The sequence below is a fragment of the Corvus cornix genome, chromosome 2 (genome assembly GCF_000738735.6).
Source record: "Corvus cornix cornix isolate S_Up_H32 chromosome 2, ASM73873v5, whole genome shotgun sequence".
Lineage (NCBI taxonomy): Eukaryota > Metazoa > Chordata > Aves > Passeriformes > Corvidae > Corvus > Corvus cornix.
In genome coordinates this window covers 94,589,870-94,661,958 of record NC_046333.1, presented here as the reverse complement: position 1 = coordinate 94,661,958, position 72,089 = coordinate 94,589,870, and the positions used below count along the sequence as shown (strand labels likewise).

The 72,089-nt window shown below is 40.8% G+C and overlaps 1 long non-coding RNA gene across 1 annotated transcript; it reads left to right on the top strand.

The window, feature by feature from the left end:
- The first annotated feature begins 28,637 nt into the window (after nucleotides 1–28,637).
- On the top strand, nucleotides 28,638–50,436 carry LOC109143840. The gene is made up of 3 exons (XR_005601651.1): nucleotides 28,638–28,694; nucleotides 31,786–31,890; nucleotides 50,257–50,436. It is a non-coding gene; the product is annotated as an uncharacterized LOC109143840 (long non-coding RNA).
- The last annotated feature ends 21,653 nt before the right edge of the window (nucleotides 50,437–72,089 follow it).

Sequence of the window (72,089 nt, the reverse complement as noted above, 5' to 3'; positions counted from 1 at the left end):
TTTCACATGACTCCATGTTGAGTGTTGTTGGAAAAGTGTTCCCCAAAATCCTCAGGTGAATAAGTGGGTTTATGGAACAGAAGTAGGGAAAAGGTATGTGCTGTCTGTGTTAAAAAGTCTGGGGAATCTCAAAAAGAAGATGAACAAATGGTTCAAAGGGATGCAGGAAGGTAAACTGAGACTGAGAATTGGAGCAGGGTGCAGGCTTGGTATTAATCATGACCTGATATCTAAATGTTTGTTATCAGAGTGTTATCAGAGTGTTTGGTCGAAGTGGATCAGTGCCTTCAAAATCCAGGCTATTCACCTCTCTCACCTGTGAATGCTACACTATCTGAATTCTGCTTGTACAATGAATGTGGTGGGTTTTAAACCCTGCTTTTCCACTCATTACCCTTTGTCCTCATGCCATTTTCATTGAAAACTGAGGCAAAGGTATTAACTTAGTTTTGGGCATTTATAGGTTATCTTTAATCTCTGCTATATTCTCACTCTATAGCAGCTCCATTTCTTCATTCAATGTTCTCTTTTTATTTAGACAGCTAAGGAAATGGCTGCTATTTGTTTTAATCACCTCTGCAAGGTTTAACTCAGCTTAACTTTCCAGAAAACTTTCCTTCTGGGGATATTCTCACTTTGTGTCTGTATTTGCTGCCTAAGGAAATAGCTTTCTTTACTGTTCAGACCCTTTCCTTCTTTGAGTCCAGGCTTCATTCTAATAATATAGTTTGAGGGGGTTACACAGTTGAGTCTGGAGACTTTCCTTGCTTTCACTTTGCGGTCTGTGTGCTCTGCTGTTCAAGTGACTTCCTTAAGTAGCTTTATTAATCTCTGAGCACTTGTGTTTTCCTACTGAAGGTATCTAGCAGATAACTCACTTTGAGTGTCTTTCCTACTGAAAACATCCTTGATGTGACTATGTTCTGGGTGCTGAAGATAGGCAGTAGATTCTTCACTTTCATTTCCAGCTCCAAACCTATCATACACTCCCCAGTGTGCAGTTTACCAGTCTGTAGATCACCCCTGGAGAAAGGCTTCCTGATTATCCACAGTCAGACAGACCTGCTTCTTTGTGTGATCCTCAGCTGTCTCCCTTCTTCCTGAAAGAAATTCTTCTTCCTGAACTTCTCTTCTTCTTTCTGAACTTTCTGCTTTGTCCCTCAAAAACTATTTTATCTGTTTGGAACTTGTCTCTTTTGAATTCTCTCAGGCAAAACTTCTTTCAACAGCTCCTCGTGATGCACAATGTACACAAACATGTCCATGTACAATGTGCTGTTTGTGCACCTGGCTGGTTTTGCTCTCTCTGTATTGCCCAAGTCATTGTTAGAGGTAAGCTTCAACTTTTAGAGAAAGAAGAGTATCCAACCTGCTCCAACCACCATCTCCCATGAAAAATCCCTTCCTTTCTGATCCCTAGTTCCCCAGCTCGTCAACTAAATGTCCAGTTCATTCAAAACTTCCTGTCTCAGGGAGTCCAGACTGATTGCTTCTTGTATGTCATGGAAAGAGAGGTGTCAGTCAGTGGGCAAAATATTAACTCCAAAAGCTTGCCCGAGTTATGAGTTAGAGTAACTGTTCATAGCTTGGACAGGATAAGGTGTCCAGATCTTATTGATGTCACCAGTAAAAAGGAAAAAAAATGGAAGAAGGCAGGATCAGGATCACGTCCACCCTCTTTCCAGTCTCTTTAAGATTGAAGGTCCCAAACAGGGAGTGGACATATACTGCTTTGTACTGAAAGATTAGGCAAGTTGGACCAGGATTTAGGAGTCTGAAAATATATGACAGGTGTGCAAATAAGCAAATGGGGCAAGGTGGGGGGGAAGGCATTGGAATTTTCATCAGATGGCAATCCCACTGGTACCAGGGACACAGGTCTAAGAGCTGTCTAAGAGAGAGATGCACAATCACAGAGTCACAGAATTAACTAGGTTGGAAAAGACCTTTGAGATCATTGAGTCCAACCTCTAACAGCAACAACTCATAAGTATAGTAAAAAATGGAGGGACAAATAAACAAAAAAGAAACACAAAAAACCCCAACCACAAACAGACAGTTCTTCACCAGCAACAGAGAAAGAAGTAAGTAAGTAAATAAATAAATAGCACCTTTCCCTAGTCCTGTATCAAAAAACAGTTCCAAGAAGAAAACCCCTCTGATTTAGGCTTGTGCAGACAGCAGGAAGAAGAATGGGTCAGCAATAGCCAAAGGGTTTCAAGAGAAGAAGAAAAGCATATGAAATATATTAAGAGAACAAAAAATATGGGAGAGAAAGTAGATTCATTAATAAATGAGGAGGAAGAGTAAATCAATGACGGTTCTAAAATGGGTAAACTACTGAAATGCTTTATAAAATCTGTTAAACAAGAAAAATAAGGGCAGGAGAAATGGATAATTAAGTAGCAATAACGACTTTGTCAAAGCTATTGATGAACAGCAGGTAAGAGAATACTTAAAACATCTGAATATATATACACATCAGCAGGTGTGCATGCATTTCAGAGTGTTAAGGGAATTAGCTAATGAACTTACAGAAACACTAGCAATTACTTACAGAAAGTTACAGAGTGTGATGGGAAGGTACCAGAGGGCTGGGAGAAAAAAAGAAATACTGAACTTCTGAAAGGTAAAAAGTGAAAAAAAAGAAAATAAAAAAAAATCCAAGCACTAAGAATTCAGAGGTCCAATTTCTGTTCCCAGTAAGGTAATGACACATGTATTAAGGTAGAAATCAAACCACAAGTACAATTAACCGCGAGGTTTTCTACAGAATAAATCATGACAGACAAACCTTGATTTTCCAGATCAAGTTACAAAAGTGGGCAAAAAAAGTGAAGGAACATAGTGCATCTGGACCCTCCCGAAATCCTACTTGAAGCAGGAATTAACGCTGATGTGAATGTCAGCATTGCCATGTAAACCAAGAGTAAACTGACAAGAAGGTCCATAAAATAAGGAAAAAAATAAGTTGAGGTGTTCAGTTACTGAGGACTACCTACAGTGATGCTATACAGGGATTTGAGCTAGGTCTAGTTTTATTCAACATTTTTTATGATGATGTGGCAAAGGGTGGAGGAGGACAAGGTGGAGAGTAGCAGAATGGGTTTCTACATGGTATACACTAAAGCAAAGATGATAAATGATAACAGTAAATAATAAAGTAATGATAAATCTTGTAAACGTATATGGGTGAGTCAAAATAAACCAGCAAAACTCAATGCAACTGTTCAGATCAGTGGCTACTGCATTCCAGCCAGGATGCAGAATGTGTCCAAATCATAAAAACTATTATTCAAAAAGCAAAATGGGAAGTTATTTCAAAGGTAAAAATGAAAACGCTTCACTCTGAAGATGTTAAATCATTATGCTTTCTTATGGAAACGAGAGATGAGGCCAATGGCATTTGGTTTTCCCAAGAGTCCCTCTGACAAGTTCTAGCAACGGTTTCCTTTTCCACAGCACTTTTGAGGCTGCATCAAAAGAGCTGTGTACAGTTTGGGACATGTCAATCTCAGAATGCTGTCAAGAAATTGGAGACAGTCCAGAGAAGAGTAATCCAAATGATTAAGAGTCTCAGGGGATTCATTTATAAAGAAGATTAAGTGAATTATATTTTGATTAGGAGTGCATTTTAATGGTGTATAAGTAACAGAAAGACATAAACACCAAGCAGGGAACAGGGTGATTTAGGATGGCCCCAGAGGTTTTGATGGGATAAAGATCAAAAGAGAATTTAGACAGGGTATCAAGAAACATTCCTTAGCTCTGAGGGATTTTGATTGCATATTTCACCCTTTTTGATTTCAGAATGGGCTTCAGAAGACTTCAGTTCCCACTTCTGGAGTTGTCATGTAGGACAGAATAAAAGACTTCTCCATCTGGAGGGAAGGATCTCACAGTATGATCTAGTGATTCTCTGCACCTTTAATGCCTCCTATCTCAGTGCAGAAGTAGGAGAGCACCATTCCCAGGGAGCTGGCCCCACATGGTTTCCATTCCCCAAAGCACTCATCTGGCAACGTTACCTTAACCCCAGCTAATGAGTAGATCAGTCAGTAAGGGAACTCCCAGGGGTGACTGAATGGGTGAGGAGCTACATTAGCTGATCACACCTGTTGTTTATCTCTTTATAAAAATAAAAGGCAGTCTGCTGCTGTTGTGTGCATCTGCTGTCAGTGCTTGGCTATGATGACAAAGACAGAATCATAAGACAGCAAAGTATGAAAGGACAAATGCAGGAAGATGGACCTATGCTTAATGAAGACACTGTAATAAGTGACCTTTCTCAAATTAGTGACTGAGAAAATGCTTACTTTTTCTTCTAAGATGCTCCAGGACCTTAAACAAGCATATAAATTCAGATCTGAAAGTATACATGGGCTGAAGAAATTTCATTTTTACGGAAACTATTCAGTTTCTATGGGAGAATAACAACATTCCCATTGATTTGGGATCAAGTAATTTCTTCCATCATGTGTCCTACTCTAACTGGTTCTGAGGTTCTGAAGTATTTCTGTAATCTACATAACCAAACAACCTACTTTAGTTAAAATGTTGATGGTTGTCCTATTTGTTTAAACTGAAATTAATCTCAGAAAACTGGACTGTGAAGAAAAGTGTAATCTTAGATTTCTAGTGAGAACCATGTGTTTGGAGCTAACATCTATTTTTATCACCTTTACTGGTAGCTGTGCAGCCAGATCTTTTCTGAGTCAAAGATATACATTACAATCAAATATGGGGATATTTCCTAGTACAGATTGTCTCACGTATTTCCTTTGGTTTTATATTGGCCTAATTCTGATATATTACCAGTTGTATGTTGAAATGCTGCCTTAACATTAGTGTGCTTTAATGACTGCTCCATGAAGGAGGGAAGGGCTACAGGGTTTCTCTTCCTTGGTGCATCTTCAGAAATGCACAGCCCAGTCCAGCTCAGATTCTCCCTATGCTCTGGGCAAGCTTTTCCTGCCCACAGTTTGGTCCTGTGCCACTGTGGGCAGCTGAAATGGGGCATGAGGAGATACCTTGCTTTGGATACACATCAGTGGTTGGCATCACTGCTGACTGAGAGTGCAGGCGGCTGCTTTCTAATTTGGGTGCTGGAATGGTATAAAAGTCCTTTTTTGTTTTTGTTGCTGCCCCTTCTGTGTCTCATTGTTCTTTGAAAGGTCTCCTCTGCCTTACCAGTTCTTTTCTAATATATGTAGATCACAGTTTCACTCAGGGAGAGAATTGACATTTTGCATTAGACTCTTAGGCCTGCTTTGTTAATTTTAATTATTGTTCATTTACAAGTGCTGAATATCGTGGACTTTCTAATGGATGCATGGCGGTCCTTGTGATGCATCCAATTTGCAGATGTCAGGTGCCAGGCAGCAGAAGATGGAAGAAAACAATGTACGTGCAGACAGTTTTAGTCAGTGGTTACAGCCTGAAAAGGATGAGCCAAAAGTTTAGGCTGTGTTTGGACTCTGAGCAGCATCCAGTACGTGGGTATTGTGGCAGGTCTTCCTCTTGCTACAGTATGTCAGTGTCAGCCTCCTGCTTGCAAGTGCTTCCTGCCACTGCTGCTCAAAAATGCATCCAGTCCCAAAGCAACTCTCCTCAGAAAAGACGTCTGGATATAGTACTATAGTACTATAAAAAGGATGTATATTCCAATTTAAAATATGCACAGATCATTCACCGAGGTAGCAACGATTCTTCTTCCCTTCCCCCAAGATAAGAGTGTAAATCACATCCTCTCAACAAGGCAGGTAGTGAGGATGACAAAATTCTTACATTCCTAAAGTGTTATTGGAGAAAAAATGTCACCTCCATGCATAATTGCATAACTTTACTACCTGTCATTTTCTATCAATCAAAAAAATGTTACACTTGAATTTGAGGACAAACATGTCTAATAAGATTTTAGATTGACAGCTGAATAGCTGTACTCAACCTTATTTTAACTTTATTTTTTTGTTGTTGTTCACTGAATCAACATAGAGAGTATTACACCAAAGTTAAGGGAAACAAATACTCAGATATATTAATCCCTCATGCACACTTTACCTCAAAAAAAGTAGAATTTCTTTCTCTGTAGGTTTTGTTAGTCAGCTCCCTTCAGTCTCACCAGTGCTGCAGCAGGAGACTAATGTTTCTTCCACTGTATCTCCAGTGCAGCGTTGCCAGATTTTATTTTGATTACTAGAGAAATGTGTTCGGTCACATGTGATCAGCACAGTGCCCTTGGCACAGCAGAGGCTCCTCCAGTGGCACCCCACATGTCCTCAAACTCTTCTCCTGGTTCAGGGCTCTGGCTTGATCATCCTTTGAGTGAAATGTCTGATTCCCCGCAACAGCCCATGCCCTGGACCCCAGAATATACCCTCCCTGGGCCCTGGTCTTCAGGGTGTACAGCAGTCTTCTGTACATTGGGGATTTATTCTCCATCATCAGTAGTGAATAGAGGATCTCACCTGCTCTTCTTTCAGTTTTCCCTGTGTTAAACAGCACTCTCTTTCCTGTCTCTACGTACTGTGTTCTGTGTCTTTCTACCACTGCACCTTTCTTGACTTCCTCCTGAAAATCCTAGGGAACATTTTTCCACCATTGCTTTCCTCCTTGAAGCTGCTTGTGCTCTACGTTGATATCCTCTCCATTTTTCTTTTTGACATTACCAATACTCCCCACCCTTGAATAGATTACCAAGAACCTGTTACTCAATTTCAAGCCCTTTTCCTCTTAGTGTTCATTTTCAGTCAGCTCTGGTTGGACCTAACTTAAGCTGTAATGCATTAATAATGCTGAATTCTGCTGAATTCATTCTAAGCCATCACAAGTGCTCCAGAATAGGCTTTAAAATGACAAAGAAGTTACCAGGACCTCTTTAACATATACACACAAAGAGGAAGAGGTAGTCAACTAACCTTGGCCATCTTTTGCATTTTTTTTCAGTTCTGTATGTGAAATCACAACTTCATTTTTCTAAAGTACACCTGGATGAGGAGTAAAGTTAATGAGAGGGTAGGGAAGACGGGTTGTTTTCAGAGAAGAAGTGTCTTGCTAAAACTTCACACAAAGAACACGATTATTTCCCATCAGAGGATATCAGATCATTCATGTGTTCAACCTTACATTCCTTCAGCTCTACAAGGAGGCCATGGTGACCTTCCCATACTTGTACTGCAATGCAGCTATGGCCAAAAAGTCACTTCTTTCCCTGAATAACTGGGTGAGCAATGATGAGGTTCAGGTGAGAAGCTGGCCTCCACGCTTCTCTCGGTTGCTCAGTGTGCTTTAATGGACCAGACATTCCAGGGACAGGTACTGGAGACTTTACATGGTTGATACGCTTTGTTTCTCCCTTGCAGAAAAAAAGCAAAGACCAGATGGGAATTTTGTGCCTAGATTAGAATAAATGTTGTGAAAGCAGGAGGGCTAGAGATTCCCAAAGCTGATCTTCATTTGGCTAACTGACACTGCAGAAACATTGATGCTGAGGCAGCCTGGGCTTGAGTGTGAACAACAGAAGTCTTCCTCGAAGGCAAGGTACAAGCTCTTATCCCATGCTCACTGTAATTAGACACAAACTGGCTCTTCCTCTGCATGTGAAAGTCACATCCTTGATTGTAGTGGAGGTCCCAGCAATTCGTGGTCTGCTTCTGAAGCAACACAGTATATGCTATATGTTGCTCATGGCTTGTGACAAAGCCATAAATGAATGTCCAGAGACTGCTCTTGGTGAAGTGTCAATACTGGAGCAGTATTATCTTCTAAATTCTTTAATGCATCCATTCTGAGTTCCTGAAATTGTTTGGACTAACTTAATGACTAATGAGCAAGTATTTAAAAGAGCCTTCATATCTGCAAGAATAACCAAGGAGCCAGATGTCAAACTGCTATCAGCCAAAGTCACAATTAAGTGCAACCCACAGTTTCTATAGCAGGCACAATTAATTGCAGGCACAAAACTATGACTGCAAACCAGTGGCCATTAAAAAAAGAAGATTGAGGCGAGACATTCTGCGCATTCATGCTATTATTTAAATTAACAACAAATGATAATCTTTTTTGCTCTGCAAGATTTTTCACATTCAATCTTAAAAATCCCTCACAAACCGCAGTGGCCCTGTGTCATAATATTCAGTGAAAGGGAAAATGCTAAGACTCATGGGAAAGTTTAAAATCAAATTAACTTGTTTAGCCCTGATATCACACATTCTGTTCAAGCCAGATCTTTTCCCAGTGAGGAGAGCAGCCTTCTGAAAAAATTAGAAGAGGGTATTTATTTTACTATTTCTTCTCTACTAATGATATTAATATTTCCAAAATTTTATGACTTGAATTCAAGGTACTGCCATAAAAGTGATCCATGGAGTGTAGGTTTTCTAGGGTCCCTTTGCTATTGCAGCAGGTTTACAATGGTGCTGAGGAAGGTCTGCAGGACCACATTTTCCTGAAGGAGCTGTGTCCTGGCCAGGCCCTCCAGTATGCCTTTCCAAAAGCAATTTCCTGTGTCCCCTGCAAACGGTTACCAGAAATTGTCTTTCTCAAAAGAAAAATGTTAAGGTCTCCACACCCAAGAAACAGACAGTCTTTGTGCAGCCAGTGATGGAGGGATGGAAGAGGCTTTGCTTTTTTTTCTGGTGACTTATGAAAATGTTTCACCAGCCATTGCTCCACCTCTTCGTGGAAAATATTAGACTGTGGGATCATGCCTGCCAGATTTCTCTGCCTGTCAGGCTTCAGGATCAGAAGCACAGTGGCAGAAGCCCAAGAAATGCTCACAACAGAGTATACCTGCCTTCTTCTGCTCTCTCTACAGTCTGTCCTCTCACCTCATGAATATCCTGCCAGGGAGATGGGGAAAGGGTAGATGGAGAGGGTGAGGCAGCAGAAGTTGCTGGGGATCAAACAAAGTGCAGGAAGAAGCGGGGAGCTCTTGCCCGCTACGTGACAGACAGATGCAGGCAAGTGAGCTGCTTTATCCACTGACAGCAACCTGGCTGCATCCTCTGCCTGCACCCAGCACACTTCCTCTGTGAAGCAATGGAGAATTACGGCTGTGTATTTCACCCCCATCCACATTTTCTGTTTCTGAGGCATGCCAGCCCTCTGCCAGTGCGAACTGCAGCCAGTGCACTCAGGCCTGAGAGCTGAGCTGTGGGCAGGGGTACCATGACTTGTCCCGGCAGGTGAACCCCTGAGGCGCTCCCACAGCATCACCTGTGCTGCTGCTCAGCTTTATGCCTGCATTCAGTGATCAGTTTTTTCCATCTTCAATCCATTTCATTGTGATGCTTGGGTAGGAAAGGTTTCTCAGGGTCTCACTTCTCTAGGTTTAAGTGGGACATCTGCCCAAAATGGGATGGTTTTCAAAAAATCTTAATTAAAAAAAAAATCATACCCATGCAATGTTTCTTATTTTGTTCATTACATCATCAGCCCCATCTGTTTTAGCGTTTCATGGGATTGCACTGGAATTGATATTGTGGGGCAGAAATTGATGATCCCCCCTCTTTGCTAATTAATCTGCAGAAGGAAAGAGAGACATGAAAGAGCCATTTCTTGTGTAGGACTGCTGCAAATTTTAGGCATGAGTGTTTGTGCTCAAATTCCTCAGCTCCTGTTGAACACTGGTGTGGTGAAGGATGAATACAATTGAAACCTTATGACTCTTAATATCAAAATGTTATAGATACTGCTCTTAGGACCACACCTGAAACAAGGTCTTGCTATTGTCCACATGTCATTACACTGCATTTCTTTCATAATGAATCGCAAAAATTTCTTTGCCAAGTTATAAGTAGTTTACATAATCCCAGAATGCAACATGGGATGGCTTTCAAAATAAAAATGAATAATAAGATCAGCATTTATTGTTTTTTTCCTTCTACATCGCCACTGAAAATTCTCATTGGTGTGGCTTTATATGAATGGTTCTCCAGAAGTAAATTATGAGCAAAATTCAAAGCCATCATAAATTTAATGTGCTTTTTTCCTGCTTTGGTGTACAAGACTTTCCATTAAGCTAGCCTCATATAATATACCTTGGATGTGTTCAAGAAAGCCCTGTAAATTATAGTAAGTATTTAAAATGGTAAGTAGACATTGAAAAAGGCCACATTAGGATTAATGAATGAAAGGGTTGATACTGAAAATGCACTTGTAAATAAATAACATGAAAAGTAAAGATGACACACTGTTAGGTTAGAGTTACAAGTGGGAGTATGATGATAAATCACACGACTGTTTGTCAGAGCTTCACATGTGGGTGCATGTACTCCTTAGTCCCTTTCTTCCCCTCCCCCATAGCAAAATTTCTCCCTTCCCTTGCCCCACTCATTGTGCCTCTGGGAGAGTGATGGAACTTGTCTGCTTTCAGCACTGACTTTCAGTGCTGGAGGTGTGCTGGGCTGATGAGTTCTCTGCCTGTTAGGAGCAAGGTATGCCTGTCATGGCTTTGGCTGAGCAAGGGCAGTACTTCAGGCCTGCTCCATCTATTCTGGTAATAAAGAGAATGTTTCTGACAGTGAGTGTATGCCAGGTTGCAGCTGAGCCTGGATTCACTGCTGCAGACCATAGGTGTGTTGGGAACTTTGTTGTTTTGCTCTCCTTGGCAACAAGCCATCTTGGGATGGGACCTGGTAGTGAGAGGCAAGAAGGAGAGAGCTAAGGACAATGTGGAATGTGGTGCAGGGGATGCAAGGCTTGCAGCAGGTGGAGAAGAAAGCATCTTCCCCTCTCCCTCCACTAGTCTTGGTCCTAATTTGTTCCAGGTTGTGACATAGGGCAGCTAGGATTGTAGCAGCAGTGCCACGATCATGGTCTGAGGTCTGGTCACAGTGGAAAGTTTAATTAAAGCTCTCTGTCTTGGGTTGAACAAATTCTTAAAAAATGCACCAAAACTTTCCTCCCAGGCAAGATTTTTCCATGTTTTCATTGTACCAGCCATAAAGGCCATATATACTCATAGAGATATTGGTGTCATCACATCTTGTATCTCATCTCATGTCATCATCTGTGGGAGCAGTACTGTGCAGCCTGTTCTGGCTCATCGCTGAAATAGCTCACAGATTGTGATCCAAAAGCATGGAGCAGAAATGAAAAGGGGGAGGAGGGAGGGGCTGGGAGACCAGAAAAGTGCGTCAGTACTTGCAGATCACCTGGGCGAAGGGAAGCATCTGCTTGATGACATTAGGGTTTGCATGTCTGGGACAGCATGTGTAAGGTAACTCGGTCTTTCGTAGCTGGGATTGGAAAGTCCAGGGTAGGGTTACCTCTGCTCAGAAATGATATAAAGTGGCTGCATGCAATCAAACTCTGCCTCCTAATGACACAGGGCAAGTCCAAAATATGATGGCCTTAATGGAGCTACTCTGGATGCAGAGCAGCGCAGGACAGAATCTGGCTGTGGCATGTACACTACATGAAGTGATGGGTGGGTACGTTTTTATAACCTGATTTTACTTCCCTCCATAGTATTCAATTTTATCCACATAGGCCCATTGAGAAAACAAGGTTCTGCTCTCAGTGAAGTGTTTATGGGCCCATACAGCCAAAGGAATACCTTTTATGTGCCTGTGGCACTTTGAATATCTTTGAATGGGAAGGAATCTTTGTGGGCAAGAATAAATCCACATACTTTTTGGTCTGCCATGCGAGGAAGGGCAGAGCAGCAGTCAGTGCCACCTAAATCTTTGCCAGACCCCAGGGAAGGATTTAAGTTCAGGTTCCGTATTTGAGTAAGCACTAGGAACAAATGGTAACATAAAGGTTAGTAGAAGATTATAAATAGGATAATAAATGGAGAAGGAAGGATTATACTACCACATTAGAAATCATTTGATGGGAAGGTAGAAACTCTCATGCTTTGCAATAATTTTTGAGTGCCCAGATTGATGGCAATCTATCTGTGTTATTTATCATAGAGATACATGTTTTGAAATAATTTTTTAAAGGAGCTTTTTTAAATTATTAGAGCTACAAATACAGGAGAGCACCAAAACTCTAATAGGCTGAAGTAGAATGTTAATAGTGTAGATATAAATATTTGCTGTGGATACGTGTCTGAGTATACCCAATCAGCTGAGAGAGGAAAAGAACATGTTTCTCATGTGGCCAGTATTATCTGAGTAATTTGGGTTATATTTTTGAATAGTCCTGATTAACTGTTTTATGAAGGACACTCTGTCAGATAAACTCAGATAATTGGTAAAGGGGAAGAAACCACAGTCCATCCATAGAGTGATTGTGAGCAGAAAGAGGTAAATTAGCCCATCTGCTTTGAATTCTTCATACAGCTCAATGCAGTTCATAAAACTGAAAGTCAAATAGTGTGTTGTAAAAGGAGGGCTTAGGAGTTGAGATGGTGGAAATGTAGTAACAATCTCTGCTCTTTATTGATCTCCATAACCAGAGTTTGCAAGTGACTCTCAACCTTCGGTTCTGCACTCTGTGACATAGATACAGTGGCATTTAACCAGCAGAAGCAAGAGGCAAATTATCAACATCTGCCCATCACTCTGGGCAAATTATCAATGTCTGAGTAGCATCACTCAGTGTTGGCCTGATTGAGCCGCTTCCCACGTTGTCGTGGTTTGACGCAGCTAAGCGTCAAGAACATGAAATCTGTTATTTTCATAAGGGGAAAATAAAAAAATATTGAGGAAAACTAGAGAGCTGCGAGGCAAAACAGGTTCAAACTTAAACAGTTGTGGTACAAAGAAAGAGTTTATTACTAATAGGATTAAAAGTGAAAAGAAATAACAAGAAATTAAAGCAACCCCTGCCCCCCCCACCCCCCTTCCAGAACTTCCCTCCTTTTACCCAACTTGCACAAAGGGTAACAGAACATGGGATTTTAGTCTGTGTTGCAGTTCTTGAAAAGTCTCTTTCTAATGCTTAAGGAGAAAAGGGTTTTCTTCTGCTTCACATGGTTCCCAAACTGCCACCAACAACAGACCTGCCTGGAAAGAAACAATCTGCTGTGGTGTAAAACATCTCTTCCATGAAAAATCTCACAGTTCCTTCACACTGCCAAACATAGGCTATCACATGGGGTTATTAATCTTTTTAAGGATGAGTTATTTTGGCCTGAACACAAAGGCTTTCTTTGCCACAAGTTTCTAAAAGCCTCTCACTGCTTCTATATAGCCTGGCATAGGCACTCTTCACAATCTTCACGGGCCCCACCTTGGGTGCCACTAATTATTTGTGCCAGTTTGGACAAATTTGGAGGAAAATATCCTCTGATAGAAGGCAGGTTACAACCATCCCTCCCCCACCAGGTCTGCGAAAAAAAAATTTTCCTCAGAGGAAAGTGAAAGAGATAAAAAACCTATTTATTTAACAAACACACAGGAAAAGGATAATAATGGTGAATAATAAAACCTCTCACTGGGGAGAAAAACCTGGGAAAATTTCAGAGTCCTTCCGTAGGTGTGGTCTCTCTCCTCCTCCTCGGAGCTGGGTCGGTGTGGGCCCACCTCCAGGGCCTTGGCGGAAAATTCTCCCAATGTGTTCTGATGTTGAAACAGTCCAGAAGAGAAGAAGGGAAAAAAACCCAAAGTCCCAGGAAAACAAAGTTCAACTCTCCGTCTCCCTCTGGAGAAAAGGAGCCGAAAGCTGGCTGAAAAGCAAGCAGGGTGCTTCCTCTGCTCTTGCTACTGCAGCCGGAGAACGCAGAGGAGTGTGTGTCTGTGTCCTTGAACAACTGCTTTGAAAAGTTCGCTTGGTTTTTTCCTTCTCCCCCCTCTCAGGCTCAGTTCAAAGGCACAGAAATGCACAAAGTTAATTTCTGGGCATAGAGCAGCGATAGGGGACACACATCATAAAGTCACCCCAAGACACATGTGAAAAAAAGAAATAAATACAGTTTTCAAGTAGACTAGTATTTTTTGCAAACATGCCATTGCAGTTGAGTTATGCAGATATGATCTGTCATGTACCCAGCCCCACATCATTTTATAAACAAGAACCTATGGAACTATATGGCTTCCATGTGTTTGTAAGTCAAACCTGTGGTGGAGTAAGAAACATGTCCCCTGCCCCTGGATCTGCATCCTTCCTCTTCAGATACGGGTAGTTAGAAACTTGAGGGTGCAGGCTCTGTGAGTCCGTACACGCCCTCTATCAAAGAAAGTGGAACAGCGAAATGTCCAATGTGTTTTTCATAGACAAGCAAATGGGAGGTTTGAACTGCAGGTTCATTACCAATGTTGTTCATTTTCAGCCCCCAAAGCTAATGCGCATGATGACAACTGTGGCTGTGATTGCAGCCCATCCTTCTGTTGTGCAGGTATATGTGTGGTGCACTTTCAAATGAGGCATCAGTGAATGTTGCGGCATTGGCAAAGTCGGCATGGGGTGGACAATCAACAGCAGCAAATGAGAGCAAGCAGAATTGAGATAATGATAACCTAGGAGGAGGGCGCAAGCCATGATCACGATTCTGCCACTGTTCATGATCCTGAACAGAACAGGAAAGAGCAGAAGTGCCTCTGCTGATGTCACTGGAGGTAGAGGAAGGTGTGGACAACAGAAGCCCGTGTTTTCATTAATAAACATATCATAATGTCCCTGCCTGGGAAGGGATTGGAGCAGCAGAAGCCAAATGAGAAGGCAATCACGGGCAGCAATAGGAAGAACTACCACTGCCATAGAGAGGACATTGAAGATTTCCAAAGGACAATTTCCCATAGGTAGACTTCCACACTCATTTTGCTCTTCGTCTGGTTGAGAAATCCTGCAAGGAAGATTTCATTACAACCTGTCACGTGTTCAGGCTGGGCATCCAGACTACTCACTGCTTTCAAAACACACCTGAAATGCAGAGAAACCCTAGGGAGCTGCCGAGTTGCACTCATGAAAAAGGAGTCAGATGAGCAGCCTTGGCTCTTGGGTCTCAGGGCATGGGTGCCTCATGGTGGGGAGGATAGCCATCTTTTGCCTGAAGTATTTTGGCAGATGAAGCTTGGAACCTTGGTTATGCTGATGATGCCTTTTTCTGGTCTTAAAATCAAGAGGCATACACGGTTAGAAGGGGAAAAGGGATTTTACCTTGGTATTTATTCTTAAGGATCCTTAGGTGTACATGTCCAGGTCATATGCATCGAGATGTACCCCACCGACTCTTTCCCTGTCTCTGTGTCTCTCTCCTCCTGTGTGTCCCCCCCAACATTGGGTATAATATTATAGGCTTTACTAATTAGCATATCTATCAAAGATTCCCCAGTGAGAGGTTCAAGTGAGCCCCCCCTCCCCAGGGAATCTTCTCCTGGATGGTTCTATCTTGGTTTACAGAATGTGTTCTGGAGAGGACCTTGGGGTCTGGGGCACACTGATCCCTAGCTACGAAGCTTCTAAAATGTTTAGTCTCTTAGCTTAACAAACAAGTCCAAGAATGTAGGCAAAAAGCACTAGGAATACAGAAGCTGTAAAAAGGTATAACGGGTATAACAGGGGTAAAAAAGAAAAAGCAAAAATCTTCATGGCATCACTGGTAACACTTCAGTGGTGTTGTAAGTCACCAAGCAATCTTCATGAAGTTGAGCTCAGCTCCGTATCTGCGCTTTAGAAAACTTTCATTATATTTTAAGGGCTTGTTTTCTGCTTTTTTTTTTTCTTTTTTTGAACCTGAGAGCTTTTTACCTGTTTCTGCCATTCTCAGGTTTCAGACTATGAGATTAGTTTAGCAATCAGGAAATTACTAGCATCATGCTAATTTTAGTATTGCTCATGCACTGCAAAGTGACTTGCTACACAAGAAAAAACAACACACCACATTTGAGCAATATTTGTGCAATATGTCAGACACGTAGCAATATTCTCTGTGATTATCACCCCATACAATTTTCAAAGCAGTGATGAATTGTGACAGGTCCTCCTCTGAAATAACCCATCATAGTTTATGAAATCGGCGGAAGTATATCAGCTTACATCAGCTGAAGATCTGGGCTGCATTTCCAGCTTTCTGCTAATACATTTTTATGACGAAACGAGTACCTGAGATGAACTGAGAGTTAACCTCTCTAGGTTCACTTTATATCCTTCCTGTGAGAAACACTAGATATGTTTCAAATTTACTTAAACAAAGATTCAGCCACTGAGTATTGAAAATGAATAACATCTCTGGTGAAGTCTGGCATAAATATGGTAGAAATTTCCCCCATTTGTAGCAAGGATTAGGGTATCCAGTGGAAGCCACTGATTCTGAACTGTCAAGCAAAGAAACTTTCAGCAATTATGAAAACAGAAAGCAGACTGTACTTGCTACTTCTTTTTTAATATAAGCAATTTGGTTTTACCTAGGCTACGTCTCCAGTATGTGCACAAACATTTAGATGTATATAATTGCAGTGAAATTGTAGTAACATGGTGTCTATACATCTACAATACCATCAATGTAGTTTTAAACTTTACCGTGAAAGAGCACCATTTTCTGTGTGCGAATAGTGCAGCGTGGGGATCAGCAAAGTGTGACTCAACGCAGTTCTGCTGACTGGCTAAAAAGATACATATCCCTTTTTCTTGTCATTTAGAGGTGAAGAGGAGTTAATTCAGAAAAGGCCAAGTTACTGACACTTTTAATAATAAAGCAACACTTCAGAATGATGGTGCGAGGTGAACATTTTTTAATGACCAGTCTAACAACGTGAGAGAGACATGTCATGAGTTTCTCCCTCTATTAACATGCCTGAGACTCTTCAGTAGTTACCATCCTTAAGGAGATTTCCTTGTAATTTCTTTTTATTTATATATGTGTCTTTTTTTTTCCAAAATCCACCAAAAATGCTATTTAAAAAGACCACACGAAGAACTAATCTACCTTACACAAATGTCTGGTGGGCAATAGTCATGTAAATTTTGATTTACTGAATGCATGAAAGAAGGAGGCCACTGCCTAAGAAATGGATGACAGCATCTGAAAGTGGTTCCAGCATTTTAAAAGCAATTATGGAGGGTAGATTTATGCACAAAACCTGCTCTGTACATTAACTAAATTTGTGGGTTTAATCACTGGAAGGAGAAAACCAGCTATGAAATACTCAAAGTAACAGGTCATTGTAGATATTCCCTCGAGGATGTAATTTGTGCCGGTGTGTGTAGACAGGACTGCGCATATGTGTTGCAGAAGTGACAAAGGAAAAAGTCAGTGAACATCCTCCAAAAGCAAATACAGGGTAATGCTGGAATATATGGTTTCCTGAATAAAGAAAATAAAGCTGTGACTATGTGAAGATTTCTTAGTATGGGAATGGCAAAGGAGTAATGCATTCTTCACTCCAGTGGAAATTAATGGAGCATGCATTCCTCATTCTCAGTCTATTTGAGGCTGCAACAGGGGATATCACATCTGGCAAAACTACTTTGAGTCATGTTATACCACTTATAACATCATCTGGACCTTAGGAAACAGCTTTCTGAAAATAAGGAATGCTGTACAGTACCTGACATTAGCCCTGTTGAAAGGTACTGATAAGTTGCAGAGGCCTAAGAAATTAAGGGCCACATTTGCATGGAATTTCCCTGCACTTTATTACAGTCAATTCCCTGGTTTTGTAATTTTAACTGCCCTTTTCCCTCAAGCACTTTCCCCAGGGTGAGTTAGGGGTGCTCATTTGTGAAAGGGAACCAAATCAGTCAGAAAGGAGAGCATCTGGGACAACAACAACAGAGGAACACTGTGTACCCAGAAACATTACAAAATCTGGTATAAATTGAGAACATTCATTATTAATAGAAATACTATTTTCAAACTATGTCGCACTTTCATCTCTGAGGGTTTCACACACTATAGTCCTGATCCTGTGTTTGTATTTCTAACTCCCCCAGTTAGCTCAATCAGATTTGATAGAATTAGTGGTGTGAGGAGGATGTACACTTTATAAAGATTTGTGGAATTTGGCTATAGACATAAACAGCTTCATAAAAACTTCATTACTGCTGTGATGGAGGCTGCTCTCCTCTGGAAATTTCCATATATTCTGTGATTACCTTGCAGAAGGGGGATGGCAGTGGATGAAGGGGGTTTTTTTCCAAAAGCATCTTAGGAGTCAGGCAGCACTCACAGAACAGAACAGAGCCCTGGTTGGTTGGTACCTGTGAGTGAGAGAGGCTCCTACACAGCACTGTGTTGCATATGAATGGTTCACATTTGTCCCCTTAGGTTCACATTTACCCCTTATTCCTGCACTAGCAAAAGTGTGAAATGGCAACATCGTGATGTCCAGGAACGCCTGAAATAAAATTAACAGAGACCCATATTCCAGGAAGGGTCAGAGCTGTCTGGTGTTCATACTCTGAGATGACGGGAGACTTGGAAATGCAAAAGGGAGAAGGAAAGTCTGAATGTCTTAAAATCTCCCATTGGAACACATTGGCTGTGAATAGGTTTGGTATTCGTCTTTGAGCCAGAATGTGAGTCTGTTCCAAAATACCAGACCTGTGCACCCTATGGATGATCCTTAAAACCAACACCTCTGCCCAAACACGGGTGCCACTTGGCATCATCTGTCAGCTGGTAGCAGCTAGCTTAATCATCCCAGAGAGGTGATCATAGGACAATGCAGAAATTCTTGTATTTTGGGGGGGGAAGGAGGGTGGGGCACAGGTGAGTGTATGTAAAAGGGTAAAAGAGTTACCAAGTGCTCTGTTCAGGGGTCAATAAATTAGTGGGTGAGGCAGACAGTTACACACAGTAACATGAGGCTTACCATGCAAAGTAAGCTTAGATCCTTATTAAAAATGTACAAGGATGTTCATTTTTGCTATAGGATTTTAACTTTTAGATGTTTGTAATTATTTCTTTTTTTAACATTTACTTTTTTACAACATCGGTTATAGAAAGACCCCAGTGTTCTGTCCTGCACCCATGATTATAAAAATATTTAAAGTCACAGAACAGATATATGGCTAGGAAGCCACATATTTTGATTTATGTTATACTATGGTTGAGGCACATATTTGAAGGCAAGGTTTTTGGCTGACAACAGAATCACAATAGCAGTCTTCCAGCCATATATTATAGTGATGACCCCTGAAAATTATCAGGGTTTAATACAAGGCTATAATATAGGGTTTCTGGAAACTCTACATAAGCAATAGACAACATAAAAAGTCGTACTACTATTTATGTGCCATCAAATCACATTGGGGGGATTTGACCACATAAATAGTAAAATGACTTTTTGGGAATATGGAAATTAAAGAAAAATGTTTCAAATAGAAACCATAATTTACAGAAAAATCACAAATATGAAACAATGTTATGAAACCAGGAAAGTAGGAAGCAAAAAGAGAAAGGAAGACTTCTTGGAATCTTTTCCATATACTGTAAGATTTTATTTTTTTAACACACACAATCAAAGATGCATCCTGTCATGTCATATCATTATTACCTATATTTTTTTGTATTATATTGTGAGTTACGTGGGAGTTGACTGATATCTATGTTGTCAGCTGTTTGCCAGCTGTTTGCTCCTGGGATGAGCGGGGTGAATGTTAGCTTCTCAGAACCATCAAAATAAACAGCATCATTTCTCTTTGTTCTTTCCCTGCTGCAAAAAATACTCTGTGGATAGAAAAACTTCCCAGCCCCAAAATCTCACCCTCTTTTCTTGAATCGCTTATGAGTACATATCAGTATTTATCTGTTTCTCGTTGTTTGGTAATGCTAATAAAAACTGTAGAATATGTAAGAATAATAATTGTGGCACCTATGGAATATCAAGAGTGTAATGAGCACTGTAAAGACAAATGTGAAATTAAGGGGCTACTCCAAATAAAAGTCTGTTACCCAAAGAATGTAGCTGAAGTCTATGGAATTTTTGACATAGATGTCATTGTGAAGTGGGTTGGCCTTGGGCCATGCAAATTTAGTGGAAGATGAGCTGTGGCACTGCCTCAGGTTTCCTCTGTGGAACAGCATGGCACTGCGCAGCTGCAGGCCCAGCCTGTGGTGGGATCACCCATGTAACCCTCACTCCTCCCCCATGGGAAGGGTGCAGAGCTGACTCAAGTTTGCCTTCGATGACTGGAATGCATAAACCCAACATATTCTGAAGCAGAATAAAATTGTTACAAATGCTGGCAATTATTACCCAAGGTTTAGACCTATAGGCTTTTGGGATGTGAGGGTGAAGAAGGAGTTGTTATACTCCCTGTGATCTGGTTTCTTTGGTGAAGAAATTTCTCTCCTATGGTCCTGATTTGGTCAGTGGTTAACACATGCCTAGCCTCAAACATGTAAGCAGTGCTACTGACTTAAAAGTGCATTTATCTTATAGTATGTGAATATAACTATTCACTTGCCTAAACTTTATCATCTGCCTAAGTGCTTTGCTGGAGAGATGGTCGATATTCTTAGACTATTCGTAACAAAAAACCCTTTATTTTGAGGTAGTAAAAAATACTAAATTCTTGGAAGATTAAAGGATTGAGTAGACTTTACGTGTCACTGTTGTGCATACACTGCTCCCTTTGAAGTCAATGGAACTTGTGTGGGCCAAAGGGCAGAGATACAGGGTGGCAGAATTTCATAATATTGTGACTTAGGAGACAAAAACATCAGGGAACATCTAAAACGAGTATATGAACTTTTTAAATGCTTCAATGCTTTGAAGTACACTTTCTTTCTTTCTTTCTTTTTTTTTTTTTGGTGTGTGTTGTTGTGTGTGTGTGGTTTTTTGGTTTGGTTTTGGTTGTTTTGGTTTTTGGTTTTTTGGGTTTTTTTTTTTTAGGGAAAACAACCTGGAACTTTCTTTTTTACCTAGAATGTAACAGCTAACATCCACTTAAAGGAAAACTGCTCTTTCAGGGAGCTTCCCTGACAGTAAAACAGAAGAGCAGATGTTATTTAGAAGAGCTGAGGAGAACCTTCAGCATATACAAAAGAGACAAGAGGCAGTCTAGAGGCAGGAGGAGATGTTGCTGGAAACAGGAAGGTGAGCTCTTGAGCATAGAAGGGAGATACACAGAGAGCAGAATGATCATAAGCCAAGGGAAGGTGTACAAACCAGCCAGGAGAACTGTACATCAGAATCTACCTCTGGGAAATCTGTTGAATCAGGGAGGCTGTAATTATTTTGCACCTTGGATTACTTGTGTGTGCTCAAGCAAGAAAACTATATAGCTGTTTTCCTTGCTTGCCAAAAGAAAACAATTAGATAGCGTTCTTACTGATGCTCTTAAATGAGATTATTTTTGTTTTACAAAATATTGCTCTTATTTTTTGACTTTATTTTGGAAGCTTTGAAGTGTTGGATTTCTCCCAATATTAGGGGAAGGCTTAGAGCTCTTTATGATTCTTTCTTTCCACATGAGCTACACATAGGAAAGTGCTGAGCAAAGAGCAAGGAGTGCTTAGCATTCTGCTACACTGACTAACATCATCAGAAAATTGCACCTTTCAAGAACTGGTATAGAGACTGTGAGGCTGAACTGTTCAGTTTCTTATAACAATAGCATAATATTAATCACTTATTAACAGTCTTGGCCATTTGGCTTATTTCCTCATTTTCTACCGACCTTTTGAAAATCCTGTTTTGCCCTTGCTGGTCTCTTTACTTCTGAATGGCATCAGCAGCTGTATCTCGGTTTGAAAGGATGCGTGTGTGGAAAGGGAAAGGAAGAGGGATGACAGGCTCTAGCCAACATACTTTTGCAAACGACTGCTAGCTTACCACATTGCACTCTTCTTTTTTTCTGCTAATTACAGGAAAAGTGATTTATTAATATTTGTGCAATGGTAACTTCTCAGCTCACCCACAGCCTTTTCTAATCCAGCCAATTATTTTTAGTATTACTTTTAAGCTCTGTCTTTAATTAATGGGGTGCAGAAGTTTAAAACATATGGGGTTGCTTTTCTTAAGTCTGGGAAGAAGGAGAGTTTAAAAAGCCTGCAGATACACTTCTCAATATTGCACTTAAACTCTGTTTCTGAAAATACTACATGCAAGTTGTCACATTTTCTTCAGCTTGACATAAAATTCTGTGACGTGTCACATCAAATAGCAACAATCATGAAATTTTTAGGGATGTGTCAGTTTTGAGATACATACTTTCTTGCTTTGATCCACCATGGTTCAAATGGAAGATAAAATAATCACTTCCATTTCTCACTACTTCTTTATAAAAACATATAATAAAATATATATATTTAAAAATTTTCAAAGTATTTGTTCTGAAGCCCCTTTAAACAGAACACTCTTGTTGCTGCTAAAATCTGCTGCAAAACCATCGCTCGAGTTGCAGTGATGTTTTTTGCCTGCTCCACAGGAAAGCTCGAAAGGTGCCATCATTTCTGGGATACCCATGGTCATAGCTGGGCAGACCAATCTTGCCACATCTGGAGCACGGTCCCAGCCCTGTGAAGTCAGGAGCTGGTGGCAGATTGTCAACGCTTTGTGATCCAGGTCGGTCTGAATAAAACTTCAGCTGTCCTTTTTAGGTGACCAAAGAGAAAACCTCCCTCGGTCACTCACCGCGCTCCCTTCAGCAACAGGTGGAGCGAGGAGCGTGCAGGCTTTGCTGGGATTTCCCGAGGAAGCCACATAGCTCCAGCACCGCCTCTTCCCACCGGGTGAGCTGGGGTGAGTGAAGCAGCGGGCTCCCGCCATCGCCCCGGGCTCCCGCCATCGCCCCGGGCTCCCGCCATGCGGTCCCGCCGATCCCTCTCAGGGATCATCCGTCTTGGGCGCCCGTCACGGCCATGGTGGGTGGCAGCCACGTCTGTCGGGGGCCGGAGCACAGCTGCGGGAGGGGAGGGCGCGCAGGCCGCCAGCCCCGTCTGCGGGGCGATTCATCAGCAGGACGGCTACTGCTGGGAAGAATTCTTCCCTGGCGGGATGAACCTCCAGTGACTCTTCTCGGGGGCCGAGGACGTCCCCTTCCCGTGCGGGCAGGGCCATCGCTCAGCGCGGGGATGAACTCTCCCTCACCCCCTGACCCCCTCTTCAACTCCCACACATGCACCAAGGCGTGAACTGGGGCTCCGCGGGGCCCAGAGGCCTCCTAGCCCACCTCTGCCTCATTCCAGCTTCACGTCGGACACCGGGGGCTGGGGGATGCCTGTCCTCGGCCCCACAGCATCATCGCTGTTGCCCCGCACATACAGCGCCAAGCCGAAGAGGCTGCCTGCTGAGGCTTGACAGGAATTTTGTCCCATGCTGGAGGGTGCAGCCACCTTTCAACAATTTAGTCTTAATCTCCTCCTGGCCTGGACCCTCCAGACCCTCCCAGGGTCTCTCCCTTGCAAGACTGCACAGCCACTCTCGGGTTGCCCCTGGATGCACAAACCAAAGGAAAACTGTGGAGTCACTCTGGGACTTTGGTATCAGATGGGAATGTCCCTCCTGTTTTGGAGGAGTGAGTGGTAGCTTTTGCTTGATGGCTCTGGAAACCATTGCCAGACTGGGGGATCGTGCTGACATCCTGGAGACATGTAACAAAGGGTGCAGAAGGTGTCAGTTCCTGTTTCTGAATCGTCTGGTCTGACTATGTTCTTCTGGGGGAAGTGATAAGGAAACAGAAGCTCAAGGACAGCAGCTGAACCTTTGTGCTTTTTTGTACTTTTTTTTTCTTAACTTTTTTTTTTTTTCCTCCAGTGAAGCTTTCAGTGTGCTCGCCTTCTGGGTCCTCAGGGAATAATGTGCTCCGGCAATTTATTACACTGTCTCTAGGCAGAGCCTACCACTGCTATATCAGGGAATTACTTAAGGAGTTACTCAGGTCCAGGTGGCTGTTTGAGAACTTACATCAAGAACTTACATCACCTGCTTTCCCTTGTAGTTAAATTTAGGTCCCTTCGCTTGGCTCATTTCTCCTTTTATCGGGGCATAATTTAACCACTGGTCACTGGAGACAAAGAGAAGCCTAAATAAACTTCAGAATACACCTGAGAAACTCTTCTGGGGAGAGCTAAGTAGCAATTTTTTCTTCTGAAAATCAGTGTCCTTTCACAGTGACTCTAGTAGCTTCTGCCCTCTGTGTTGGATGAAGGAAGTAGCAGACAGGAGAAGAGAAGGAAAAGATAGCATGACAAGAGATACCAGGAACGGCAAGGGAAAGGTGAAGCAAAGGTGTTTGCTCACATCGGAAAAGAAGAGACAGAACTTATATTTCTTTACACTTAAACTCCTTGGTTAAGTTCACTGCTGCATTCACAAACAGGGACAGGAGGTATATAGAGAGTGGCGTGAGTGACAGCGTCCTGTGTCCCAGCCTAGCAAGATGGTCAGGTGCTCCAACACTGTCATTTTCAGGCTGGCAGAGGTGGTTAGGGTCAGGAAAGGAGGACGTGAGAGACACAATTCTTAGTACCACAGAATGCCCAATTCCAGGCTCTGATGGCAGAAACTCTATGGAAAAGCAGCTTGTGAATGCTTTAAGTTTGTATTGCAATTAAATGCATGTTTTAGTGCTTTGGACATTTTCGTAAAAGCACAGTGGCAGATACAGAGTAAGTTTAAGTACATTTGGACTCTACTGGGGACTGCCTTTACAGGGACCAGTGGTAGAGGTATCTCTATCCTGTGTCATTATCCATAGAATTCAGCTAGCGATTACAGTGAAGCGTTTTAAGGCAAACCAACACCAGTGATGGCTGCAGTGCAAAGTCTGCCCTGTAAACTGCAGTGGTTTGGGAGCTGATTGACAAGCAGCTTAGACATCTGGACACCAGGAGCAGAGCAGACAGCTGGAGCTGCCAACCTTTTCAGTTTATCCCGAGGTAAGGCTGTCCCAGCTCATCAGTCAGCACCCTTACTTTTCTTAGGCCTTCATATTTTAAAGAGGCTATATTGACCTATAAAATCTAGTAAGATGAATGGGTATATTTTATGATTTTTTTTTTTTCAGAATAATAACTCAGAGGTTTGAAATGTTTGAAAACTTTTCTTTGCTCACACCTTCCAGTGTGTAGTATGGAATGTTTCATAGTAGTTTTGCTTTTTCCTTTCATTCTGGTGGAATTAAAAGTAATGAGCGCAGCAAGTACCTACAAGTCATTTAATTAATGCCAATTTTTTTTTCCAAGTAACCTATAAGACAGCTAAGACTGTGTGGTACTGTGAACCAGTAGCCTTTCAGCTCAGAAAACCTATGTTCACATTTGGATATGAGATGTTCAAAACAGTGTACTGGATTTGCTTCTCTCCTTAAGAACCTTTTTGTCTATTGCTAAACTCATTGCATAGTTCAGTGCAAAGTGTAGTGTCTTATCAACAGAAGGGAGGGAGATTTTAACAAGTGTATCCCAACAGATTGAGATATAATGAAAGTCTTTCCAAAAATTCAATGTATCAAAGAGTTTTGAAAACCTTCATAACCTATTTCTGAAATTTATCCAAGCCAGCAGCATAGGCAGTGTGAGACACCTGAAAACTCAAAGTAAGACCCTGTCATGACAGTCCCTGCATGGTGCACAGAGCAGGCAACACCCCTTTGTGCCCAGGTAAAGGAGTTTCATCACTAGGCAAAATTCTTCCTCTTGAACAGAAGTAAGTCCTTTAGGTGATCACCTGATTCATTACAGAGGATTTAAAAAGAGGGAACAGAGAATAGACATACAGACCTGACTGCAGGCTTGACTTTAGAACTGAGGGATAAGCTACACCTTTCTTTCTCAGCCATAAAGAAAAATTGGTGGTTATATACCACACCCATCATCCTAGCACTACTCTCTCTCTGATCAGCAATTTCTGCTTAGTTGTCTGTGTACAGCAGTCTTTCCTTCTGTGCCTTGTGAGCCAACCTGAGACAAGCATAACCTACTACATCTCCAGACCTCCTTACAGGTAGAGACACACATGTAGTGATGTGACTCAGGTTGTACCAGAGCCCATTCTCAGCAATATGTTTTGAAAGGTGTCTTCCATTTAGTCTATTTAGTAATAAGAATCAGTAAATGGTTATTCGTGGTCCTGACCCATGTCAGCCGGATCAGTCTCATTTTCACTTGCAAAGACACCTTCATGTGTCATGACCACAGCACTTCATCAGTGTGATGCTGAGATGTGAGATGTCTGCAGTAGAGTGGGCATCAATTCTAAGAATGTCTTGAGTGACATGGGACTGATCATGATCCTGGCATGAATAGGTACTGTCTCAGAAATGTATGAATAATATACCGTAAGCGTTGGTCATTTGTCAATCTGGTGTCCTGGAGGAGACAGTACCTAAACCAGCTGACATTAATCTTTGGAGACAGATCTGGAAAAAAAATATTTATAATTGTGTTGACCAACACAGCTTGAGTCCCTTTCCATTTTTGAACCCTCTTGGGAAGTTAGACTAAAACATGGGAAATATTTTGTATTAAAATTATTTTCATGGAGTAACGAATTGAACAATAATGCACACATTACGGTGCATCAATCACATTGGTGAAATGACATTTGATGTATTAAATAAAACCTACCTGCTCCCTTCCTTTTTTCCTGTAAATATCTGTCTTTTTCCATATGTAACTCTGCATCTTCGTTATGATCTCCTACAACCAGTGCCTCCTTATTATCAAGTAAAGAACAAGCTAAGTGATACTGCCTTTTTCCTTCCTCAGCTACTCTCAAAACAGTGCAACAACCCCAGTCACAAACTCAAGAGTCTTTTGACAGCAGCAATTAAGCAACTTAATTAATGAGTGAATAAAAATGATAATATTTACTGAATGGGAGCATCCTGTTTTGCATTTTTATTCAAACTGTGCACCTGAAGAATACCACTGAGTATACTACCTCCTCCCCTTCTGCTTGCAAGCTCTCTTCATTTTTTTTCCCTGCACTATTTTGACTTTGAAAGCACCCAAAAACTATTGCATGCCTAGACACAGGCATGATGCTGAGGCACTAAAAGACTCTTCCAGGCAGCTGAGGGGAATATGCTGCTATCTTTGCTGTGGTTCTGCTGACCCTTAAAACTTGGTTTATATTAAAGGGACAATTTCCATGGTGCATTTGTAAGCTTGAAATTTACATCAGAGTAGGTGATTAATTACTGATAAATGGCTAATAAAACATTAATGAATTTAGTAATTAACAAATCTTGGACTGATAGTGCTTTCCACCCTCGTTCTCAACGTTTCACATGCATGTATACAGACATATTCTTTATTTGACTGTTAATCTCTTCAACCTTCATATATTACATGCATACATATAAATATATTTTTTAGTCTACATGAGTTTTCTCAATGAAAGATGTAACCCATCTCAAGTGCAAGTAAAGCCCCATACATAATTATTTTGGAATGACAGACAGTGAGTTCCTTAGCTATTATTTTTGACGACCCTGTCATGGATGCCAGGCATATATTGTGGTAAGAGCCTGAGAAACTTGGGAAAACCCACCTGGGGAGCAAACTCCTTTTTTCTTTACGGAAAGGTTCCCCAAGTGACAGGCCTGCAATCCTGGGTGAGCTTAATTAAAGTCAATAGAGAAAACTAAAGCATTCAAAATTGCTGCCTTTGGGGCTTCCCCACTCTTCTTTTTCTTCATTTGCTGACACTTTTAAGGGTAAGGTGCATTTTAAATTCCTTATTTGGGGCTTGGGGCTCAGTTCATCACATTCCCCTTCTGTTCTGTATCCCACATTAAATCTCCCTGACACTTCAAAGTGTTGTTTCCCATGATTTATGGCTAACTAATGCAGGTGCGCTGGGCCTCCTGTGAGGTGCTGAATGTCCTCTTTGACATCAGTATTAATGAATTAAGTTTTGGCATACAAAGCCAGGTAAGGCTTGTTACCTAAAAGTGCAGACAGGTAAACTGAGGCACCCAACAAGACAGCAGTGAAGCCAAAAGACAAATTTAACCTTGTTGGCTTCCAGAGTTCTGCAATATTTACTAAGCATTTTGTGGTATGAGGTCTGCTGAGAGTATCTCCTTGGGTTTTTCCAAAATCTGCCCAACCAGACTTCATGAACCTAGTCCTACCTCATTCCTTCTCCTCTCCTGCCACAGTTGCCCATCACAGGCCAGAGACACACAGAAGCTGCAGAGCTGGGAGCACACATCTAAAAAAAACAAGGTTTGTGTAATGGGATCTTGACCATCTGCTGCACCTGCCATTTCAATCCCTTGTCTGTTTTGAATCATACATTGTCAAATGCCACAATCACTACCAGGCCTGAAGCTTGGATTAGTTCTTGAGCTTGTAATGCTTACTTTTGAAATGAATAGCAAACTGCCTACTGACTTCAGCACAAGCAGAGCTCATGAACTGACAGCTACAATCACCTTCATTTGAACCCCACCCATAATGACAGAATATATTGGAAGCGGTGTCAGCAACAGCAGTGGGACTGGGGCATTTGTGACAAACTACCTTTGGGGCTTGCTTTTGGAATAAAATCCTCATCTACCAGCCTCTGGTAATGAGGTGGCCACATGACTTCAGAGTGAAGGCATTTTTATTAGTGCCTAATGGTAGATATCCTAAATGAGGTTTGTGAATTAAGAAAACACTTTAAATATTCAAATTATCAAAATCCCTGATGATAAAGATGGGTGTCAGAAATTCCCCAGTTCCAATTGTTGGTCCCATAGCACTTACATGATTCACTACATGTTAATCTAGGCTGTCTGTACATTTATTGTAGAGGTAACTGTATGGTAGGATGATAGTAATTACATATTCTGTCCTCCACAGCACTCAGAAACGTAAGAGGCGTGCTATGTCAAGAGCAGGGGAAATTCAAAGTCCAGTAAGTATACTTCACTGGGGTTAAAAAGAGAGCTGCCTTCTTGCTCGTGGAGCCTGAGGGGGCTGAGGTGAGGAGATCCACTCAGATTCATAAGGGCTCTATGCAAAGTGCTATCTGGGATCTCAGTTCTCAAAAAACCGCTTCCCATTCTGTTGAGGGATATCTGAATCCAGCAGATCCAGTTCTGACCCGTTTGTATTTTGAACTGTGCCAGACCAAGTACCTCCTCCTTTGCCTCTTCTTCCTTTCCATGCTCCCTCAGTAAACAGCTCTCTTCTTCACTTCTCTCCTGCAGGAAGGATATCAACGCTGAAGAGGTTAAGTGGGCTGCCTTATGAGTTAGGATGTTGTGAAATTTACACAAAATTAGCTTCTCTGGGTGGCCATCAGGAATTTAATTAATATCCTTGACATGGGTTGTTATAACTGATATTGTGGATTCCAGATGCCGATTGCTGAGAGAGACAGAGATTGCACTCGTGAAGAGTGACAGCTTTCAGGAGTGTGCAGAGGCTTTGTACTCTGTCTTGCAAGAAGAAAGACAGCTCTGGTTGCCACCTTCTTCCTGTGGGAAAAAAAGGGAGAAAAAAACCAGCAGCCTTTTTGCAGGTAGCCTCACTCATGACAGTAACATCACGTCTGTTTCTGCCCTTGTCAACACATCTCACTGTCCACAATCACTCATCATCTCCAGACAGACAGCACTGGAGGAGATCATCAATTGCCAATGCAATTCAGCAGATACACTTCATAAATTTTAATTACATTCCCACTGAAAATGAATGGTCAGAAAATATAAAACATCTGCCATCCAGATCATTTACATTTTTCATACAATAAATCATTGGCAACATCCAAAACAATGGATTAAATCATGTGGAGTGTGATAGGTCAAGAAAGAAGAAACGGCACCCATTGTGTGATTACTGTTTGGACCAAAGCCATTACACGGTGTACAGTATCAAGGAAAATAAAAACATTAAAAAATAGTAACCATTTGGACTTGTCCTCATAAATAAAAGATCCCTGGTATCAGATAGACCCTGCTAATGGATCTATTACTGTGTCTATGGAAAAATGAGGAATTGTTTAAGTAAAAGAATATTTAGTTAATTAAGATGGAGGGAAATGAGCATTTATCAATTGAGTGTCTGGGCTATTTAGCTTGTAAATAGAATAAAGAAGTGATGTCAGTGGAAAATAATCTGTTAATCAGGTTTAACTAATACCATGACTGTTAAAATAACTCAATCAACATTTTCTTCGATAGAGTGATGTGAAATCCTAGTTTGAGATCATCAAACAATATGTCCAAATGCTGTATTTTACCTGACAAAGCATCACAATACAGGTTTAGCAAGCCATGTATGGGACTCAGAGGGGACCTACTACATCCTTTCATTCTCTGTTTGGCAAGGGAGCCAGCCCTGATGGTGATGGTGCAGTGATGCTCAGTGTAGCCCTGCTCTAGGAGGTAAGAGGCCTGTGCCCAGCTCCTGTTCTCCTTCAGCTACCAAACTGCTGGAGAGACAGACGATGGCAGCAGGATCCTCTTTCCGTCCATAGAGGGTTCAAGGCAATACAGCCAGAGCCACAAATGCAAAAAATTACTTTCTGGTGTAGGTAACACAGTTTTCCTCAGATTTCCTCAGATTTCATGAGATTTGGGTGCCTCAGACTTTTGGAAGTTTTTAGCCCTGAATTATAGGTGTTTTGAGTTGTTCTGTATTATATGAGGGTTTTGTTTTGTTTTTTTGGTGGTTTTTTTTTGGTTTTTTTTGTTTTTTTGTTGGTTGCTTGTTTTTTTCAGTGAGCAATGATACTGTTACCTCACTTACTTGTGTTGCATTTTCATCCAAATGATGCTTTCTTCAGCAGTCTTCCTCACTACTTGCACCGTTACCAAACCTGAGACATTGTCCTCTCTCCCTTGAACCATTCTTATTTTCTAAAATCTGAAAGTAATTTTGATTGGATCCACCTCAAGGCTTGTTCTTTTGTTTGCCTTTTAAATAATACCAATGCAAAGGCGTGGACATCCATGGGAGCAGCAAACTGTGAACACACTCAATCACAAGTTGTTGGATACAGCACATCCTCATCCCTAGAGCAGATGAGAGATTAGTGTGTTTGTTAACCTCAATATCTTTCCTGTTGAATGAAATGGGTGGAAATCAGGTATACACTGAGCAAATGTTTATTTTGACTGGAAGCCCTGTCACTTTGTGTATTTATGTGAAATAGAGAGATGTATGCTTAGCCTGAGGAGGTATCTGCACTCTTCAAAAAAAAAAGGCCATTGATGAATGGCTGTAAAAGCTATACTTTTATCTGTTTTATGTTCTTCTAATGCTGCTAAATTGTTGTATATTAGGTTAAAAAATAGTTCATTCTGACATTACATCATGAGCACGTCTCGCTATGGTATGTGCAATATAAGCCTCTTTCATTTGACGATTTACTGCTGTTAAAAGGAAATAAAAATCCTCATAACATATGAGAGAACAATGTAGCTAAGAGATTTTTCAAGGTGTTCAGCTTGAGTTCCTTGAACTAGGAATAATGTTTTTTTGACTCGATGTATCTGTGTATTTTTAATTCAGTTACACAAATATCAGGGGGAAAGAGGTAGCAATTTTTTCCCTCATAGAGATGTTTTACTTCATACTAAACTCCTTTACAACAACAGTAATTATTGAAAAATATCACAGAAGTGCTGCAGCACATGTTATTATTATTAGTTACTATTTATACAGTGACACATATTGCTCTACAGACAAATAAAAACAATGTGGCTTTTCCTCTCTCACAGTGATGGTTTATGGGCTTTTTATTACCAGTTTGGTCAGCTGGTTTAGGTATGACAAGTAATTCTCCCCAAATCTATTCCTTTAACCCTAAGCCCCACCCTGAAAGGATAAGTTTTTTTTAAATCACAAAGCATTTGTGCCATTTTTGTCTGCTCTCCCAATCTTGTGCCCCATCCCCCTGATGCCTTGAGAGACCTCCTAGAAACAGAGACTAGTCCCCAATTTTCACCTGTCTTCACATTTGTCTCATTTTCTAATCTGTTTTTTCCTGTTTTTTTCAGTCCCACTGTTGTCATCTTCACATCTGCTCAGTCCAAATCTGGAGGCAAAACCAGCAAGCTGTAGTCCAAAGTTCCCAGGACTTCTGCCCATCCTGGAAATAAAAGGTATTGGCAGCCCAGTTTTCCCATTGTTTTCAGTCTTTGGCCTCAACGGTGCTGATGTCTATATGGTGGGATATGGGACAGTCCATTGCACCAACTGTTTTCTTCCAGCTTTGCCCTCCACCAAAGCGCAGTCCCTGTGTTATCCACTGCCCATTGCTTCCTCCTAGACTTTCACAGGAGTGCCTAGGGAAGCCAAATTATGCTCCCAAGGTGCTAGCTGGCCCAGCATGTAGAAGAGGATATAGTCTATATATCCTTAAAGGAAATAACAATTATACTTCTGCTGTTCAGGGAGTGCTAGGGTCTTCTCAGTAACTATGGTAAGCCTTCCTTACACCTCAGATTTACAGATTTCAGGGGGCCAGTTGAGGGCATATGTTCCCAAGAACTCATTCAATCAGACAAAACCAAGAAGTTCAGGAAGTTTGTCCACTCCTTTATGTGGCTTCAGCACTTCTTTCTCAGTGTACCTCTATCGTGAAACATTTCCTGCAAAAATTATACGGATTGAGGAGAAAATTCAGAAAAGCACGTAGGCACCTAACATGTCACTCCAGCAGAATGCAATTGCCTAAATTGATATCATCCATCTAAATTCCTACACACCTGAAGATTGGCTCAGGTGGGTACCTAGAAGTTTCTAACCCAGCTCTGGTGCTGGTGACTTGCTCTGGATCAAGTGTGTGCTGTTGATGATACCTCCAGATTACCCCTACCAGCTGAGCTTTGGTTTGCATCCAGGAGCAAGGTCAGAACACAGGAGCTGGCTTCCTCTTGGGTAAAACCCATGTGGAAAAAGCACTCTGGGAGCTCCCTGAACATGCCCAAGGCACACATGGGTGTCTCATCTGATGGGACCAGGGTTCACTAGTCCAGAAAGAGTGCCCTGAAGGACGTGTGCCATGGCTGAGGAGTGCTCACTCCCAGCTCTTTCGCTGAGCACATCTGCTCCTATTGGTCTGTGTGACAAGTGCAGGCACAGCCACTGTAGCTGTGCAGCTCGTCCCAGAGCTGAGTGCATGTGCACATACATGCGCGGGACCGTGTCACCCGCACGCGTGCGTGTGCACATGTGTGTGCACGTGTAATTTATCATTTTTTTGTGTGTGACACACCAAAAATAATGTATGAGCTCCCTCTGCTGCTTTATACAAAGAAATTAATCAAGAAAATTGCTTGCAAAGCTGAGAGCTTTTTATTCATATCTTGCTGATAATGCTGTATGCACAAGTAGTGCTAAAAATAAGTGTGTATTATGCTTGCAAAGCACCATCCAAACATTAAATAATTAAATAAACAAAAGAATCTGTGTTGGCTTTTCTGACTCATAAAATATTCCAAATAGATCTGTTTTTATTGAATGAAACATGTCAACATTTTAGGTAAGAGAATGTTTTCTGAATTCCAAAAATGTATCAGTAAAATCAGAGAAAGCTCTATTGAGAGGTAAGATACAGTAAATATAGCTAGGCTTTTTTCTCTTCTTGAAGGGAATAAATAATTTTTAAATGTTTAGCAGTTATATATTATTGTGTTACAAGTTTTATTATGTCTTTTGCACTTTATTAAACAAGGTTTATATAGTTACACAAATGACATAAGCTACTCTTGAAGCTTATCTGAACTTCTAAGTCCCATAGAAAGAAAAACCAGATTACTTTAGTGATGAAAACAGACTCATGCAGAAGAATATTGTTCTAAAGATTTTAAAAAGCTCTAAAATATATTTTTGTCTTTTCTTTCTTTTCTCTTCTTCCTAATTCTTCTACTTTTAAAATGGTGCAGGAGCACTGTCTGAAATACATTATTATTTTATGCATTAGAAAGGTAATTTTGATAAATTGACTTGCAAACAGGTTATTTTCTGAAGGGGTAAAATCAAAAGTGTTGTTCTATGAATATATTTGAAGAAAAAGTTAGATCTGGATGAAAATTTGTAGTCAATTTTTCATCCTGAAAAGTATAGATTTAAACAGGAAAAAATGATGTATTTCTATCAGTTCAAAAAATTGGTTTGAATGACTTTTGAAAGATTTTTGTGACATTTTGAATTGCAAAATAATAGACGGAAGATACCCCTGGAGTCTTCTGATCCCTGACCAAATTTAAGTGTCTCAATATTGCTTAAGTGGATGCTTTTCTCTAAAAATGTACTTTAGTTAAAAAATAAAAAAAAAAAAGGAAAATATATACAGGAAAAGCTCCCAAAGTAAATGAACATTTTGAGTCACACCAGATACTAAATGTGACACAAAGCAATGCTTGACTTCGCCTTACAACTTACTAAGAATTAAAAATATCTAACCAAAAAAATAAAAGAAAAATTTATTGTCAGAACTGTTCATGAACAATCATGTTGCATATGCAGGGCTGCTTGATCTCAACTGAGAATGAAAGACACTGAGAACCAAATAGAAGAAACCTTTTGCTGGGATTGCACCAACCAGATAGTCTGAACCAAAACACCCAGTGGAGCTTCCTGCATATTACAGAATCACAGAATCATTTAGGTTGGAAAAGACCTCCAAGATTATCAAGTTCAACCTTTGATTGATCACCACATTGACAGCACTCTGTGCCATGTCCAGTCATTTCTTGAACACTTCCAGGGATGGTGACTCCACCACCTCCCTGAGCAGTCTGTTCCAATGCTTAACAGCCCTTTTCACGAAGAGCTTCTTCCTGATGTCCAGCCTGAATCTTCCCTGGGGCAGCTTGAGCCTATCTCTCATCCTGTCACTGGTTGCCTGGCAGAAGAAACAGACCCCCATCTCGCCATATCCTCCTTTCAAGTAGTTGTAGAGAGTAATAAGTCCCTCCTTTTCTGCAGGTTAAACAACTCCAGCTCCTTCAGCTGCTCCTCATAAGACTAACTCTCTAGACCCTTCACCAGAACGGCAATAAAGCTAGTGAAGGGTACAGACTCTTTTAAGGAGCAGCTGAGAGAGCACGAATCTGCAAGAACTGTAAAAGATAGTAAACTTCAGTAATTTCAAGTTTTCAGAAAATTGTCATTGCTTTGACTACTTCTGCATTTTGACTTACAGGGCTGATCGTTCCTTGGCTTTTGAATACTTGTCTATCGAGGATTCTCGCAACACCTTTGTTTAACAATTATTTGCTGCATGGTCCCTCATGGTCCCACTCAACCCATACCCTCGTGGGACTACCACCCTTTCCTTAACTTTCACTCCATATATGTCAACTGTTGCACCACAGACCTGTAACTGAAAGGCAATTTGTTGCAGCCACTTCTAGTGTGTGTGGCTGTTTTCTCATTTGTCATAACTTTTTAAACATCTGTAACTTGTTTCTCTGTGTGTATACAAATTGATCCCAAACTAGACTAAGCATGTAGCTATCTGTATTTTTTTCACCATTAATGACTAAGCAAGGATAAGAGGCATTTGATACCCTCCTTTTTTTGTCAAGGCTTGCTTCTGTGATACTATAAGAAAACAATATTTCTATCTGATTAAGTGTTGAGCTGGGATTTTGAGCTTTGCTAAATAACAGGTATAACAGAGTCCTCCTTAATTGCTGTGTATGTTACTGGACCAAATTGCTCAGGACAGTAACTGCATTGAAAATGAGTGCACCTCTCACAAAAACTGAGCTTTAATAAGCCACCCTTATTTGTCCACATTTGCCAGCCCTTTATACCATGGCAATCTCTCTGTAAACACTTCTGATAACCAAATTTGGGTCTAATAAATACACTACTCACTGATGGAGCTATAATTATCCAATCTGCAGGCTTTGCACATATTGGAGTTGTTGAATCAGATATTCTAACACAGGCCCTGATGTCTCTTCTGGCAACTTCACCACCTCAGTAGTTTGTGTTTTTCAGTTTTAAATTGGTAACGTTAAATGTCTTTAATAGGTTATTACTGGAATCCTTTACATGACAGAGATGTAGTGAATACAAATAGAGTACTTGACAAATCACAGACTGTAATGGTTGGCAGATCCCATTGGCAATTTAGTAATGTGCTCAGGATCACAGATATTAGAGTTGGAAAAGACACATTAGGTGAAATCCTAGGTTGAATGAAGAAAATGGCAGAATTTCTGTTGAGTTCAATGGGACCAGTTGCATTAATAGTGTTGCATTATATCCCCTTCCAGTACTGATCATAGCAATCCAGTCTGTGTGCAGTTCTACAGGGAGTTCCTTGAATCCAAGTACTGGTAGGAAATGTAGCTATAGGCTTTATTGATTTCTGTATTCATTTAGCACTGGCCAAACTCCCAAGGCCGTATCTCTGGGCTTATTCAAAATTTACTAAGTTTCTTCTTGTTGTAAAGTCCTGGTCAGGAGCCCAAGGGAATGTACCTGGGACATTACACAGAACAGCTTGAAGTGACTGAAAACTCTCACAAGATCCAGAATGACTTCTGCTGAGCTTCCCAGATGTTTGCAGCAAGCACAGCAGGCTTATTTAATGTGTTGGAGCCATGGGCTCCTTCTTAAAGCTTGAGTCTTAAATTTTCCACTGTCATCAGAAATATAAATGACCCGTTAAAGAAGCAACTGAGTATGCCTCCCATAAAAAAGTTCCCTCAGGTGGCAAACAGGCAGGAGGCTACCAAGGAAAGGAGGCAGTTTGTGCTGAGGGTCGGGGTTACAAGAGCAGTGCAGGGCACTCCAGTATTCTATACCAGACGCATAATTTAGAACACCTTAAACCTCATTTGCTCTCAGGTTGTCCTAAATATTCCTCAGGTCCATTCCAAAAGTTGAGGTTCAAGATCAATAAAGAGGAAATGTGACTTCAATGCACTTTTGTACTTGTGGTCTTAATGAACATAAACTAAGAATTGAGTCCTTGGGGTGGTTGCACAGTTTCACTGTCATTTCTCAAGGCTTCAAGCTTCTGTTCTGCTAAATGGAAATTAGAGGCCAGTCTCCAGATATGAGCCCTTGAGAAGAAAAGCTAACAGCTGCAAAACTTTACCTGGCATATAAGTAGTGCACTAATGTATTCTGCTGATAAAATCCCATGGTTATGTATTGTTTCAAATCCTTCCACTGACCTGCAGGCAGTAAGTGAAAAGCAAAAATTCAAGGTGATCATTGCCTCAATAAAAACGTTTCAAAGCCAAGTGTAAATGAGTGCTGTAAATTGCACATTTTTTCCCCCATGCGTCTCACAGATCTGAGCTCTGAGGATCAATCAGTTGCACACAGGAGTCATGACCCTGCTCTCATTGCTCTAAGGAACTGTTGTCTCACTGCATGCTATGACCCTTGGCATGAACCTGGTAATATTACTACTTGTGGGTCTATCAACAACAAGCCCTCTGTGGTCCCAATGTGCTTAGGAAAACTTATTTCCTCTTGTTCCAAATGTAGGGATCTCTTTTGTGCCAATTACCCTTTGACACTGCTATTCAAGCTTACTTTTCCAAACACTGGTCCCGTAAACACTACTCCCTTCACAGGGACATAGGCTGGCAATAGCAAGGAAAACTAGTGCAAAAATGTTTTCTTTTGATGTTCTGATTTTTGGATGGTTGCTAAATGTATGTCACTGCCTTTTAGGAAGCTTTGCATAGTGGCTGGATAGCTGACTTCAGTTTTCTTGTAGGCTTAGCAGACAGGTTGCAAATGCTTTGTGTTCCTCGTGGTAAGTCTTAGATCTTGCTATTAACCTAAGGGTGAAATCAGATTTCTACAAATCACTATTCAAGTATATGTTAGCTTTGACTGCCTGGGCGGTCAGTCACAATCTCAAAGAAACCTTCTCTGTGGCTATAGTAGCCTTGGAAATACATATTTCAGTTATTTCCACATTCTTGAACCAAAATCACTTCCTGTGACAAGGAGGTGAGCCCTGATCGAGCCTGTTCAGGTACTGCAGCAGCAGCACTGTTAATGCCCACAGTTGCTCTGCTTGCTGATTCCATAGAAGGAGCATCTGAGTGGTGCATGTATGTCTGTAAACAACTATTTACATGTGAACTATCTATCAGGGGCTGGGAAGTGAAAATTTGGTACAGAACACACCAGAGCACAGGGAATGCTTAGCCTTCTCCACTAACTTCTTCACTGGCGACTTTTGTCTACCACTCCTTTACTGAGCAAATAAATACTTTGGTCACTGGTTTCCAAGATAAGGTCATGGTACCTTTTCCAGCTGAGTGGCAGGTTGTCCCACCAGCAGGCAGCTAGGCTGTTTGTTTGCCAGGTGAGCGGGCTGGTGGCCCTGGCATACAGCGGGATGCAAGAGACCTGAAGGAAAGGAAGCACAACTGATGGCAGCTGATAGTTGACAGCCTGGAGGTCTTTCACAGGCTCATCCAAAGCACAAATGCCACTTCTGGGTCTTGAGAAGGGCAGAGTGAGCTTAAAAAGGATGAAGGATGACATTGCAAGGAGTGTTGTTGGGGTAGACTGGGCTCTCTTCCTGGTCACTGATCTGCTCAGGGGCTTTCAGGAACGCGCTACCTTGTGCTTAGCCATGATTTCTGCTCTTTGCTGTAACTCGCAGAGCTAGACTATGCTCCTCGGGGCAAGGCTCGTGCTGCCTGCTCATCTTCTCAGCAGGGCTCCTTGGACTGTGCTCAGCCTAGCTCCTGACACCCCAGCCTGCCTGCTCCTCTCCCTGGAGGGGAGCAGGGAAGCTCCTGTGCAGCTGTGAGGAGCCCACAGCCAGACCTCAGCTGCCACTGCATGTGAAGTAAGCTGCGTGTTTTGTCTCATATTGGGGGCTGCAGTTGGGAACAGCCACTGCACAAATAAGTAACTGCTCCCCTGCCTCTTCAGCAGCTAAAATGGTAATGAGGTGCCTTCTTGGACAGATGAAGGCAAATGGAGCAGTGAGCTGCAGTAGTTAACAGCAGGCAGGATCTACTTCTCTAGTGCCTGTCATTCCTTTGCCCAAAGACCACAAGGATGGCCTGTGGTGCAGTTCATCTGGCCTGAAGCTTTCTGGTTTAGAAAGAAAAAAAGGTTCACTGTCTGCTTTTTCTGTTCCTCTGGTCATTCTGTGAGGATTAATGTTCCTCTTGCTGTTGTTGTTGGGGTTCTTAACAGACAGTCAGCAGCTTGGGAACTGGTGATCTGCCAAAGCAGTCACCACACACTGCAAGGTAAGGGCTACCCACCCTGGCTATAGATTGGACAGGCTTTGAAAGGGAATGGAAGAATGAGGGAAAGGGAACAGGGAAGAATGAATGGAAGTGGATGAGGGTTGTAGCATCAGGTTCACTATTCAGGGTTACATTGGATGGTCTTTTTTATTGTGATGTTTTCTGCTTCCTTCTCCCCAGGATGTTTTAGTCATGTCCCATGGGAGTGCTCAAAGAAGCAACAGTAAATTTCCTTCTCTTAACAAGTGGCACTGGTGAAACTGTGCTTCCATTGCTGGCTGATTTAGTGAAGAAACTGTTGTCTTGGTCTTAGTTTACTGCCAAATCCTGTTGTGGGCACACAGCAAAAAGGGAAGTTTTATATATATATACTCTATGTATTGTAGATGGCAATATTTTTTGCTCAGAAAACTCTTTGCCTAAGCTGGAACAAAGAATGGGGATACCCCCAACCCCAAGAAAGAGAGCTTTGGAAAGTTACATGCAGAGGAAAAAGAGATATACAGCCTATCCACTGAATTTGTACAGACTGGGTTTTCTCTGACATGCTAACTAATGGCACTGAAGTTTTAGAGGCCTTTGATCTTTGATCTTTGATACTGATTATAGCAATTTAGTTTAAAAGGCCTGACTTGGGTCATCTATTATTATTATTATAGTAAGTTTATAGTCGGTATAGTGTTTTTGTTTGAGCAGCTCAGTTAATTTTACGTGGAAAAGGCCTTATTCTCCTGTGGTTAGTACTTTGGGTAGTCACTTCCTGAAGAACTTCCTCTCTTGATGGCTCCCTTTGGGCACTTATTTCCAGTGAGTTAAGGTGGGCTTTTGGGTCAGAGCTTAGAGAGCTGTGAGTCAGGAGAGAATCAAGGATGATGTATTTTTCTCACTCTCTCTATCTCTTTGCTTCTTTATTTCTGGAAAATCAAATATAACAGTTTAATCAAAAAGGAAGTGGAAAACAATGTAAAAATACTGCCTAGCTTTTGCACAAATAAAGAATAAATGAAATAGAAGCATATTCATCAAAATCCAAGTCAATACTGAAATAAAGTTGGCCCCTGTTGGTATATGCAACATAAAAGGAAAAGAAAGATATGTAGGGAGCAAAGCACTTATGAAAAGGATTTTTTTTTTTTGTGAAATAACTGTTTTTCAGAATATAATAGCAGTAACACAGTCTATGCATAAATGTTATGAGGGGGAAACTTCAGCTTTAAATTAGATATTTTTCTTTCTATGCAAAAAGAATAGCACAGAATAGCTTTGGACACTGTTTAGGACTGGGAATTACAACCTGGGTAATTTGGAGGGGCTGAATTACAAATATCCAATATGATTGATGGTAACAGGGCAGATGGGCCCTTTAAAGTCCTGGCAAGGCAGGAGGTCACACTCATAATACTGTGGTGTACCGGGACCGGGAATCCACCCAGGGGACTGGGAACCCTCCCAGGGGCTCCCAGCCAACAGCCTTAAATAAAGTTCTGGTGCAGAAGGAGTACTGAAAATGCTAATAAATAAATAAATTTAAAAGAGAAAAGACATGACAAAGTAGGCTGCAAAGGAACTATCAGTAGAAATATTTGTCTTACAGAGTCTGAGGGAAACTGCTGCCTGTCTTTTGTTTGTTGCTCTTTCTCTTAGACTTGGTTTGGGGAAGAGCTGCTCAGGAGTTTTCCCTGTCATGGCTACAGTATTTGGCCATATGATCTAGTGCAAAATGAGTTGGGGTTGCCTTCATCAGCTACACAATAGCCCCTAAGAGACGACCTGATTCCCACCCAGATCAGCTCACCTGCACCACCCTCCTAACAGAGTTCTAATACCTTAATTCACCACTGTGCCAGAACGTACCCACTGGAGCTAGAGATATTTTGTCCTGTTGGGTGAAAAGGTTCCACCCAAGAAGATGCAAGGACCCACCCAAGAACAGACTCTAATAGGAGACAGTGACTTTTTGCCACACCACAGCTCAAACAGGTCGCTTGGAATGTGGCTGGGAAAACTCGATGATGACCTGTTCCATCAGATGATCAATAGGTGCATCAAGTTTTCTGATGGAGTACTAAGGTGCTGTCAAAGAAAGGCTCTAGGAAATTTGATTCCTTATAATTTGTTCTGGTGTTGTTCTTTAGGATTTAGAGAAGCTTTTGGGATGGAGGTGTATATTTTTTTGAATAAAATTTGAGTTCACTTATGCCAATATAATTCTGCTGTGACTTTATCTATGTCATCTGAGTGAGACCTCTTGATGCCAAATGAATGATTCTGGATAATGTAAAAATAAAGCTGTACAGTTTAAGCCAAACTTGCCTTGCATATTGTCCAAGAGCCATAATCCTGAGAAAAATACAACCAAAGTGAAAGGCAGGAAAGAAAAGAAGCTCGTCAAATTTTTCCTTTCCCTTTCCACTGATGCCTTTATGATAACTGGATTTTATGGAAAAAAAAATGGGACCCAGCTTCCTCTTGGCCTTGAGGGGAAGCCTGCAAAAATTCGTACTGCATTTCACAGAAATCTTTAATCAAACCACCTTGGAGTCCTACACAGTCATTGGGGCTACAGAAGCTCCAGTTTGCTGAAGTTGAGAGGAGGCCAATAAATGGATCCCATTGCCAAGTAGTTGTGGTACCCATAAAATTTCCCGCAAGAGGTTCCATTTTAAGCACACTTCACATCCAATGAAGGCATTGCTTTTATAATGGTTTATGATGTGGCCCTTACTGGACTCAACCTAACTTCTGGTGCCAGAGATAGATGGTCTGTTCAGTACAGGATGGAAAGTGACCTTTCTCCATATCGACCTTTTCATCCAGAAAAGGGGAGAGAGAGACAGCCTCTTTTCCTGAGGGTGTTGGTCAGGTAAAAGCATGGAAAGGGAAGACCAGAGTGCCAAGGGAAGCAGAAAAAGATGCCAATGCAATGACATCCTTATGTAGAGATTTGTCTTGTCTGAGTACTCCCTACCCCACCCAAGAGAGGTTGTGTCGCAACTCTTGCTGTGATGAGTCTCCCTACCCCTACTGTCCTTGAATGTGCTCTGTTAGGCCTGCATTTCCTGACTGATTTTTTTACCATGAGTATTGGAAAGGCAGATGTGTGGTTTGCCTCCTGGGCGGGAGAGCAACTGCCTGCAGAATGCTGTTAGCTGGGAAATTTAACTGCATAAACTGAAGCGCTGTGAGTGATGATTTTAGAATTGGCATGTTCTCCTTTCAACTTATAAACCTATTTTGATATTTATATAGAGCCATAAAATATAGCAGAAATGTTTTAATAGATTTACGTTCATAGGACAGCTATATATATCCTAAAACCAAGCTGTTATTTTCATTTTCTTTACTTGTTGTCCAGTAATATTTAAATTATTGATCACATCCACTCAGACTTAGTAAATCTTGCATTCACATGTACCTTTTAAATGACTGAAATAGTGATTTTTTTGAGTCCGTGGATAATAACGTTAATAGGCATACAGTACTGAAAAACTGCTTTAACCCACCTACCAAGCAAATATGTCTGCCATGATGCTGTCATGGTTACCTTTGATGTGAAATCACCATCTTATTGTTCAAGAAAGGAAGGGAAATGTTGTCTGGAAAGAAGAGTTCAGATGACAATGACATTGATTTCTAAGATGAGGTTCTGCTGTTATCTCTGCTGCTTTCACTTTCTTGGAGCTGTTAAGATTCAGCTGAGAGAAGAAATGGAAAAAAAATGTGGCTTATAGAGGAATAAAGAATGTTCCTCGTTTATCTGGCAGAGAAATAAGGAATGAGAGGGGAGGAGCCTCAGAGATTCTGACGTATTTGCTAAGAAAGAGACAGACAGAGGTAGATTGAGTGGAAAGTTTTGATGAAGTTGGAAGGACTGAATAAAGGAAGTTCCATTCAGAGTGGGAAGTATGGTCTTCAACAGCACCACGAGTTTGGCTCCAAGTCAAATTAAATAATAAATGTTTTCCTTGACCTTGTGCTACTTTCACAGTGTGTTACATGATATGTTCAAAAATTAAACTACTTCTTAATAATACTCCTTACTTTGGTGCTATTATTAGAGTACCACATATGGCCTAATCTTCCGGGCTTCACGTGGACAAAACTGTCAGTGTTTTCAGAGCAGGTTTCGCCAAAATGTCCAAGGAAAGCTTGTGAATATGGTGTCATTTCAGAGCAATACTACACATTCCCAACACTCACTGAAATGGTTGCTGAAATAGGTTGGAAATATCACAACAGAAGTGTTTGGACATACATCAGCGTTGTTTGTTTTCAACAGTCTGGAAATACTACAAGATTGTCTGGACACAGCAAAAGAAGAGTGAATCTGTCCAATGGGAAAGAATGGACCTTAGGTTAAGCTGGAAGACACAGATAGATTCCCCTTAGAATCAGCTTGTTCACCTCTGGCCCCTAGAAAACATTCAGTAATGGGCCAGCACTATCGAGGACCTGTAACGGTGAGCTCACAGCTCTTTCAGATCAGCATTAATAGGATGTGCCTGTGCTTGTAAGGATGCCTAGTCTGCATTTTTATAGCTGCATAAATAACTTGGCAGACTAAATTAATGCACAAGCCAGGTTAAGACCTTTATAAAAGAAAAAGATTGTTGCATTATTGGCATTAATATGATTGAAAGGGTGAGTGCAGAGATATGATGCCATATGGTGGTGAGCAAGGCCTGTGGTAAGCTTTCTGCTGGGAAACAGGGCGTCACCTTAGGGAAGTGGAGCTGAGAGTGACTAGAGCACCACTCATGAAGATCTTCCTCAGGTTTTTCTTATCATCATTGCTAGTGAAGGAATGGAAAATTTAACTATCCTGACCTGCTGTAGAGTCTAGAGAATTTATAGACTTTTCCCTTAGGACAGGAGAAGGATTTCTGTTGTAGCCTGTACTTTTCCTTTATTTGTACTTTGCCTGCCATCTCTAAATGTGCGTGCCATCTTAACCCAAAAAGAGATCTTTTGTTCAGGAAAATGCTGCCTGAAGTGAAGACTTTGGAAGAGCTCTCAAAAATACACTTGGATGTGATTAAGCATTCGGGTTTGAAATGGGTAGTGATCAGAGTGTGCACAAAGCACTGGAGGGAAGGACGGAGAATGAGGAAGAGGCAGTGCTCAGTGTTGTCAGAAAGCCACAAGACTTTTGAATTATTACACTGAAAATTGAAAGTACGCTATCAAGATTGATGGAAGTGGCATGTAAGGTTGTTCTCCCTTGTACCTTATGTCCAAAGTTTACACTTTGAAATATGTTTACCTGTAATTCAAACCTAGGAGTCTGAGTGACCTCAAGTTAGTTTTTTAAGCAGTGTCTATTTACATGACTCTATGCATGATGACCCTTTGGACACAGAAAGACATGTTGATGTGCTTTGAAATCAATATGAATACACACACACACACACACAAACACATCCTTTTCAAACACACCCCTTTCATTCCACCCTCCCCCATGTGGCAGCTCCTGCAAATTTGTCTCTTTTTTTAAGTCTAAGAAAAGATCACAGAAATATTGGAATGTTATTGTTAGAAACAAATGTCATAGCTTACAGTATTATGCATATTCTTAAAATACATGTGTGTGTGCACTCTCCCATGCCTGTACTATGCAAACATACTATGCCATGTAAGAGCACTTCAGAAAAATCATTACAATTCACCATATATTGTGTCCCCCCCACTACTTGAGGATGAAAGTTTTTGATGCTAATGCTGCAAAGTGGGTATTATGTTGATTTATGCTAATCGTTTCTATACATGCTGTCATATTATATTGTTAAGTGATGACATTGGTGAAGTACTGTTGCTTCCAGTGTTAACAGCCCACCAGTGCTGGTTTGTAAACAGCAGGGGAGCCACCCACCTCCACAGTGGTCCATCCATGGTCTGTTAGATACAGCTGAGAGCTGGAGACCTCCACTCGTTCCTTTTCTTATGCCTTTTTTGGCATATATATGCCAATAAACTAGATATAGCTGCCTATACAGCTAGATATAAGGAGGTTACAAAGGTGTTAAAAATGAGGCTCTTCTCAAATGTCTTCCAATTTATTACTGTTTGGCTAAAATAGGGTGCATTACATGAATTAGAGACCTTCCTTTGGACCCACCCTGACCTAGGAGCTGCAAATGCCTGTCCATGTGCCACATGGTAGAGTAACTTCCATGTGAGACAAAAATTTCTGTGCCTTATAAGCAAGAGCTGACATGTGTCCACAAGGAAGATTGTCCAGCCTCTGCTCAGACTGGGAGGAGTATGGATGTTGCTTAAGACCTCTCTGCTGTCTGCAGTAGCAGGACTACTTGACTAAGGAGAGAGGGGTGAGGACAAGGAGGGGTAATGACTGACTGCTCTTCCTGACTGCCTTCCTCCCCCCAACACCCAATGGCAGTGCAGGCTTGTGTGTTCCTGGGTGCCTTGTTTGTTTCCTTTGTCAGTGCTCAAGGGTACAGAGAAAAATACTGGTCTTAAAGCAGCTGTGAAGGATCACTGTTTATTTGTCTTGTCGATGTGGGGTAAACTCTCAGTTGCAGATGATAGCACTTTGCTGTGTGCTGCACACAATACAGCCAATGAATGTTTCATCTAAGAGCTAAGGAAGGACTGCTGGTTTTTTGTGTCGACTCTGAAGGAAGTGTTTTAATGAAAGGGAAGTAAGTCAAGTTTCTTTGCACTCCCTTTTTGTGCGATTTTGTGTTTGCTGTGTCCTGTGCTTAGGTGCAAGATCTTCATAGAGCAAGTTCAATCTGGGACCATCACAGATGACACTGTCCAAAGAAAGCTAAGGAAGTGTTTTGTTTGCATTTGGTATTTTATGTTAAATAGCAGAACATGCAGGACATATTGGCTTCTGGTAAGTGCATAACACGACTGATGTTCGACAATGCAGTAAAAAACCACTGCACTATTTTAAAACAATCACTTAGGTCATGCTATATTGTGGCTAAAATAACATGACCTTCACCTGTCTACCTGTTGTAAAACTTCACCTCAAAGGATGCATTCTAGCTGTGCAATTTATCTTCCATGCAACTCTAGATTTACTAAGCCCAGCCTGAACTCAGTTCTCTGCTTTTGATCAGTATATTAATTTAACTGAAGAGCCTCTAAAACAAAAGCAACATTGATAGAATGGAAGCAGAGGATAGAGAGAACACAGCAATACAAGCCTTTCTTGTGAAAGGAAGTTGCCCTGAAGAAGTAGCAATAGATCAAACACTCTTCATCAGCAGGCATGTCTATGGTAATTGAAGTTAACACTGGAACATTCGTCTTATTGACACATCGTTTGTTTAAAAAGTAAACTCAGTTTGACTCATAGACTGTAATGATCAGTTTGTAACATATGGTGGAAAAATTTTTAAAGGCTGGCTTGTGAGTTTTTTTAGCAGTATCTGGTACAAGGAGGGGTTGCAAGAGACTGGGATAGGGAAGAGTTGCAGCTGTAGAAGTACAGAAGGGGAAACACTGAGCAGTTCTTGGGAGAGACTGTGAGGAAAAAGTTTCTTGGTTTTCCCACTATTTTGTTTCTGAAGCTAGTGTGTAGCAAAAAGCCCTCAAAAACATTGGGAATACTTGTGTGCTTCTGTCTGCTGGTGACCACCCTGGGGGCTAAGCCCTCCAGTTCATGGTTTAATGACATGGGGCAAGCAAGCCTCATATCACTGAACATTCCTGCATAGCCCTTCTAAAGGGTAATATATTTCCACACTTCCCAGGTGTAGGGTAGAGGCAGACATGCCCTCACTCAGGGCCATGGGGCTACTGCTGTCTCTCCCTGCAGACATTTCTCCTCTGTACCCTGATTACTCTGATGCGTGGATTTCAGCAGTTCCTTGGAGCTTGGTGGCATCCTGTTTTTCCATTAAATACAGGATTTCTACATTGAAAGGACTGGCAGTAAATGATACTGTAATAATCCTTAGTTATCTTGTGGGGAATTGTCTCCACACCTCTTTTTGCCTGGGGCATTTAACACCTCTGGCTATGCCCATGTGTGAGAGTGCACGTACTTGAATACGTGTGTGTGTAGGAATGAGTGTCCAGAGTTTGCTGTGCACATTTTCTTGCACAAAAGAGACATAATGATCTGTCTCGCCATCACTACAAAGAGCAGCAGCAGTGCTCATCTAAGAGAAAGAACACACTCCTCACCAGTAGCACATTTGTGCTGATTGCTGTTATTGAAGCAGTTTATTAAGTCCAAAACAAGAAAGTCCAATACAACAAATTCAGAAGGAAAGAAAAGTTTTAAAGGCCAAGACAACAGCTCTTCTGTGAATCTTTTCATTATGGAGTCATTTGAGTTGGTCACTACTTTAGAGGGAAAATGATATTTTTGTAGAAGAAAAAAAAATGAGGAAAAAAATTTACAAAAGTCAAAGTGCTCTATCCTATTTTCCTCCTTTCTCTCAGCTCAATTTTCTGATAATCTCTGGTATTCACTGAATCAAATGGTGAGTACTGATTGTTTTGATGATAAATTGCCTGCAGTGCATGTGGGACTAATTATGAGATGGCACATTTCATTCTGCCACCTGTATAAACTAAATTTTAGACAGGCACAATAAGGGAAGTATTCCCAACAACACAACATTTGGAAAAGCTGCAGACCTTCTCCCTGTTCCCTCCCCCACTCTTACTAAGGGAAAAATTTGTAGTAAAGAGTTGGGTCTCGAGTCTATAATATGGGGAAAACCTGAGGGAATAGAAGGGTAAGGAAGAAATCAACCTGGAGGATCTACAGGAAAGGAGAAGTGGGGATCTGGGAGAAAAGAAAGAGAAGGGCAATATGTCCATAGAGGAGAGATCAAAGGGAGTAAAAGACCTGAAAGCAGTAAGATTGTTTTGGCACAGGAGAGGGAGATGATGAGGCTTAGAAAGTTGGCCTGGGGAAGTAGATGCTCAGAAGGTACAGGCAAAGAGCTAAGAAGAAAGAGACAAAATCTGGGTCAGACCCTCCTTGGTGACTGAGGACTGCTTGATATGGTTTGGAAAAGTGAAACAGGCTGAATTCTGACCTTTTCTGAATCACTGGCATGGCTAGGACACAAGCATTGCAATCACATGAGGCCAAAAGGAAACCACAGATGTTTTTTGCCTAACCTTTCTCTTGCTTCTTCTTGAAGGTGAGGTGGTGTGCAATTTTGATTAGTATTGTTTTGAAAGAAGTACCTTTTTTTTTTTGTTGGTGCAAGAGAAAAACTCTAAATCATTATAAACCATATCATAAGCTCCACCTGATATTTCTCTCACTTAGTGGGAATAAAACAGTGGGACAGAATATTCAACTTTTTCAGTTTTTTTGAACAAGAAGTCCGTATTTTCTATAGCTGTCTGCACATTGTTTTTCTGCCTTTCCCTTTGCTCTCTGCAGATGTCAAGAGAATGCAAGTGTGCATGAAGGTCCTTGAGTATGAGAGAGAATAAGAGCATAGAATTGTTATTTCATCCTGTGTTTTACACAGTGATGTTGTCATGGCCCCTTACAATAGCAAATAAATAATCTTCCTCCTGTCTTCTCTGCTGCAGTACTGGTGCTTGTATCTTCCATCTTGTCCAAAGGTCCCAGTGCAATAGCTGACATAGAATAGCACATCACTGCTGCTCATCCATGCATGTATGCATGTATATGTATTTACACATTATCGTCACACTGACTGGCTGGAGCCAGATTTTGGTTATATAAACTTCAAACACTTTAAGTCCCTTACTGCCATTGTGTTTTGTACATTGCATTACATCCCATGGGGATATCACCAGGATACCAGTAATATCGCTTTGTGATGTGCATTTAATCTCCCAGAACAAGTATTTGTGACCTAATCTGTGTGCATCACTCTCCTCCTGCCCAATTGCCATTCAAGCACAAAGACATTATTTCAAAGAGAATTATCTACATGTGTATTTGCTGTTCCTCTTGCAAGAGACTGGTAAAAGTCATAGCAGTTCTCTTAAGCCTTTCCATATCACCACAAGAGACAGCATTTCCAGTGAAGCACTCTTGCCATTTTCCTGGTGTTCCTAAGAAGAGGAGACCAGATTTATTCTGTGTGAGTTGAGCATCTGTCAGATTTCCCCTAAAAACTCCTGAGTGTAGTGCCTACCTTCTCAAACTAAGATTGAGATTTTGGGGGCTCAGAGTCCCACAGAGTTTCTGCACATATGTCCTGGATAGAAGAAAGAGACACAAGTTTGTACTCCCACCAAAGACTGCTTGAAGAGTGAATGCATCTATGTCATTAGACTCCAGAGAACAGACTCAGGAAAAAGTGGCAGGAGACAGTGCTGGGAATGCAGAATCATGATGAAGTGTCTTCTCTGGGTAAAATTCTGCTTTATCTTGCCCTTCAGCAAATACAGGTAAATCTGACCCTGACAGAAACAGAGTCTGTCTAAACTTCACTGGCAATGACACTGTGCAGAGTTTTTCTTTTGTCATACATCCATCCAGCCAGCCAGCTAGCCAGCCAGACACCTGGTTATACTTTGGAAAATCACAGCCATTTGCAGGGCTTTTTGTATTGTAACACACTGTAATTTTGCCTTTAACTTTCCTTTTGCATAAGATTGGTTTATGGACTACCTTTACAGATGAACTATTAGGAATCCCAGGGAAAAAAACAAACCTGCAAAAGCAGCAGGTTGGTAGAAATGTATCAGTATGAAGTCCCAACAGTAAATCGTTATTTTATGGTTATAGTGTAATCTTGGACTTGCTTTGATGGACTTCCTTTGCCCTCAGATCTGAGTGTATAATGAGACAACTTTGAGTAGAGAACAGTGTATACATCTTGTGATGGACACCTGTGCAGCAAAAACATTGCCTTCCAAGGAAGGCTTGACCCTGTAGGTGTGGGATAAAGCAGTCTTCTCATTGGACACACAGGCAGGAGGGATGGAGAGCTGGGAACCTGAAAATTGGAAAGTGGGAGAAAAAATGAAAACTGTGGAAGAGTCCTAGAGTCTTCTGGGACCTCAAATCTCCTTGAATCTTTTTGATTCCCAAATTAAACTTCCTCTCCTGTGTCTGCATTTGCGTTCTATCTCTGTATCAAACGAAAACAGTAATGGCATGGAAGTTAAATAAACCACTTTTTTACAGTTAGAAGCAATAAATCTGTTTAAAGATGCATTACTACTTTTCTTGAGGGATAATTTAGACTATGTATCAAAAGGAAAATCAATAGTTTTTTCCTTTACAAATAATTACCTGTTTGACTCCTTTCTACTTTTTCTTTTTTATTTATTTTGTCTTCAAAGTATTTCCACTAAAGGTGTCTTCTGCATCAACTCTAAACCAGTAACACCTTCAACACAGAACCAGCAAAATCATCCCAGGAAGCCTTACCAGTGGTGGTTTCAAAGGCCATTCATGCTCTGCAGAAAGTAGCCAGAGCTTCAGGAGTTGGCATGGACTCATGTTCACTGCACTACAGCATGCAGCAGGTAAAACCCATGTGCTGTAAAAATGAACACAAATGCGGTCAGAACAGAACAGGGCTTCTTGCTGGCTGGGAAAGCTTTAATTTTGATCAGGTAAGGTTTCTCAAGGAGAAGTTGTTTAGTTTTCTAGGCAAAAAAATTTTAAGACCATATGAGACAGATTAAAAATAAGAGGTGGGAAAATAGAAAATGATTTTAATAACATCATGTTTCCATAACAGTATGTATCTATGAGAAAAAAGAATTTGCATATTCATTTTAGTTTGGTAAAATCTGTGTTTCCTTGGTCTCTTTCTATTTTATTGATGAAACAGCAACAAGCCCTGAAGTCTCAGGAAAGAAGAGTAACCAAATAAGAAAGTGTTTTCTTACAAAAGATAATGCTTTGAAGAAACATTTTAAAAAATCAAGGCTAAAAGTATCTGAAAACATAAGGTAGCCTGCCTGCTGTCCTGTCTTTCCAAGTCTCCTGTTCTTTTGAATTCAATCTTCATATAGTTAGCCTTGGACTATCAGTATCCCTCTAATTTTTTTTTTTTTTAGTTTTTTTTTTAATTTTAAGTTTGAGACAACTCTAAGTGGTTTTTTATCAATATCATTAAAGTAGCATGACTTTGTGAGTCATGTTTCAGATTTGCCCCTTTCTGCAATCTTAATCTGTAGCTGTATTTGGGGTAATTATATCAAAGCCAGATTTTAAATTAATTAGATGAGCTACTGGCAGGAGCAGAGTGGCTGCTCACCTTGGACCATGTCAGCAGGTTTCACTAGGTCAAGCTGGGGCTCTAACTCCATCAGGCTGCACAATTATTACAGCTAGGCTGGATATGTCAGTAGGAATTGCAACCACATGTTCCAGTTACAGAGCAAATGCACTTTAAGGTTGTTTAATATAATTCTTACACTATTTGCATCATAACCTTAGTCAAAACTATTAAAAGTGCCCAAGACAATTTGGAACTGGTTAAATATATTCACTGTTCATTTCACTGAAGCTCAAAGACAAACTAATCTATGAGTGGTATAGGTTTACTCTACTGAAACTCCACAGGGTTTCTGTCAGAGATTTTGTGAGCAGGGGAATATGACCACCCCCATTTTCTGGGCAAGCTTTCTCTTTGCATGCCTCATTTGTGAAAAAACATGATCTTTTTGAGCCTTGGACTCTCTGGCATTTTCTGTAGCTCCTGGCTGCCCATGTGTTTGCTGAAGTACAATGGTGTTCATCTCATCTGGTAAAGGCTCAGTTCTCCAAAGGAAAAAAAAATCAAATTTTTAAGACTCAGCATCTTGCATTTCCTGATTGTCTGTTTAAGCTGATATTTAGTTCTAATGAAGGATAAAAAGTTGGCAGAGGCATACTCCTCTCACTTTCATGGGGAAAGGTATGTGGGAGTGGGGAGCTAAGAAAATCTTAATGAAAATGCACAGTTTGAGAAGACGACATTTATTTGAGCATTCTTGTTCCTTCTTCACTCTCTGGAAAGTATTTGAAGTGATAACAGGGAGAACACTAAAAGTGGATGGTGAGCAGTAGTCAGAAGTTGCTATATACTAAAAAAGGCATTTCGTGATGGAGAACTACTGAGGGATCTAAGACTCTCTTGAATGTACACATTAATAACACCTTAAACAAGTGCCAAACTAAAACTGCTGAAAAGGGATAGAAAAATATTCATTCATCTCCTATTAAGTTAGTGTTAAATTCTGCTCTTCAAAAATAGATCATAGTGTATGTAAACTTTCTTATGAACAAACAGGAGGCAAATCCACCCTTTCAAGGCTGGATGTATTTTTATCGCAAAGTAACAGTGACTTCTTCTACTTCTTTTAGTTTTTCTCCATAAAAGTAAAAAATGTAGCTAGCAGCAGAGGTTGTTGTAGTGCCAGTTCTGCAAAGCATTTAAGAATGTGCTGAAGTGCTTCCCTATGCAACAAAGCCCATAGCACATGCTTTATCTTAAACATGTGCTCAAGTCCCATTGAAAGCATCAATGTTTAAACACGTGTCTAAACTCTTTGCTGTACCAGAGCTCCAGGCACAATTCATCGTCCTTTGAAGCCAATGGGAATCTTTCCAGTCCTTTCAATAGGTATCCCATCAAGCAATAAATCTCAAATGTTAAATAATCAAACCAGAAAATAAAAAGAAATCTGTTAAAAGTAGTTGCTGACTACATTCAAATAACAAATAAATATTAAAAAAAAGCAGGATGTGGTCACAGCTATTCCAAAAGCAGACACAAAGAGAGATGAGATTCACTCAATAAATTCTTTGTTCAGTTGTACATTGAGCATGTTCATTCTGCTAAGCTATAAACCTGTATTTACATAATTTTTGATGTTTCATTTCACTGTAGCCCTGATTCAGCAAATTACTTAAACAGGTGCTTTGCTGTCTACATCTCTAAGTCCAAAAGTCAAAGTGGATCCACATGTATTTGTGGCCTGTCAATGAAATGGAGCCTAGAAGATGGCTTTGCTGAATGTCAGATCACAAAAACCTTCCTCCACAGAGAAACTACTATCCAGAGAAGAATTCAATATATAATTCTTTTGCAACCTGTATCTTCTCACAGTCTGACATTACAAAAAACATTTTGTAAAAAAGAAAAGTGATAAAAAGTGAACAAAAAAGAAGGCAAGTAAACCAGAGCATTGTACTCATTTGACTACGGTTGCTTTAGCTTTTTAGGCTGGGAACAGGTTCGTGGTAACAAAGCTAATTTACTCATTACAGGATTCTTGGAAATGGTACAGCTACTGCATCAAAGGCAAGAGACCAGATAGAGACCACCAAACTATTGTTCTGGATGGCAACAAATATAATACAGAAGAAGGTCAGATTGAAACAAATTTTCCAAACTGGATGAAACCAAAGCTCAAGGTTTTCAGGTTAGATACATATTTCTCAACCAAAATACGATTTTTTATTGTTACTTAGAAAGTGTTAACATGGCAGAAAAATTGTTTCTTAGCAATAGTAATTCTTTTTTTTTTTTTTTTTTGTATTACTTAATATCTATATCACATTAGAAGCCTATACGGTATCTTTATAAAATAAATCGACACATTGCGTTAGCCCTCAATACGACAATTTGACATTCTTGACACAGAAGGCATGACAACAGCCTACTTAAATACTGCAAAGCTGAAGCAAAGAGAGGCATGCTCTCTGCTTTGTGAAGCTTCAGTCCTTGGTATTGCATCACCTTTGCCACTTGGGCTGGGTAAACCTCAGCACTGTTATCCTACCTTCTGCTGACAGCCCTCCTTCTTCCACAGGGAAGGGACACAAATTGCTCAGGTGGCTTGGCCATGGTGGCAGGACAACCCTCTCAGTGCATGAGAGGCAAAATTGACTCACGACATCGGGACAGCTCCAGGCTTCCGAGCACTCAGTGATTAGCTGGGACCCTCATCTTACCTAGAATATTGATTGCACATCATAGGCAAATTCTGGATGAAATCCAAAGTGCACTGATTCATTCTTTGAGCATCAGAAGTGCTTTCTACCTTTTAAGACAGTTACAAAAGCCGAACAAGTGATTCTGGAAACATTCCCTCCCACACAACAGATTTTAGCCCAGAACACTTCGCTTTGACATTTCATGGCTTTTCTGTCTTGCTTCCTCTAACTTTAGGATTTACTGAGTGTACTCAGGAAAGGAATTGCCTTACCTGAGGGTGGGGCTTTGGAAACCTCACTGTATCTGTTGTTTGTGGTGCTGCTGGCCCAAGGCTGGCCAGGCCCCTGCATTGCCTCAGTGCTGGACCATGCTTCAGCTTCTTTTGTCTGTAAAACGGGGATGGAGATGTGTAATATGTGGAAAGCTGATGATGCATGAAGCACTACAAAAATGAAGTGCAGCATAAAGGCCAAGTCCTTTTATAATTGTTTTGTGACTAAAAGTGAATTAGATTCTCAGTATCAGAGCATTGAATGATACACTCACATAGATTACAATGTGGCATGATAACATAGTCAGGTGTTGGTAAAAGCAAACTGATATTCCTAATCAGTCAACTTTATTAACCTCATAGAAGAGAACACAGCAAGTAGATATTGCCTTTCCTTTGTATTTTGTTAGCAACCTGCTATTGCCGTCATAACATATTATGAGTAAAACTGCACTGCAGATAAAACATCTGTTTTGAATAAGCAGGTGTATGGCAATTTCAGAACCAAACCCCAAATCCTAATTAAAGGTTGCTATTCCCATTTAACAAAAAATGTTACTGAAAGTTAACCACAGTATAACAGTAGCATATGGATGCACACACTCTTCTGATTATCAGGAGTCACCTAATAAGCAAGTGTATCCACAGCTTGCACAAGTTCTCTGATGGTTTTTCTTTTTCCATTTTTCACTGATGTATTTTAACATAAACAAGATTACATTTTTAACAATTAGAAAGAGGGTGTTGGACATCTTTGTATCTGAAAAACTGGTATTTTTAAACCAAATGGTGACCATTTCATTGCTACTAGTGACATTTCCCATTTACACCATGTTAACTCTTCTTTGAATTAATGACTCTGCTGCTGATCCTAGCTTTATTAACAGCTGTTCTAAGATCAATGGAGGATTCAGCTGCTGCTATAAAACACTTGATTTCACTTGTCCAACTTAAAAGGTGGAGAGTGCTCTGCTCTGTTTGGACCTCTTAGTAATTAAATCTATTTTGGAAGGGTTACTGGCTGTTTAAGATAGATGATTAATAATGCTGTTTCTTAAAAAGTAATTAGGAGAACTAAAGAATTCAGACAAGTCAAATACTTTCCTCCAGATGTCATCTGGATCTAGAAGGTTAAGAAAATGTAGACACAACCTGAAAAGCATAGATCATAAAGCAGGAGTCTTTTAGTGCTTTTGAAGGAGAGGGAAACTTGAGACCTGGGCTAAAGTAGTCTTCCATCAACCCTCTAGATCAACTTCACTACAAAGTCTGTGAGACCTTGGAAATAAAGCAGTTGAACAGAGGACTGAAAAGACCATGAAAGTGGTCAAATCCGGTGCTATCATGGACAGTAAATCCAGAAGTTATAAATTATCCTTCCCCTACTTCCATAACAACTTGAGACATTTTGTACAGAGCGTACTATGTGCTAGTGGAAGAGAAGAAGAGAAAGAGAGAGAAGATGATGGTACAGTGACTGTTTGTACTATAGATAATATTAAGATTTGAACCTCTCCTGGGTACTTTTAGAGGAATGCAAAACTGAGTAAACATAAAGTGAGGAAGTGAAGCTTTGAATCAATACCTAGAAAAAGCTAGTTCTCAGCCCCTAAAAATGCTCCAGTGGAAGATGTATGTTGTGTAATTAAATGTAAGTGTGATACAAGTACTTCATGCATCCTGGAAGCACTTCTGTCCTCTCACACAGTTCATCAAGCTCCACCTTTGAATTTGGTAATTTCTCCCATAATCTTACGTGCACATTTGGACTACTGGTTTAAAATGTTGTTACTTTCATGGTTAATCCTTATTTTTGCTTGCAGATTAACACTACTGATGATGACCTTAGACTCTTTAAAATGTCTTGAATGTTTAAAGGAATAGAAAAAATTAAGTATTTTCAGTGTTCTCTTATAATCTTCTAACTCTCAGCTGTTCTAGCAGCCTGTGGGAGAAACACTCTGAAAAGAGCTGTGTATTTATGAGTAGGATTTAAAGGCACAGTGCCCCACAGATAAATGCATTTTATCAAATTCCAGTAGGTATGATACTGAGCTTATTGCTTAAGAGTTCCTACATCTGTCTTGCTTGGAGTAAATTCTCCTTTACGTCTATGAGACATGAAGACATACCATTCTAATCCTTGCTTAATACAATGTGTTTGAGGTGTGATTCTTGTTGTGCTCAGTGCTGTACAAATGCCAAAGACAAATCTTGTCTTTCTTTAAACTTCTCACAAACCCTCATAATTTCTTTAAAATTTAAGCATAATTTTTTTTTTTTGCATGAATGAAGAGAAAACATGTATATTCAATGCAGGGGGAATTATAGTTTGAAATGTCAGGACTGATGGAATAAGGGAAAAGGATGAATGTTCTTGTTAACTACTTTACCATGTTCAAGTGAACAAAGTAGAATGGAAATTACTTATCCAAAGTGATGTAGAGTGTGCCAGATTTTATGGCTAGACGTAAGATTCATGGCTTTTATAATGTTATTCTATTTTTATTGTGCTAGATGCCAAGCAAATGAAGGACATGGAATATTTTGTTGGTGCTTTACTTGTAGGTGATTCAGTCCAAAATACAATCCACCTTTTTTTTTTTTTTTAATAGTCATTGGACTGGCTCTAGAAAAATTATTGTTAAAGTCCAAAAAGTGGTGGCAATACTCAGTGTTATTAGCAAAAAGTGAGCAGAGCTTCTAGCTATGTAACATTTTTTTGAAAACATTGTAGTAGGCTTAACAGCTTGCTGCTTTTTGAGCCTTTGGGGAGCACCTGGCTCACATTTGCAAGCTTTTCTTCATGTTCAGGAGGGTGTGAAACTTACACTCCAGAGGCAAAAGCTGAGATTTGTTTACTCCTAGTGTGGCTCCTTTCTATAGCAAGAAAATATATATATCTGGATACATATTTATTTATATTTATATTAAAAAAAAAATGTTTATAATATGTGCACTCTTTCATATATAAATTACCCCAGCAGAGGAATTTGCAAAATTTTGAGAGTCCCTGTGAATTGAATATGGAGAAAGCTTTCGCAGGCCATGAACCCCAGAAAGTTTATCATTCACTTTTTGCTACAAAGAGGTCAATACTGCAAAGGCAGGAGGAAGCAGATCTGGGTTGAGCTGTTGACGATCACCAAAGAGAAATCAGCAAAATTTTTTCAGGGTGAATTTTCAGTCATACTGAATTTTGTCCTACAGCCTATTTGTATTTCTATCATAATCTAGCACTGCTAGAAATCTGAGCTATGCTGAAGACTGCTATTGTTATAATACATAAACAGTATGGGTTATTTTAATGGACATATTGCCTTAAACTGAATTTTCACCATCTGTTCTGCCCCTAATTTTGAATGCAAAAGAACATATTTCACAATTACATCTGTAAGTAATGATATAAGTAATTTAAATGCATGTATATATTCACACAATGCAGCAGACAGCTGGGATATTTTTTCTTTCAGGCACAAATCAAGGGAAGAAATCTACTAACTCCTCAAACAGCACTTCCTCCTTCCCTTCTTGTTCCCCATTTAGTGAAGCTGTTCTATTGCAGGCATAGTTTTTCCAACAAGCCAATTTTGCTGTACCTAGGAGTTAAAAGCTTGCTCAGTAAACTAATGCGCAAACTCATTTTTACAATGCTTCCCCTGTCTTCACCCAAATCCCCTCTGGCTTGAATGACAGTTTGGCAGATGCAAGGCATTAAATCAATCAGTTTCAATAGATGTTCAGGAGGAGACAGGTCAGGCTGTGTGGGCCAGTCTGTCTCTGCTTCTAGCTTTGCTTTCATGTCATCCTTTCACACAGGCTTTGGCAAAAGTACCCTTCTGCAGGTGAATCTTGGACTGCCTGGGATGCAAGCTGCCTGGCCACAGAGTGGGACTCACTAGAGCAGAAATGGAGCACAAACTTATCAGAATATGATAACCACAACTATGTGGAAGGCTGCTATGAGACAATAAAGTAAGGAGACTATTTTGGCTCCTATTTGCAAAATGTGCATTTTCAGAGAAGACCTTTGACTGGAATGTCATTCCTCTGCCAGTGTTTGCAAGGTCATGAGATGTCAGTTTAATCACTCAAGTCATGCTATTTGCTACAGCTGAATATTGACTGAATTCCTCGATACTTTGCAAAGTAACAAAGTTCTCAAATGAAAATTTGAGAAGTATAAAAGAAATGACTTATTGTGCATGCTATTTAGATAAAAGCTGATTTAACAGGTTTTATTCAAATGAAATCATGAAATCTGTAAAAGTTGAATGGGTTTTGTAGGATACGGGTGTCCTTCACGTGTGTCATATGCATTTAGTTACCTGTATGTACCTGCTGACACTTGTTTGTCATGTCTGCTAGCAAAACGAACTGTGATACCAGAAGTCACTCTAGCAGAAAGAGAAGAGGAGGCAATTGTAAATTTCTAGAACAAAATTTTAACAGGGAGTTTATTCCTATTGTTTAGTGCAAATTGCTACTAGGGATTAGAGAGGCTTTTATTTCCTGTATTATCATTGCCTTTTTATGCGGCTGTACATTTACTACTGCTAGCTTTTTGCCATCCATGAAATAGATAACAGCAGTGGATTTGCATGGGCCTTATATTGTAGTTTGATAGTATTCTCTACAATGGTGCCCTTCGGACCATACTGCATTTCTTACTTTTTAACTGATAACATCTTTTTTATTGTAAGGAGGTTATAGCCAGAAACAATGAAATGCTGATTTATGACAACTGGCCCTAAAAGCTTACAGAGTTGAGAATGATGGAGGAAAATTATCAGTGAATATTTAGGTAAGGTGAGTGGAGTCATGCATTAGGAAAATTGGAACTGTGTTGGAGATATTAGACATTCAGATTTTCTTATAGTATCTTGAAATTTATACCATTTTAGCAACTGGCTCTTTTCTCCATGGGGGTTGGGTGATTAGATATGTAACCACATATCAGATGTAGTCAGATAACAGCTGTCTGGCTATTGATATGCCAAGGAATGAAGAAGTGCTGGGGCCAGCCTCTGATGCAGGTTGCGTTCGGTGCTGCAGCCCAGGCAGTCCAAAGACAATGGAAACACTGTACCCATCTCCATCCCTCCAGGGGCTTCATGTGATTGAAATACCTCTCTAGATTACTACTTGTTAGCAGGGTTGGGGTGGGTACCATCAATATAGAAAGGGAAGCTCCCCTGAACTGAAGTGAGGGCCATAGAAACTAATTTTTCAAAATGATTCAACAGACAAAACTCCAGTATATAAGTGGATCTGTCACAACGTAAAGGAGTTTTCCCTTGCTACAAAGGGAAAAGAAGAGACTGTTTTCTCTAAGACCTGAAAATAGGATCTTAAACACCTGAAACCCATAAAATTATTAAGGCTGGAATGAAAAACTTAACTGAAATCATGAGTGCCAAGGGGTTGCCTCCTACTTGTAACACTAGATAATTTTTCTATGCAGGGCACTTACGTTAACAAAGAAAATCCATAGCTCGTAGTTTCTAAACAATTAAGACAGTCTGTTTCAAAGAACTGATGAATTAGTTTTCCTGGGGGAGGAGAACAGCTGCACTCCTCACAGAACACCTTTCTGGTTTATTTCTTGCAACTTTTTAGATCTATGTATATGAACAAATTTTCAAAGCAAATCTTTTCAGAAGCAAGTGGTAAAATGAGAGCATCCTTTTGGAAGGAGGAGTGAAAAAAATAGAAGCCAAATGAATTAATAAGAAAATAACATAGAAAAATCTGATTAAAAAAAAAAAAGGAAAAATAAATAAAGTAGAAAAGTGCCAGATAAAAAGGGTGTGGTACAGGAGATTCTCTGCCATACAGGACTTTAGTGCTGGCTTGGAATACAGAGTCAAAGCCATAAGAATCAAACACAACTGCATTAGTTTGCTAATTAAACAGCCACTGCAAACACCTAATATGAATCAGTGCAAAAGCTAAGCAAGACAATGGGAGGAAAACAGCCTCTTAAAATAGAAGGGTATTGTAACAGGAATTGGCTATCTGAACACTTTCATCTTCCTGGAGAAAAGGGGAGGTTCCAAACTGAGGTAGTTAAAAAAAACTATGTCCTGAGTGCAGTCATTAAAATGGACCATTTAAAAATTGTGATTCAAATATTTCTGATATTCTGACAGAAATGCAACCTTGATACGAAACTGTGGTTCAGGTCCTTGTTCAGTGAAATCTTCATTCCCTAGCTTTATTAGAGACTTTGATGTCTTTTATTATTCTTAAGCATATAACCTCTAAACAGAGAGATATGTCAAAGAAGCAGGAGGAGGAGATTTTATTTAAAAAATGGAGAACTAAAAATATAAAAAAATAAAACCTAGTTGGTTTTTTTTTTTGTATTAATTATCTGTAGAAGGAAACCTCTATGGAAGATATGCCAGCCAACTCTCTCATCATCAGTTTCAAGACTTCAATCAGTGGATGACTCACAGTTAGTGAAAGAAAAATTGTTCCAGCTACACAAGGAGAGCATAAATATTATGTTTCACTTGGTATCATAATTAACGGCATGCTTCAGATATTTCTTTCATGTCTGCTTTCACAATAGGTAATATAATTTACCGTTAATAGGATTAAAATGTCTTAAAAAAAGTAAATACTTCATTGGTTTAAGAATGCTTTCTGTTTGTTTTGTGCAGATACATATTTCGCTACAGGCACAGTATTTATACTTCAGTGTAGAAAATAATGAAAAAAAGAAGATAATATGTATAGTCCAGAAGCAAATGCATTTTTCTGTCTTGCTTGGCTTAATAATAAAAACTGCTTTTCTCTGAATTCCTGAAAACGAATCCTGAAGTCCCGAATTATATACATTTAAAAAAAAAAAATCATGCTAAGGAAAAAACTCAAAAATATTGCAATGTCAAGACACAAATGTTTGCTTTGGGGACTTAACAATAGTAATGCTGAAACTCTTAAATTCAGAAGTGCCCTTTTGGTATAGCTTTCTGAATTGAGAGTTGAGAAAACCCACCAAGTCTTCAAGGAAAAGAATTTCTGTAGTATGGAATATCAGTTACTTCCCGTTATAACATCCAAACATAGACCCACCAAGAGAACTGAACTGGGAAAATGCAGACAGGTCAACAAAGAAAAAGATGAAAGGGTGAAAACAGTATTAAAAAGCAGCATGAGCTTTAGATTTCAAAACCCAGCTAATAGGCACATAAATGTCCATCACTTAATTATTATTGAGTTCCTCTTCAAAAGTATTTTTTCTACTATATTTATGATTTTTTGTTTGAATTATCCTCTCATTTTACCATATCTTTAACTAGTTTTTACTTTTGTTGTTTCGAGTGGAATTACTCTGACTGACATCGGAGCAAACCAAAAGAAAAAAATAAATATCTTAAATATCAGTATCCTTTATAATATATAGTTTTCTTTATTGGTAAAGGGAATCTTTATTACATAGGTAGTATCATTGCATCTGCTGGCTGGTTTGTATAGAATCTGCTTGGAAAAGATTTGGTCTCCCTGTTCACTGCAGCAAACAGAATTTGGCATAAACATTTGAATGTACTCACTTAACTGCTGATCCATCTATTGAAGTTTCATTAGGGAGCCATGTGCATTTGCAAAGGATGAATGGTTTCATTAGCACTGAGACTAATAAACTTATAAAAGTTAATAATGTGAATATGTTTGATTTGGAATTATGCACATAGACATTAAAAATCGCAAAAAGGCAGGCTTAAAAATGCCCAGTTTTTTTCTAGACTTACACAGCTGGGGTATTTTTCACTTTTCTAAGACCTTTTAACAAAAAACACACATTGATTTCTTTCACATGTGCTCCTATGATATTATCAACAGATTCTAGTGTTACACTAAGATTTCAATCTAAAAGCAGGAATTTTATTCCCTCTAAATATTATTTTCAACATGGTTTGCTGTAGGATTTTGATTCTTAATTATAGCAATTTTTGTTATTAATAGGTCAAGGTAAGTGCATCAAAATTGTGTTTTAGTCAAAAGCACATCCATTTTGAAATGTCTGTAAAGGCGTGGAGGTCATATGTAGTTTTTATGTATTCCTTTCCTTGAAGACTCCCAGAAAACTTTCTATTACAAGATAACTTCTGTGTTCAAACACCCCAATTTAGCACAACAGGGCTCTTGCATTCATCCCTGGTCTAGTTTATTTCTGAACATCTAAGTGACACAGCACACTTTGGTGTCATTTTTCTTCATCATCATCATCATCATCACAAGAAGAAGAAGAAAGAAGAAGAAGAAGAAGAAGAAGAAGAAGAAGAAGAAGAAGAAGAAGAAGAAGAAAAACGTTTCGTTTTTCTCCCTCCCCAGCTTGCTTTTCTGATGCCAGTGTTACCTGATCGCCTCAATCCACTGTCTGCATTCTGATTTCCATCTCTGAATATTCATGATGAGGTCTGAGTAATCAGCTTTCATCCTAGGAGCCTGACTCGGCAGCTGATCCCCAATGGTTACCTCCCAAACTCGTAGACATGTACCACTGTTTGTTTTAAAGGTGGAAAATGAATTCAGTTATTGAAGTTACTCAATTATAGGGGAAAAGTAATGAAATATGATACAGAAAGCTCCACATTTAGAGCTGACAGCATTACAATGGTTACAGTAGAGGGTGATGCTCAGATGGCTACGAGGTTTCTAGGACCTTAGTTCACTGCTGAATTTAGGTCATGGTCTCTGACCAACTCTGAGTGTAATGTGAAGAGCCTAAATCTTTCATCCGTTTCCAGAAAGTTTCAGCAGAGATGGACACAATGAGAAGGACCCTTCCCATCCTGGCCAGCATGTTTTACCCCAGATCTACAACCCTAAGTCATAAGTCAGTCTCACTGCCTACACATCTCTCTTTTTGGGGAGACTATCAGTAATTGCATGACTTCTGACAGAGGTATCTGTCCCTTCTCACAGGAAACTGGGGTGAGACCACATCAGATTCTATCACAGATGGCACTGAGTGGTTTGGGGAGGAATAAATGCCAGGCACATGCATATGTCCGTCTCTGAATTGAAGACTTACAGTTGAAGATTCTCTGTTGTCAATAACTGGAGTCACCATCTATTTTCTTTCATCACTTTCTTTCTATTAGAAAGACAACTCATCTCTGACAAATCTATCAGTGGCTCCATTCTTAGACTTAACTAATAGCAGGACTGCAGCTGCAGGAATTATAAATGCATCTGGCTTTGTGCTGCCTGCTACAACACTGTATCTATTATTATGATCTGACATACATCCTAACATCTCCTTCAGGTGCTGGCACATCATTTACAATAATCTCAGGTAACTGATGTGACACCTTTCCTGCATGTGTGCTAGGTTCCTGTTAAATGACCATAAAGTGAGCTACTAAAGGGAAACATCATCAGAAAAAAGCAAGACCAAATTCAGACCTTCTGTAGGTGGGTGCAACTCCACAGACATGACATACTGCAGCTTGCAGGACAAGACGGAGATTTGACCTGCAGTGCTATGTGTTCTTTTCATACCTAATTTTTACCAGCTAGAGGAAAACCAATACTCCCATCTTGCTGCAATTAATAGAAAGTATGCTGGGTAGAATTACTGTTGCCTAAATTATCCTCCCAACTCTTTGTTAGTTGCCACCAAGCAGTAGTGATGTAGGACATTGTCTGAAACAAGACTACAGTGAGAAATTTTGGGGTCTGTTCAGAAATAAAGCAAAAAAGTTACAAATTAAGTTTCCACTTTGGACTGAACAGGATGTGAAAGTTTTCTCTTAAAATTAAAACCAGGAAAAAAATTTACTGTATTCATTCACTGACTTGACCCACAGCTACAGGCATTATTTCAGATGTGAAAGGCCTAATCTAGTCTAAACTGGAAAAGAAATTTGGGTGATTTCTTTTTTTCAAAAGGACTTGAAAGTTGAAAGCTATATGAAAAATCTAAGAACCAGCAGATCCAAGATAAATTCCCTCCTCTGCCTGAGAGCAATCCCTCAGCTCCAACCTCCACTTGGGTATGTGTGCTCCCACACTGTTCCGTTGACACTGTCCCACTTCATATGAATAAATAGACCTGTGAGTCTCATTTTAAAAAGAAACAATTTTTTGGCACGCAAGCTCTTCAAGACCTGAAGAGGGACTTGTGTGTCTGAAAGCATCTGTGATTTTTTCCATCCTGACACCTGTGGGGTATCCTTTTGGCAGCTGAGGGAGGAGGCAAGTCCCCATGTCTCCCACAGCAGGGGAGTGCTCTGGCTGGCAGGGGCTTCTGGGTGAAGGACATGGGAGTATCCCCAGCTCTGAATTCACTGTTGCTTGCATTGCAGCTGTAAATCAATCCTCCTCTTCTCCCCTAAGGAAAGGAGGAATAGACATCCTGACCTAAGTAATTGGGCAGTGCAAATTAAACTTGCCATGTTGCATAGAGATAGGTAAAGTACTGCTTTTTAAGAATTTTCTACTCACACAGAATAATAACAATTATTTAATGACAACAACAATGATAACAATGACAGCTACAACAGTAATAACAACAACAGCAACAATAATCCTACACAATGTCTAGGGATAACTAAAACTTCTGAGGGCTACCTTGCACTGAAAGTTGTGTTCACAGCAGCTGTGAGGCTACTTAAATATAAGTGATACAAACTCACAAGCATGGTTAGAAACTCAAGACAGAATCTGAAAGCCCACCCCGTCCCAGCTTCCCCCAGATCCCTTTAGAAACAGTATCTGTGATTTTTTTTTTTTTTGATGAAAAAGGCAGATGTGTGGAGCAGCATGTGGTGCTGCAGACAAGGTAATGCAGTGGAGTGAAGGCCAAGGAAATGCACTGCCTGTCCAGCTTCATATGGGTGTCATGGATCCTGGCAAGGGATATGTAACAATGTTCGGATAGTGGCTTGGTAGGGTCAACTATCTGTGGAAATTTGTTGTGGTTTTAGTATCCAAAGTTTCAAATCAGCATCTGGAAAGCCCTCTTTGAACAGTTACAGAAATTCTTTGTATTGATGAACCTAACATTTTTCAGGGCTCACAACTCAGCAGAATTAAGGCAGATTTTCCCAGTGACCAGTTTCAAAAGCTCCATCTCTGTCTAAAGGCAGCTTCTCTGTCAAATTGCAAATCCCTTGTCCAAGGTCAAATATCTAGATCTCCATAAAGCAGTTGTAAATTTATTTCTAATTTAGTATACTGTATTTTTTCCTTTAACAGGTTCTTAGAAACCAGTGAAAAAAATTAGGTGACATATTAGAGAGACAACTGACCCCCAACAAAATTCTCCCCTAGAAAGGCAGTCGATACAGCTCATTCCAGCATAGTAAAACCAGGGCAAAATTCTAAGCAGTAAAGCTGGAGTTTTATAATGAGAAGTATTATGCAAATTTTGCTGTAGGCAACCTTTTCAGATCTATCAATAGTACAGTTAAACACAAATTGACAGACAAAACTTTCAGGATGGCCTTATTAACAAGTGAATTAGACAAAGTGAAGTCATACTGAAAAAGCTCTCCTTTAGCACGTTTTTCAAAACACCTGTATTTTTGTTTACCATCCTCCAAATTCAACATGTTACCACTTTTGTATATCTCAGAAAGCTTTAGACAGATTTATACCACATTGCATGTGAACTGTGAGGAAAGGTGCTATCAGTGATTATGGGCAAAATCCTGCCCATACATGTGTGCATGATTCCTGTTGGATTTAGTGAAGTTTCATGTGCATAAATGAGAGCGGGGTCTAGTCCTTAATCTGATGACATTTTTTCTGTACAGCACAGCAGGTTAATAATAAAATGGCATCTCTTCATTTCTGCATGCAATTTTTTTTGAAAGTAATAACTGCTATGTCTTTGGATCAGGTGTTAATTATTCCCAGTAAGGTTTGGTGGGTAACTAGTGATGCAGATATCAAACCACCCACTCTCTTTGTAGATGAAGGGAAAGTATCAGGAGGATTTCTGCTGAAGTATTCATCACATCTCAAGTCTCAAATTGTCCAAACCATTCAATTATAACACTTCACTCAATGCATGTCAGCATGTCTGGCACTGTGTTTCAAGAACGACTTGAGCTGGATTTCTCAAAGAGGCAGACGTTGGCTTGTCCCCTTGAGGGACAACAGAAATAGAGTCTATTGGCTCAAAGTTGAGACTGCTTCCTGGATCAGTACACGGGAACTCTGGGAACTATTACAGCTTTCTAACTTTGTAGCCTCCAGACTCAGTTCACACATACATATGTAAAAGGCTGAGATTTCCTGTGGTAACAGCACAAGCATCCTATTTGCCACCGAATAAATAGGTAAAACACTGACCCGATGATGACATGATAAACAGGTCTAGGGATGTGGGTCCTATCAGTACAGATCTAAGTCTATCCTCACCATCTCTTTAACAGTAAATGGAAGCAATGCCCAAAGGAGGAGAGGAAATCCTTTGAGTCCTTCAAGGGTTATATGAGATTTTGTTGTTAAATGCAGAGATACAATACATCACTGTCAGGAAGCGGTGACCCTGGATTATGGTCACTGATGATAAAAAAGGCTTTCAGAGGGAGATGATGGACACCATGTCTATTATGTAGTGGAAAATAAAAGGGTGGCCAGAGAACTTCTAAGCAAATGGGGACATCATGCAAACAGATACCTCCTTAAGCTCTTTGTGTTTGCTTTCTGTGCTTGGCCTGGGCTGTACATGTTCCCAGAGCAACGAAAAGGCAGCTCACAGGGTTTTTTGTGTTAATGTTCAATTTGATGTATCAATATAGTTCTGCTTGCACAGGCTATAATGAGCTCAAGATCATAAAACTCTTATCAGCAACCCTGTTTAACTTTAAATGTAGCTCAGATAATTCAGGCTCCTCTTTCCTCTCACTTCAGTCAGTTTTGACCTGAAGCTGTGGAATGACATTGGTGAAAATTTGCAAGGTCACTCAGGAGAATATTTCCAACCCCCTCAGCCAAATTTAGCCAATATCAGAGTCTGTCTTTGTGAGCTCTATCCATAGTGTGGTCATGTTTGTGTCATCTTCCCTATTTTTAGTAGCAATCCTAACTGCGGAAGTATTTTGGCTATTAAAAATAAAAGGCAAAGAACTGTTTTCAGAAAGCCTTGTGTCTGTAGACAAGTCAGGTAGAGTGCAAAAAGGTAATGCTAACATACCGCTCTTTCCTCTGGCAGCCTTACTGGCCTAGCCCATAAAAATGAAGGCTGGGCATTTCAAGGAAGTGCTCACCATGCACATATACACAGGGAGTTCCATACCTGCATGAATTCCGAAACAACAAAGCCCATTTGCGTCTGGTCTCTTATGTGAGCAGAGGAGTTCAAATCTGCCTGCCCGTGCCTGCAGACAGGAGTCCTGAGTCATTTAGGAGCATATATCCCGTTAAGACAAATTCCCACCCAATCAGCTCAACTGCCATAAAACTCTTTTCACAGGCTGTGTAGAATTGGTTGCCAGCCTGACCTAGTTGTCAAAATGGTGTCTCATACTAAGGCTGTGTTTGTTACCTCACATTTGTGCTACCGAGGAATTCAGGATACCTGCTTCACAGGCATGACCAGCTAAAATGGTATGTTTTTAATTAGGAGAAAAAAATAACAAGACAACAGACATCTGAGGGCAGTTTTGTTGAAAGCTAAATTGATGATGAAAAGCTTTCACTTTTTGAAACCGTTCAATAGCCAGGTGTTTTCTAGTGGTTCTTCAGTGCATTTCACTGCTGCACGTCAGTATTACTTAGCACTATCACATTTACATCAAGTCAAATGCTGTAACGCAGAGAGTATCACCATAAGGAATGAAATGTGTCAGCCTGCACACAGGGATTCTTGGGAAATATGTGCCTTTCAACAATCCTGTGGCTTTTATACAAATTCTTCTCACATGTTTGCTACCCTAAAATTCACAGGTAATTACAATGGGATGAATAATCCACATTAATCAGGTAAGCAGGTATTTGAGATCCAGCACATCTCCTATCAGACAATGCACATGAAAATACAGTAATTGAAGCTGCTGAGAGAACTCCCCACTGACAATGTCTATGTAAATCCACTGTAAAGAATAATTCTACGATTATGTAAAATTTGAACAAGTCCTTTTATCTTTAAAAGAATGCTGCACCTTATTTCGCTTAGCACACCAATCTGGAGTCCCACAGAGTAAGAAGAGAATTATCAAAGGGTCCAATCCTATGGGATTCACAGAGCCAAAGCCATTGTTGGTGTAACCAGCAATGTTAGGACTACCCTTTAGTCCGGTTGTCATCTTCCTGCAGAAAACTCCTCTGAATTAATGTAGCAAATCCATACTGGGCTTCACAGCACCCTAAAGCTCTTTGTCTCCCTCTACCCCTCTGCCACCCCATATAGCAGTATTTCTTCCTATAATTTTTTTTTAATATCCTTATCGTAGCAACTTTGTATTTTGGTTATTTTTGTATGGTCAGATTCTGACATTGTCTCAACGTGACTCAAGTCTTAGATGACACGGAAGGGTCAGTATTGTTGTAACCCTATTCTAGTATGCACCCTGGCCTTAGCAGAGTCCCCCTGACATGGGAAATTGCCAGCAGGGAGTTCATATACCCCTTGAAATAGGACAACAAAGGCAGCAGATGAGTCAGGATCTTCCTAAGCTTCAACAGACAATTAAAGGGACATTTCTCATGATTAGAGTACTCAGTCTTGAAACTCATAGATGACCCTTTCTAGAGTTTGAAGCCCTCTTTACTGGAAGAGGAGGTCAACATCCTGAGCCCTTAGCCTACTTGTGCAGGAGGGGAGATGCAAAAAGGGTTTTCCCTCATTGTCTGAAGGTTTGTGCACCTCTACTTTTCATCTCTCAGGCAAACACTGCTGTTTCTTCATGCTGTGCTTTTGGAGCTTGTGTTGAACATCTGGTGGGCCACACAGAGGTGTTGTGAGAGGCCAATAGTTATCTGGTTCTCTGTACTTCACAGTATGATCTTCCCTGGCAGTGAAATTTGGATTTTCATCCCATTTGAGTGAACACTCATGTAATGCTTTGACAAATTCTGCCCTCTTGTTCTTGCTGTATGCATTGTAACCACAGGCCTGGATGTGACTTGGGATGAGGGTCACTAGCCATGATTCATGCTAGGCATTGGAGAACCCTGCAGGATTCTGACATGGTCAAACAGGAATTGTGACATTCTAAACATTGCATATAAGAGATGCAGTTGCACTTAGAAAGTTTCCTGTCTAAAGTCTTTTCACAGAAGCAGTGTGCCACATAGGAACAAAAGGGAGTGTGATGCCCTGGAGAGATATGTCAAGTCCAAAAATTCTCTTTCCTTGCCTGGCAGCCAGCTTGCTGAGGCTAAGTTCAGGACAGAGAATCACAGAATGGGTAAGGTTGGAAGGTACCACAGTGTTGGGGTCCCTCCCCTGCCGTGTAGCCCTGGGAGAGGGGCCCTGAGGGCACAGACACGGGGCTTCCCTGCCCCTGCTCAGCCTCGTTCCCATTGGTTGGTTTGTGTTCCCTGCGCGGGCAGAAGGACCCTTGGTCCCGTGACTGGAACAGTTCCTCGGCAGAGCTCCGGCCATGCGGCTGGAGAAATAAACATCTCTGAAACAGCTAGCAAGAATCTGTCTGTCCATATATATTTCCTTTCCACGGGACTCCTGGTTTGATATATGCGTGTTGCAGGATCCCCACTGCAACAAATGGTGGAGAATTGAGAGCAGAACGATCCCCGATCCCTAAGCGACTGATTTGTGTGAGTAAACCCTGGAAACTTTGGATTCCTCTTCTTGGTTTTGCTTTGCTATTCCGTATCTAAACTATGGAGGAACGGTGGGAAGACTCTTGGCTCTCAGAGCCGCATATGGACATTTATCTTAAAAAAATGATTCTTGAACAACGATTTGTAAATTTTAGCTTGATTCAAGCTCAAAAAGAACTGAAACACTTCCTGGCATGGTTGTTTAAGAACTTTTTCTATGTTTCTTGGGATTTAATTCTTACCAAGGGCTTTTGGAAAACCGTTTGGACACAGTTAATACTGGAGTCAAAATATATGCCGATGGAAGAATATTTTCGTGAATATTATTTAGTTACCGAGACTGTTGAGCAATGTCAGCTGTGTCCTGGCGAAGGGAAGCCTGGCGCAGGGACCGTGCGGCCCAGGCCACGTGCACCGAGCGCTCTGCGAGCAGCAGCGAGGCAGTTCCCGCGCGCGGGCGGAGCCCCGGGAGCCGCAGTGTCGGTGGCGGAGCGAGGAGCGGCGGGACCCGGCGGTGCCCGCCCGGCCCGCACGCGCGTGGTGGAGCGAGCCCCGTGAACGCCCGGCCGAGAGGGGCGGCGCGCGGGCGGCGGCGGGCGGCGATGGCGGTGGAGCGGAGCCGCGCCCAGCCGAGACGCGCTGGAGCGGGCGCGGGGGAGTCATCGCTCGGGGCCCGGCCGAGACGTGGGTGCAGCGCCCGGCAGCGGCAGCGAAGCTGCGACCAGAGGAGGCGACGCACGGAGAACTGAGCGGCGCGGCCCGGCCCGGCCCGCGCAGCCCCGAACGCGACCCCGGGAAGAGCGCGCAGGCACCAGCAGCCCCGACAATTCCAACACGGGAGCGACCGAAAGAGAGAGCAAAGACGCAGCGAGACAGAAAACAGCAGCCACTCGGAAAAAGGAAAAGATCATAGTAACTAAGACCTTAGGGATAGTAAAATGGTATAATGTTAAGCAAAATTATGGTTTTATAACAAGGTGTGACAACCAGCAAGACATATTCGTGCATAGAACTGCTATTAAAAAGAATAACCCTGAAAAATGCATCCCAAGCTTGGGAGATGGAGAGTCGTGGAATTCAAAATTATACGAGGTAGAAAAGGGTTACAAGCATCGCAGGTCACTGGGCCTGATGGTGTTCCTGTAAAAGGCAGTATATATGCAAAAAATCGTAGTCATGTTAGACAATATCTCCATTGTAAGCCCCCCTACAGTTTCCCTTTCCTAATCCCACCTTTCCCTTTTACCCTATGTCCTATTACCCCCAGTGTATTCCCAATCCGTTTTTTCATCCATGGTTTCCCTCACAAAACCATGCTTTTGCCAATTGTTTCCCCAAAAATCCCTTTCCAATGCCGAGTGGGGGATGAAAAGGGGGAGGGAAGAAGTTAAACCCTCTCCTGCCTCAGTTTCCCCACAAAGCATGCTCAGAGAGTCCTGTCTCCCTTCTGTCAGCCCTAAGATGTTCCACAGAATCTGATTGGACATTTAAAGACTCAGGAGGGTGGCTTGTTTTGTTTTGAAACTGTTCTTGTTATGTTTATCCAGTTGTTTTCATTCTCCTTTTATTAAAATAAAACGGGTGAGGTGTTGGGGTCCCTCCCCTGCCGTGTAGCCCTGGGAGAGGGGCCCTGAGGGCACAGACACGGGGTTCCCTGCCCCTGCTCAGCCTCGTTCCCATTGGTTGGTTTGTGTTCCCTGCGCGGGCAGAAGGACCCTTGGTCCCGTGACTGGAACAGTTCCTGGCAGAGCTCCGGCCATGCGGCTGGAGAAATAAACATCTCTGAAACATCTAGCAAGAATCTGTCTGTCCATATATATTTCCTTTCCACGGGACTCCTGGTTTGATATATGTGTGTTGCAGGATCCCCACTGCAACACCACAGTGCCAAGTGGTCCAAACACTCTGTACAAGCAGGGTCATCCTAGAGCACATCACACAAGATCAGTTTGTATCACTAAGACCAGTCAAGTCTTCTGCCACTACTTTTGCAAGTCCTGGGCAAGGAGACAGGGAAGAAGCATGGCCACACTTCTCTCTTGGCATGAGTTTCCCAAGAGAGGCATCTGTAGGAGGACCACATTCCCTCATCTTTGAAAGCAGGACAACATCTGATCCCTCAGGAGACTGTGACAAACAAATTGAATATAGAACTAATAAAGCAAATCATAACTTTGTTAAAAGGCACATGAACAGTTCCCAGACAGGTTCTCACT